The following is a 72,089-nucleotide window of genomic DNA, read 5'->3' as shown; positions in this document are numbered from 1 at the left end:
TTGGGCTATGTTTTACTCCGTGTGCTGCTGTCGTAGTTGACGTTGGCCAATGGAGAAGATAAAGACCATCACGTGACGAAGAACCAAGGCTTCTCGACCAACGGGTCTGTACAGAACAAAATATTTTGCGGACCTATGGGCAGACATTTTAAATTGCAATATATTATCAGGTTCGTGAATATTTTGTTAAATATCAAATATTTGGATTTTGTCGTTGTAAGAATCAAACTGTCTTTGCCATTGAATCGTTTCATAAATAAACATTGTATTTTCGACACCATCAAAAGTGTTTGTCATAATCCAACCCCTACCCGGTTATAATGTTACGCTCGTACTTCCAGTAAGGCTGTGTGAGGTAACATAAACACATCTATATCATGTGTGTTAAAGGCTTGTATGCCCATCTTGTTAGGCTCGGTCGAGTTTTCATCGAGATGCTCCACTTACTCCACATATTCAAATTCTGTTGTTGAGTTATATGCAGTTATTTCCTGGGTCAGGTCAAGGCAAGTTTAGATTTGTAATTGTTAGATAAAATCGCGAATTGGTTTGTAGTTTGAGGTAGTAAAAGCAACCCATTAGAACGACGCAATATCTGGACGTGGTCTAGTTTTAATTTTCAAATAATTTCTTCGCCTGGCGGAGATAGCAGTTTTATTGTTGTTTTTATCTCAGCCTTTGCTGTTTCTGATGTTGGTGATATTTCAGAAATTACTTGTTTTGTATCGTTATAAGTGCACTTGGCAAAGTGCCAGGCATTCTGTCCTTAATGTTATCAACATTATTTTGCCCTATACCAATAACCACTGCAGATAAAGCTCCAGTGGATAAAGATTTTGATGCTTCTAACACGATAGCTGTTACTTTATTTGCAATTCCAGATACATTTTCAATTATTTTAGAGAATATATTTCTGAAGAAACCTCTACAATTTGTCCGCGATAAATATTTCATTGTTTCATATTGTGGTACAAAACTGTCTGATAAAATTTATCCAGCTGACTTCAAGTGCATATAATATATTACAATTTCGTTACTGAGATTGAGCTGTCTCCCTGACTGACCAGTCAGTGTCATCGGGATAGAAGATATTTGATTTTCGACACTTACATGATAATATAGTATTTACCGTGGAGTTACTTGCATCAGAGATCCTGGTGGAACATCAGCAGAAAAGTTGTCCTTGACTGCCACGTGCTCTATACAATCCGCTGACAATCGAACAGTTTATTCAAATCGTATATACTTATGTCATGTCCACTGGCGAATCTCCTTCATACGAAATTAATGCAGCTGCTGGATAGCAAAACCTAGAAACGATCCGATGTTGTTAGCCGTACTAAAATCAACAACAAAAACATTTTCAGCGTGATTCTGGCACGTAGCGTGTTCCAGTTTGGAGCAAGTTCAAACTTTGATGTTGTAATCAACGACACTATTGTTTTGCTTAGATTTGTAACGTAGTAAGCGCCTTGTGATATATTGTGGCATTATGTGGTATCTTAACAGAAATCCATGGCTGGCTCGATTGAAATGTGAACTCGTCAGTCACGTTAGCTTTTATATTAGCCATCGCGTGCCAAGCAGTAGATGAAACTATACTTATTTCATATTGCATCCCTGGGCCATGTTCAATTGTTGGATAATAAATAACAGAGATGTTTGCACTGTCCGACGTAGTCTCAGATGAGTCAATTAGTAACGTAGTTGACAACATTCTTATTTTATCCAAATGATAACACTCTGCGTGTTTTTGCGGTTAACAAATTAGTTCACCGCGAATAAATTCGCCGTGATAAAATCACTGTGTAAAATACAATATTCGATAGATGTAAGATAACCATTTGATCGCAAAGTACATTAAGTTTCTACAATTTTGTAGTCGATTTATGTGCTCACATTTCCGTCTTATTTCGATAAGATTAATAGCATCAGTCGATCAACTATTTCAGCTTGTGAGTTATAGATCTTGATGTCGTAGCCTCTCTTTTCCTCTGCTCGCATCTTATGCCTCTAAACACTTGCAAACATTATAAACACTGACACTCATTCTAAAAGCATTAAATACCAACTCATATATTGCTTGACAATTGATAATATGTATTAGCCTATGAGGTATTGTTTGTTACTTTGTATCAGCTCAATTTTTTATTCATAAAGTTGACTGTATTCGAACTCTTTTGTTAAATACTAACGTATTTCTCTGTATCTGTCAATACCATACAGTGTCTGCTTCCTTATTCTACAACTCGATCCCGATCATATAATTTGAAACAATATTTGATTGCTTTAAATATTAAATCCTTAGCAATTGCCTCACTACCAATGAGTCTGCTACTGCCATTTTATTACGGAATAGTAACCAACCAGTTACCATTATTAATTTTGCATCCTTTATGAGTATAACCTTCTTTTAATTTTACTCCAATTAAAAATGTACTCTCTTCTCTATAATATGGCAGTACCTCTTCTGCACTGTAGCGATTAATTTAGATTTTCATTTATAACATAACCTTTTGAGGATCTTGTTCGCATTCTATATCATTGTAATGACAGATAGATAACTTCATATTAGCTTAAGATGAAAACAAAGAAACTTCCAAGATGACTTGCACGCTTACTTTGTGTAGAAATCGTCAATATGAAATTATTTTAATGAAACAAAAACGATATATATATATATATATATATATATATATATATATATATATATATATATATATATATATATATATATATATATATATATATATATGGGCTCTGAGTGGCCGAGTGGTCTAAAGCGCTCTCTGTTACGGATCACTGCCATCTTAACTCTGTCTGCGTGGGTTCAAGTCTCGGATTCGGCCAATGTGGGTATGTGAGAAAGCTTGCCAGTAGCTTCTCGTGGGTCGATGGTTCTTTCTAGGGTTCTCCCGGGTTCTTCCTCCACCATTAATACTGCCCACGATGTATAGCCTATCGTGTGCTGAAAAATGGCGTTAACCAAACAACACCAACACCATATATACATACAAACGAAACTTCTTGATACAACAGCAAATGAAGAGAAAATGGAGAGATGAAAACAGATGCGTTGCAACGAATAAATGAGCAAAAATATATAAGCGAAAACTTATCAACTCTTATACAAAGCTAAAACAAAGTGAGCATCCATCAAGTAACTGAATGGTGAGACTCCTCACAATATGAAGTGTGAAAGTAGATGAAGTAATTACACATTATATTCGTACAGATACTACATTTAATTTATTGGATCCTAATAAATAGAAAAAAAATTTCTCATGTAAATCATGAAATATATGGTAGGCGGTAAAACAGACCAGAAAAAATAAAGACATTTAGACAACAATCAACTCCTCTTTAGAATTACATATAGAATAGCACACATGTGAATCACTTAAATTGATACAGTGATTACTGTGAGATGTTTGAACAGCATTGTATGATCTATCTTTCCAGATGTAAGATCTCCTTCTGTAAAAGTATTTATTTTATCAGTTGTTTTGAAGGAAACAGATATAACATAAACCAGCCAGCACATATTTAAATACAACAAATGTAAGTTTTCTCAGATTCATAATGCTTTCTTACGTGTGAAACTGATATATTGATTTTTGTTGTTGAGTTTAATTATACGGCGTGCGCACAATTGTGCATGTGCCACTTTTTTCTGACTGCACCGCAGCCTGCTAGTTGTTCCTGTGGAAGGGGATGGTGCCACCTCCCCCAGGCTTTTATGGATTCAAGGAACCCTGATAGTTTGGCCTCAATCTGTGGTCCATAAAGGTCCATACAGTTGAATGGTTGGCTGTCATTAGTGGGAAGTAGAGCTCGGGAACGGTCCAGCTTGCTTTATATCGCTGGTTTCTTGTTGCATTTGCCTGGTGTTTCTTCCGATATTTTTTTGATTTTTTTTTTTTTTCGATTTTTTAAATATTGTTTTTCTTCATCAAAATGTTCTAAAAGGAGGGGGGATGTTCTATGCTGTTTATAAAGGTTCTTAGTAGATATCATGTATTTTATTGTTATCAAATTAACAGTCAGGGAAGGTAGCGGAAATCTCAATGTAAATAACAAAACTCCACTAACGTACTAATTTTGTTTGAAATCGTGTAGAAGAGCAGAATTAAGTCACAGTGTGCATTATAAATGCCAATACAAATACTATAAATTTAGCATATCCGTTATTCACAAAGATTTTAGATATGATTTGTATTTATTTCCTAAGTATTTTTTCAATTTTCTTGGTTAACGTTTTATCAGTTCTTTCTCTAAATTTCCGATCTGCCATAGCTATGACTATTTTATGCTTGTCCTGTTTATTTTCGGTGGAATTTGAGTCAATACTATATTGGTCTTCAATAAGTCACAAAGATGTGCCCATCTTTTTCTAACGTTTCTAAATTTGATTCTGATATGCCGTTTGACCGTTGTAAAATCCAGCTTCATGTGTCAAGGTGACCATCATTTTATTCATACAGAATTCCGTTATGTTCTCTTTAGTTTATTTTCTGTCGTTACGTTTTGAATTGAGCAAATTTGAATAATGTTCGTTTTATGTTTTGCTGGTAAATTTAGCTTGATATTAAACAGTTTAATTGATTTCTGAAAATTGTTATTGTATCTGAGCCTGTTGTTATCAGCTAACGTAATCGTGCTACTGTGAAACAATAGCTAATGTTTAACAGTGCCCAATATTTCAGAAACAAACTGCATCATCCATGACAATGTTTATATATGAAATTCTTAATGGCTTTTATTTAAAATAAATGTGTAGTACAAACTGGGCTTTGTCCCACATTGCTGCCTTTCCACCCGTCCTAGCTTATATACACTATGACCAATATCCCCTACGTGAGTGCTGTTTTATTATTTTTCATTGGGACAACTTGAGTTGTCCAGGCAGTCCGTTGTCGACGTCTATTATCATGCACGTGCTGGTAACTCTGGTGGTGGTTATCGATGCTATAATATGATACTTTCCGACAAGACACTAGAGGATGCTGCTGTTTATATCAGGGTGATCGGCATAACTGTGGATGTTACCTATTTGAATAACAAAGTCCGAACACGAAGTGTTGGTCGACCTCACACAAAGTTAGGTCGGAAAAATCAAGTACGCAATCCAAAATATATGATTGGATTATGCCCAAATTTCTCCAGCACAATTAATTGGAAATGTCCGTATGTGGTTGACCCTAACCCAGATCACTTACCTTAGTGGGGCACAACAGAAGAAAACACTTCAGTAACTTTCATAATTATTATTATTATTATTATTATTATTATTATTATTATTATTATTATCATTGTTGTTGTTGTTGGTGGTGGTGGTGGTGGTAGTGGTGGTGATGGTGTTGTTGTTTTTGTTGTTGTTGTTGTTGTAGGGTTTAAAGCCATTTTTCAGCACACGATAGGCTATACATGGCGGCCAGTATTAATGGTGGAGGAAGAACCCGGGAAAATCCCGGAAAGAAACACCGACCTTCGAGAACATACTAGTAAGCTTTCTCACATACCTGAATTGGCCGAATCCGATTTCACTGTGTGTGTATAAGCGAATAAATAAAAAAAGCAATTTGACTATTTATAAATGTGTTCATTTAGTTGAAAAGATTTTTAGTGGTAGAGACCGCTAAACATTGAACAACTATAAGATCGATCGAAGGCAGGTTCTACCTCATAATGAATAATTAGAGGAATATATTATTAATGGAATTAATTAATATTAATGGAATGTACATGATTTGTGTACAATGACTCTGAATGACAAGATCCAGATGATACAAGATGTTTCCTTTCAACAGCTGTTTAGCAAGTTATTTTTTGAGATACAACAATCAGAAAGACGTACAAAAGTATCTTCACTGCGAATTGATGTGTTTCATGGTCTTGCATAGCTAGGAAAAGATATGAAACATCCTAGGAATGATTCATATGATTCAATACAGACTACGATTACGGTTTATAAGGTTTAACTAAAACAATACATTAATGCTATGGTTATATGTAGCAGGTTTGATGGAACTAACACTCAAATAGGCACGCTTGACCAACTGAATTAGATGTTAGTATGGATGCAGTAAACAAGAAAGTCGATAAAGACAAAACGTATCAGTAAAATGAATCTAAACGAATAAATTACAGTATCATACTTTCGAATTTAAGCCTGGATTGTGCTATGGGTAGTTAATGTTTAAGTAATAAACATAATGTAATAAGATCGTATAGTTCATTTGATCTGCCGAATTGTCTCTTTCCAGTTATAAAAGGTACTTCGGTAATGGTGTTCGGCCTCTAACCGTATTTCAGGCACTAGCTACCAATCATGGCTTTAACTATTCACAGACAAATTATATTGAAAACAGACTGCCATTTAGTGTATGGTATACACTTCCTTTGAACAAAATCAATGGTAACGAATTATACTCGTAAATAGATAGGAGACTTTAAACGGCAAAGACAAAATATGTTTCGCTCTATGCTACTAATTTGTAAACCATTTTCGTCAAACCACCTTTCGGTATAAATTCCCTCGTTTATTTTTGTATTCTTTGTACTACCGTTGCTGTCATTTAAATAATATCGTCATCGACTATTGCTGAAGAAATAGTTTACAAAAAGTATGTTACTTTTGATAGTCGACTGCATGTGGAAAAGCTACATACAAAGAGAAATTCTAACAGATGTACATATAAAGTACATTAAATCTCATGCAACAAGTTACATGGACAGAATATTACCTGGAGATTGAATTTAGTACATGTTCATCAGATTGCCTTGAAAGACGTTTCGAAACGAAATTCGAATTTGTCATACATTGTAACTGAATTGCATGTGAATAAACCTGGTTCGTAAATTATAATAAGATTATCTTCTATAAACAATAGAGTTATGAAGTGCACATAGTGACTGAACGTGACATCCGGTGTATTGTGTTGACGAAAGTGGACCAGAATGCGAATGCCAAATCGAGCGAAGGTACAAAGACACAATGCATTTTGTTCAGCTGAACTGTTATTACTGGAAAAAGCTCAATTGTTTAAAATTATCTGCTTGCAACATAAGACGCATGCTGTACATGAGATTGCTAATTAATATTAAACGCTGGCACACACACACAAATATATATATATATATATAAATATAAATATAGATATATATATATACACACACATTTGTGTATGTGTGCATGTGTTTTGAAAGTACAGTTTCTGTAACACTCTTTAAATAATCATAACTACAGTTTATGAATTTTTAATAATTTTAAGGCATTGGGCAAGTATAATTTCGTTGGATGTACACGATGAATATGTTTAGATTAACTGTTGTGCAGCAGCTATTAAAATTATTTTTCCACTCAGTATGAGATTTTAATATGCTGCTGGGCACTAGCATCGGGTTCTCATCAACACGTGTTCTGGCTTGTTTATGTCTCAAAGACTGTATCCCAAGCAAGGAGTCATGGACAAAAGGTACATTTAGCACGTCTATACAACAATAGCTTAAATGTACGTGGATGCTGCTGATGTTCTGTTTAGAAATGTAAGCTTAAAGCAAAGTCCATAAATGTATATTCTGTCTTGAAAAAGTTATTATTTTCATGCAATTCGGTATATCAAGGCTACAACCAAACGCGTAAAACGTCCTGTGAGTGATTTCCTATTGAAAGTAAATTGATACATACAAATACATGATAAGCTTTGTCATTGGATCCACGAATCAATTTTTTCTGAAAACTAAGTTCGCTTGGTTTGTTCAGTTAAAATGAACGTTAAACTCGTTCTGTGTCTGACAACGTTTCCAGTATATAAATACATACAACTCTCATACTGATTGAGATGATTTAATATACATCGTTTAGTGCGGAGGCGTTAGAAAGGATCACAATAGGTTAATAGTTTCTGCTCGCAATATTTCATCTTCTGGTGAATGTTAATACAAACTATTACAAACCGTCAAAATTATACACAATATGATCCGTATCTTGGTTCGTGCATGTGTTTGTGCCAAACAAAGGACTTTTTTCTCCGGATGTTCAAACATTGTCGGCACAAAAACAAAAATTCGTTATTGTCTGACAACCAACAACGTGTTAACAATGTGCATACATATAGTCTTTATTTATCAAATGATATATATTCTGAAATAATTTTGAGCAATTTGTATGTCATTGGTCTGTATATATTATGAATTGGCTGAAAATATTAAACAAGATTTTGAAAATAGGTTCGATGGCATGTATTCGAAACAATATGGCCATGACATAGGTACTAAATTAATCGTTAATGGTCACATTTATATATGTCGTTATCATCGTTCAAATGTCCTCATATTCGTTACCATATTGAATGTCCGTTACAATTCTATGAACAATACACGATGATAGCATGTCAGCTGCATATGCTATTACAAAACACCGTGAAACGAAGAGCAACAATGTTAAGTGAGCAGAATATAACAAGAATGTGTTGAAAAAAAAGGAACCAAATATGATGAAGCAATACCGATGAAAGAATCAGATATAACCAAAGGAGAACGAATATGTTGCATTTACTATCTGATAAAATGTTTTAGTATTCCTATTTATATGGGCGAAATATCATGCAGAGGTTTTGTAAAAGGAAGACAACATTACTTAGCAATGATATATATTCTAAACTTAAATAGATACGAAGAATAATATGATCTTGTTCCCGTGTTTAAATGGAGCTAACACAGCTAAAATGTCAAAACAAATAGTTACCGTATGCTACGGTCATCACAATTTGGTACTTCGTAATTAAATATTGGATTAGCTACTCCCAGTTGGTGCTTAACGAATAAATACCACTTAATATGTGTCATTCAGTCGTAATGATTGATCTGTCCAATAAAAAAGATTCTTGTTTGATTGTCCTAACCCTTAAATTTAGTCACAACACTAGATACCAGTGACCGGTTTAATGCACACCGATCTATTCACCATAACACAATTTTGATGCAATATATAATTTCAGCAGCACGACTATTGAATAAATACAACAGGCTTTAATAACTTTTTATGTCGGTAGCTATTGAATGTGTTGCTAATATTCTTCAAAACAGTAATAAGCAAACACCATCCTGACATTAAATAGATTGATAGAGGTTGTTTTCAAAGTATAGGAAACAAAGGGGAATATTATATAGAAGAAGGAATACACTATTTAACTGTTAAAATGAAAATGAATATAATATGTAGAACCATACATGCCAAGAGTTTTAAAAGTGATTGCCATGAAATAAATTGAAAATAAACTGTAGGTTCCGTAAGCAGTTGATAAAGAATTATAATGCTCTGCTTAAATCATACAGGCAACATAGATAGTTTGCTATGTTAATAGAAAAAGATCAATAGCAACATTTAAAAACAAAGCTCAACAGTTAAAAGTTAATTTTGTACTTCACAGCTGAAAGCACGGCAAACACCAGACCATCTTTCAAATCAGAATATAAATGTTTGTGGTCAAAGCAAACTGCAGCATATATACCGTGTGAATTTTGCATATATATTAGGAAACACGCAAGTACTACGAGCTCATTGTATAGAGACTGTCATGGTTAAACCAAAATACTCAACAAGCGTTAGCAAACGATATAATAGACTATCTGTAAAACGTGTATGCCAATTGCTGTTGCAAGCTCAAACGTGTTCAGACACACGTTTCAGCTTATAGTGTGTCGCTTTGCTTTTGTACCTTTGTTGAGTTTCTGCTCCTTAGTAGTATGTAGCTATTGCAATGAAACCTAATAACTTGATATCATGATATGACAGTGTGGATATTTGTTTCAGGTATCCGAAAATCGTGCATCTCAGAAGTATGAATATAATTAAGTTGTGGAAGATATAGCTGCGATAAACACTGATTCATACATAATTTTTTTCGGACGAGAGATCTGAAATTCTCTTGAAACTATTTTAGGGTGTCAACAAAAAGATATTTTAGGGACACTATTAACATAAACTATCGAACAATTCAGGAACATACTGACTAGCAAGGGTACAGAATTATGTTAAAATGACTGGGTAAAAACATCAATACAAAATTCTAGTCCTCGTGAAATGTTAGCACTGTTATTTTTATTATTATTATCATTATTGATATTAGTAGTAGTAGTAGTAGTAGTAGTAGTAGTAGTAGTATTACATCAATTATTGCAAAATGTGTAGTTGTTTTTGAAACTTAATGACATGAGCTGTTTGTGGATACATTCTGCATATCAGATACGTGGAATGCACATCTTCCTAGCATGTGAAAGATCCTTATTTAGGAAGCAAAGCAGTCGAGAATGTTCAGGGGGGATGATAAAATCTGCTTTAGTATACATGTGAATCAGAATGACTCTAAACTAGAGACACGGGTACAAAACCTTTTGAATATATACCAGCGCACATGGCATAATTGAACCAGGGCTGCATAACAACTTCAGCTAATCACAAATATTTCAATGCAGTTTCAATGAATATCCAATATGCTATCTGGATTCCATCTAATGCAAAATCTGATCAGTAATATAAATTGATAACTGAAACACAATGTTAAACATGTGCACAACTTTTTCCGAATTGTCGTTAAATTAGACTTCAAATCGAACTACAGTGATTGTATACACTCATTTAGACAAATGAAGATGTACACACATAAAGATGGTTTATGAACGATACATATCATTGACAAGAGAAAGTTATGTGAAATTTCATCTTTTTCAATTTGTATATGTATTTGATTTAATTTAATTCTTTATTAATAGTTTTACAAATTATTTGATTCCGTTACATGATATTGTAATTGAACTTTACTTACTGGATTTGACATTTTCCAGAAATTAGTTTGAACTGATAATAGAAACCTTGTATGTAATGCTGATCTAGTTCGTGAACTTGAGTCAGAAATCAGTGAGTTGAAGTAAACAATTTTTTTTTTTTTTTTTTTTTGTATTCTTTCTCAGAGTAAAATAATTGGTTTTAGTCTGGGCCATACAGGGAATACGTGATGCCAGGCACGTGAAAAGCTTATATGATGTTCTAGAAACATGATCATGTGACCCTCTTACGGGAATCTGTGATGCGTCTTAAATTAGTGTATAACTCTTTTCTATAGAGAATTTAGTCAGTCAGGCTTGAAACCATTGACACTTAAAATGTATTTTGTTGTTACCAGTTTGAGTTGAATTTTTAATTTTCTACAAATTATTTGGATTCTAAGAGATTATTTTCCCCTGGAAGTATTTGTACCCTAAATTAATTCTTGGACAAAGACAGTTATAGAAAATGTATGCAGAATTAAATTAGAATATTACTTTCTGTGATTCAACAAAGACCTTTCGACACATCAGTACGACAATGACCACATCACAGGTCATCGCCTTCCATCTTCGATTTCATCGGGATACGAGCTCAGCTTCATATGACTTTATATTACAGGGACTTCTATTTTTTTAATTCTTAGACTATTCTTGAATTATTTATTTATTTGATTCGTGAAAACGTAAGTTGTATTTTTCACTTTTTCCTTGTTTTTCCAGCGAAATGCATTATTTGTTAAATTGTACAAAGCCTGTTTTCTGCACTCTTTCCCTGTTGAGTTTTGTAAAAGCCTTAACGTAAAATGAAACTTGGGGAGCTCGTCCTGGGGATATATGAATTAATGCTCAAATGAGACTTCGACTCAGCCGTCTTCTGGCAGAAAGTATTTCAGCCTAATACAAGTTCTTCTAAATCTCAATCTGGCACAACTTTTAAAAATCAAACTTCTTATAAGCTGGATCGAAATTCCTTTTCTCTTCCTACGTGTACCTAATGCAAGAAGAAAGGACACGCTTTTTCTGATTGCTACAGATTGCGAAATAAGCATCAGAATCAAGATAGATCTATTCCAAATGCTCTTATTTCTAAGAGGTTATGGTCATGGTCATGCATTAAAAGCAATACATTTGTTGGGTCTAATAAACCCCAGTCTGATTTTATTATAGAGATATATGAACCATTCATGTTAAAGGGTTTTATATCACTCTTTGGCGATTCGGCTAATCCAATCCCTATTAATGTTTTAACGGACACATGAGTTTCTCAGAGTCTTTTATCGTCAGGTACTTTGCCTTTTTCAGGGAAGTCTTCTTATTATGAGAGTTTTCTTATTCAAGGAGTAGAGTGTGGCTTTTGTTAATGTTCCTCTCCATTGTGTAAATGTGTCATCAGGCTTAGTTTCATGACCCGTGTCAATCGTAAGAGTGTATTATTTACCCGTTGAGGGCATTCGTTTATTACTAGGCAACAACCTACTGGAGATAATGTTTTGGTTAATCGACTTGAAAATGATCAGCCTTGCTTGGATCAGAAAGTTGATCCTATTGAAAAAGAATTCCCTGATTTGTACAAAGCGTTTGCCGTTACCAGAGCTATGGCAAAGAAAGCTCTTGAGAATGATGTTGATCAGGAAAGTATTCCTTTAACTGATACATGTATGAGGTCACTTTCATTCCTTGTTTTGATAAATCAAATGGTATTGAATACTGTAGTCATACCGTATCCTCTTGTAACTACACATTCTCTTTATTCGAATCATGGTGACAAACGACAATTACTTGTCCTCGAACAGGAAAAAGATCCTGAGATCTCCTATTTGTTTCAATGGGCCATTACTGACACTGAAGCAGCCGATCTACCTGCCTGTTATTTCATTAAAATGAAGACCTCCCTAGGTACCTGCTGGTGACGAGTTGTCAGTGAACTATGACATTGTAGTTCTAAAATTGCACAGACAGGAAATACTTAGTCTTGTCCATGGACCCCCTTTTGGATGGTCATACAGGGATTAATAAGACTTATCAAAAGGTATTGATTCACATCTATTGGCCTAAATTCGAAATTGAAGTTTGTAAATAATGTAGGTCTTGTCCTACTTGCCAAAATGGTAGGAAAAGCCAATCAGAAGATACCTAAGCCTCATCTGCTGCCTATTCCTTCATTTGACGAACCATTTGGCAGAATTATGGTAGACCGTGATGGTTCCTTACCCACGTCCAAGTCAGGTAACCAATACTTGTTAGCCATAATGTGTGCGACAACAAGGTCTCTAGAGGCAATTCCTTTGAGGAATATTAAATCTTAAACAATAGTAAAAACTTTGATAAAGTATTTACTCAACTTGGCCTTCCCAAACCTTTCTATTCTGATAGAGGATCAAATTTTATGTCTGCAATTTTCCAGCAAGTTATGTACGAATTCGGCAACCAACAATTCAACTATTCTGCCCATCACCCTGAGACCCAATTTTATTTAGAAAGATTTCATCAGGCTTTGAAAAATATGATTCCATCGTATTGTTTCGATACGGGTAAAGATTGGGGTGAAAGCATTAATTTACTATTGTTTGCTGTTAAAGAATCATTTCAAGAATGTTTAGGATTTTAACAGGATTTTGGACACATTGTGCATGAACCATTGAAGATGCTGAAAGAGAAACTTCTTTCTAATGAAATTACTGAAATTAATCTTCTCGATTATGTTTCCAATTTCAAGTACGAGCTGTTAAAGGCTTGTAAGGGTACAAGAGCAAATATGCACTGTACTGAATCAAAAATGAAATTAAGGACAGATACACAGTCAATGGAAAGGAGTCTTCCGCCTTGTGATAGAGTTCTGTCTCTCTTTCCCATACCACAAAATCCTCATCAGACCAAGTAGTATGGTCCCTACACAATTGAAAAGAAAGTAAATTATTTAAAGTACATCATATATACTTCTGAGAGGCGAAAGCAAAAACAAATTTGCCACATAAACATGTTAAACAAGTATATTGAGAGAGATAGCTAGGTTAAACATGTAATTATTTTTGTTGTATATGTCCCACTCATTGAAGATATAAGTGAAGGAATACCATTGGACTCTACTGACCTTGGAGTGACAAATATTTGTAATTCAAAAATTATGAAGGATCTAGACCAGCAACAGTTGCAACAGGAAGATAGAAGTGAACTTAGATAGTTATTATTTGAATATAAGCACTTATTTCCACATGTTCCTACAAAAACAAGCAAAATGTTAAATGACGTTGAACTTGTAAATTCCAAACCTGTGAAACAACACCCGTACAGAATGAACCCTCTCAAACAGGAATACTTGGGGAAACAAATTCAGTATTTGCCGGAACATGATTTCATTGAACCCAGCAAAAGTGATTGAAGCTCACCATGCTTTCTTGTTCCGAAATCAGATACAACTTTCCGTATGTGCATTGATTATAGGAAGGTGAACAGTCTGACAAAAACAGATTCATTTCCATCTCCAAGAATCGATGACTGCATTGATGACGTCGAAAATGCCAAGTATGTCACCTAATTTGACCTTCTGAAACGCTTTTGGCACATTCTCCTGACGGAAAGAACAAAGTTATCCTTTATCAATATAAAGTGATGTTGTTTTGGATGAAGTGTTTGCCAAGTACTTTTCAACATCTAATAAATATGATTAGCTCTGGTGTAGATCATTGTGATGCTTACATCGATGATGTCATAATCTATTATAACACCTGAAAAGAACATACAGCGACAACTCGGAAATTCTTTGACATAATCACTGATGCAAGTTAAGCAATTAATTTATCCAAAATTAAAATCTGCCCTGCTAGTGTTACATTTCTAGGACATATCGTGGGACATGGACAAGTTAAACCTAAAGATGCCAAGGTCAAGGCTATGTCTGAAATCCTGAGCCTGTTAGTAAAAAATAAAATGATGCGATTTTTTGGTATGGCTGGATAATACCGGCAATTTTGTTCTGATTTTTGTCATAATTGCTGAACTTCTGACACATTTATTGAGCAAAGAAAACAATTTTCATTGGACGGAATATTATCAGGAGCTTAAAATTTCAGGAAATCATTTAAACTATCTGTTGATGCAAGTGATGTTGTGGTTAGAGCAGTATTGACTGACGAAGACGTAAATGGCGTTGATTATCCAGTGTTCTATTTTTCTAAGAAATTAAATAAGCACCAAATAAATTACTCAACAATCGAGAAGGAATATTTTTCTTTGATATTAACATTACTACATTTTGAATTTTACATTAGTTCAGCTCCTTCATCGATTCTTGTGTTTAGTGATCACAATCCCTTTACTTTCATCGGCAAGATGAAAAATAAAAATCAAAGACTACGAAGGTGGAGTTTGTTGATACAGGAATATTGTATTGAAATCACTCACATGAAGGAAAAATAAAATTTAATAGCAGATGCACATTTTTGTAGAGAAATTTATTATTTCTTTTATACTTTGAATAATTCATAATATTTCATTTTATTTTATTTTTATAAAGATAAAACATATATTTTTAATATATTGTAAAAAGGAAGCTTCATTATATATATCTTTCTATTTCTGTATGGGGGAGGTGCTATGTTTATTTGATTTAATTGAATTGTTTGTTTGACAGTTCTAAAAAAATGTATCGCATTACAAGATATTGTAATGTAACACTATTTACTGGATTTGACATTTTCCAGAAATTAGTTTGTCCTGACTTACGTAAACAATAATAATATAAACTTTGTATCAAATGCTTACTAAGTTCCTGACCTTGATTCAGAAATCAGTGATTTGAAGTAAACAACTTTTCAATTTTGTAAAATTCATTTCCAGAGTAAAGTCATTGGTTTTAAACAAGTCCATACCATATTGACTTGCATTTTTAATATTTATTCAACTTATTTGGATTCTTTGAGATTATTTTTACCTGGAAATATGCCTGCTCTATATTTATTCTTGGACAAAGAGAGTTATAGAAATTCATACAGAATTCAAATTGGAATAATATTTTCTGTGATTCAACAAAGAGCTGTTGACACATCAATACGACACTGACCACATCATACGTCATCGCCTTCCATTTTGGATCTCATCGAAATTCGAATTCAGTTTCATTAGGACCTTTCATTACTATGACTTCTACTTTTTAACTCTTGGGTTATCCTTGGATTGTTTTTATTTGATTCGTATAACCGTAAGTACTTTTCATTTTTACCTTTTTTTCTAGGGAAATAAAGTATTTGTTAAATTGGATAAAGCTTGTTGCCTTCACCCTTTTCTTGTTGAGTTTTAAAAGAGCCTAAACGTAACACATTCATTGGCCGTGTATCTGTACTGGTACCGCTTTAGTGTTTCTTATTTAATGAGAGCGAGAGTTGACGAAGATGTTATAGAGGATCAAGTGTTTCTAATTAATTTGTGAAAGAGACTAAACCTGTTTGGAAAAGGATTTAGATAGACGGAAGCATTTGAAGCTTATATGAACAAATATCAACGAGTACGTGATTGTATACACAATAAGCTCTAGAACATTGGTAAAGATGACAATGTTTATGATGATAACACTATAACTGAGTGCTATTGACAAGACTTAATGGCTGCATAGGAGAGGAGATGACATGTTAGAAAAAAAAAGAGTTGATCTTACGCATTATTCTTATTACCTGCGGTAAATACCAACTAGAGAAGAAAGTGATCTCATCGTATTTAACTTTAATTGTTATCCTGCGATAGAGTTAGGGCCGAGAAGATAAAAGAAGATGAAAATTAGAATGATGTCACTTTTTCACTCTGCAATTTGAGGTATGTTTATTCAGTAAAAACTGGAGTTTATGCGACCTAGTTAATGTGGTCCATTCATGGTTCAACTGCTCTTGCTTCATTGGAACGATTATTCTGGATAGAGCTGAATTTTTATGACAAGCTCTTTATCATGTAAGTGTTACTGTTTCTGAACTGTGCGTATGATTTTGTGTACGTTATTGTTCTCAGCGGGAAAGCTTGTCATTTTCTCTCAATCTGTTTTCAGCTTATTTGATTTTTACGTACCCTGGTTTAATTTCTTCTTTGTAAGGTTTATTATTCGTCTCACTTTAAGTTCTTTGCACCACGAGCTTTAAACTATACTGCTGCCAACAATGTAGTTTTACTGTGTGCTTTATAATCGTTTTAAGTGTCTCTAACATTTGCATGTGTAGCTTTACGAGCAGAAAATGTTTGAAAGGAGAAGAAAGTATATATTTGTAAAGAGAAATATATGTATTACCTTGTCATTTTTTACAACAGTAAATTTAGGTTGCAACTTGCCTCCCAGTTCCATTTACCATACGAACGTTCAGCTGAATTCTCAAGGGAACTTACATATATTGGAAGACTTCTCTGTGTGCTTGTATTGGTAATGCCTGTATATGGCAGGTAACATAAGAATTAATATTTATGTTACTTTGTCATGGTACAGTACTGCAAATGTAGAGACTAACTTAAAACCTGGCCAGAACGGACTTAGTTGACCATATAAGCCTTTGGTTGAAATCTCAGCGGAACTTGTAATTAGAGTACCATTATCAAAAGATGATAGGTAACAAAATAAAGTCATATGTTATTTTATTAGATAAGCATTTAAGTGTATTTTAGGTTATGAACAATGACTGCAATAAGACAAATATAAAACTTGATTACGAGGCTTCCTTGCCTGGTTCCAATGAAATAGACCAGTTATTGGTTGGCTTTTTAGTGGGGATTGCATATGGTTTAGCAAAGATCCGCATGGGTGTAGGCATGATATCTGTAGATATAAAGTAAGAAACCAAGGTAATATGTCGTAAACCTATATTAAACAATGATTTATATATATATATATATATATATATATATATATATATATATATATATATATATATATATATATATATATATATATATATATATATATATATCATTCGTAGCTAAAACCGAACAGTATTTCGAAAGTTTGATTATATACGGCGAATGGATGCCAATTTCCATGATCTCTGCATTTTCTTAATGTCATAGATATTTGCCAACATATGGCAGAAAACAATTTATAGTACATGACAGGCAGTGATGGATGCTAGCTTTGCAACACCTGCAGATAATCACGTACTTCAAGATAATGTATCCTATATATGTGCAAATGGTTCGAGCCTGACACAAATGTAATAGAAGAAGAAACAACCACACACACACACACACACACACACACACACACACACACTATATAAATATTAGGAAGTGTTCTCTTATTTATATTTATTTTGTCGGTGTTAAAGTCGCTCTCTATCTAGCTAGCTCTATTAGGCAATGACACTTCTCAATCAAGATTGGGACATCAAAATAGTTCATGTTTACTGATCTGATTTCAATGAATTTATCATATAATCATTGTTTCAGGTATAAAAAGTTGAAATCTGTATATCTACTTACAGAATAAACTTCCATAACAGTTATATACAAATGACTCAGGATTAAACATTACGAACTAAAAAGCTCTATGTTCATCTTGCAAATATAAATCGTAATTTATATACAAGTATCAATATAACAGAAATACATTAGCCTGCCTAAGATCAATATTTTTACCGTTTTGCCATGGGTGTTCATTTCAAATTAAAAGTATAAAGCGTTTGCAATGTGTTTAACTGATCCAAAGGAACTATTAAATATAGTTATATAAAAACATAATTAGAAATTTAAGATTGGATTGATGTTGTTTGTTTTAGAAAGGTATAATTCGCATTAATTCTGCGCATTTACATTTCCAACAGTTGATTGTTCTGAGATAACTGCTTTCGGCACGTGATGAATTGTGTCTGCTGTACTTAGTCTGAAAGGATCGTATCTTGAGTAATAATTAAAGTAAAGGTGTTCTCATTTGACAGTCAGGATGAATATATTCGGAACAGAAAATTCATAGTACCAAGTCGTTCTTTGTACCACGATGAATACCAGTGGTTCATATAAAGTAGCATGGATAACACATACTCTATTCCAAAACTCCATGTAACATATGTACCTATACACATAAAACATTTGGGCATCGCTATTGTCCCTGCGTAGGTTGCAGTTCTCACACACAAGTACTAGCAATAACGACAAATCTGCACGCGTCGTAAATACATGGACCTGTCAGTTTATTTGTAACCTATGGGAAACATAATCAAAATAGATGAGATATTGTTGAATATATTGTAAAACAATTTGTAACGGAAGTAATAAAACTGTACAATAACGTACATATGTGAATTATCTCCTTCAATGTACCGATAATATATGTTCGACTCTAATACTTTATCATTGATTACGTGCGCCAAATGCTCTCCACTCCATAGTTGGAATATTTGTTTGAGACAACGTTCATCCTTCTAAACAATTCGATTGTATCTTTTTGTCTCTGTAAACCTATACCACACGAGACTTAGCAGATACGGCCAATGTGGGTATTTGAGAAACCTTGCCTGTAACTATTCTTGAGTCAGTGGTTCTTTCCGGGGTTTTCCCGGTATCTTCCTCCACCATTAATACCGGCCGCCATGTATAGCCTATCGTGTGCTGAAAAATGGAGTTAATCCCCACAAAAACAACATCAACAACTTAGCAGATAATTTCATGCTGACTAAAAACGTTTAGCTGGAAATTCCATATGTCTTATTGTCTTTTGAATGGATCGTTTGAAGTTTCGTGTATACGTTCATCTATTTGATATAGACCTTCGTCATTTCTGTTGGAATGGCATAACACTAAGGAGACGTTCTTTGAAGTATCATTGTATTTCAACATCATTCGATCTTTCTTGTATCAGATCACGATGTCATAACTTACATTGAAGGATGCAGTCATACAAGGTGTGGTGTCCTTTGAAATTCTAATGTCCAAAAGAATTTCACTGTATGACCATTTTCTGATGACGAATATTTCTCCGGCTACGTTGTCTATGATGTCTGTCTCATCTGTATCAGTTGTTCGTCCCGTAATAAATATGGCTTTTAAATAACAATAACAATAATATTACCAATACTAATACAACTACTAGAACTAATTGTAATGTTTCGACATACGTTATGACCTATAGCATATAATTTATTTTTACCAATATATTTCAAATAAGAAAATTGTATTCGAGAAAAAACAAAAAAGGAATACTGCTATATATATCACATTTGATCTAAGATTAGGTATTCAGACTCTGGATTTTAAAGTGTGCACACTCCTTGCTAGAAAAGTTTTATAAGAACAGTTGTGTTTTATAATTTACTAACTTATATAACAAGTGGTTATGTGTTGCAGTTTAAATAATCAATATAGGAATAAAACACAATCTTAATAAAGAAACGCATATTAAACCAATCGAATCAAATTCATCAATGTAAGCCAAATTTAGTACACTCTTCATTTTAACTGATGTCAATGTCAAATTCTAGCATTCTAACAAGATCGAAACCAAAATGTTTTGATTAATAAGAAAGATTTTAAGTTAAGATTGATTCTTTTGTAGGAAATTAATACGTATATCATAGTGAGAAAATACATTGACAGGAATTATCTCGAGTCAACAGGAACTTATACATTGCCCGGATACAAATTCTTACATTTATGTATTGCACATGTTGTTTCAGCCGCTGTGTGAAAGCAAGCAAAACGTATCTTCAATTTCCCCAATAATTTACAGAAGACACGAAATTCTTTAATATCTTCTCCTTCAGCTCTCTTCTTTGTTCATTAAGGATGCCCTCCGTATGATTAATATAGTTAACCAGACTATTCTGTATAAATAATAGTGCACTGTACCGGTAATTTTTTTGATTGACATATCAATGTGATCATAGACCAATAGTGACTTATAAACCATGGCAAATGATGCAGTGTGATATCTGATCAAATTTAGGGTCAATAGGTAATGAAATAGTTTGCGCAATACCACACAACAGATTAGAAAAATCATACAAAGGGAGAAAATAACAAGATATTGTTTTATTAAAATTTACCCCTTATACCTTGACTCATGAAGGGGTCATTATTTATATTTATAGGCCAACACGCCTTATATTCATAGCTCGAGGTTTACTTTCCATTGCTTGCAAATAGTGTACGATCCTTGTCTTTCGCCAATTTCAACATATTTTGATAAGCGTTTCCTCTTACCTTTTGTTCCAGTTTTACGTCAACAAGATTAAAAAAAACTTTTTGTTACGATACAGAATTTGTGACTTTACGCTTTGTTGTTTCTCGAGAATTTACCTTAGTCTTACTATTAATCACATATTATCTTATTAATATTAGTGCATCACCGCCATTAATTTGTTTACTCATGTTATATGAGCCAGGCTTTGAGGTAATATTTCTTTCCGATTTTGTTTCCTGATAATGTTATTACTATAAAAGAAATGTATAAATAGTTATATCCTTATGATCATTCCGTCACTCAATTATGCTAAATACAAGAACAAAATTAAATGCGTAACGATATAAAATTAATATACATATGTTGTTTGAATGGTGATAAGGAAGATACGATATGTTTTCTACCACAATTCTTACATTCCTATTTTCCAGCTGCAAAATATAAATTGCCCTATTGCGCAACAATAGGTTGACAGGGAACGAAATCTAAACGTAGCTGCATTATAGTTTTCAACGAAATATATGAAGTTTTGGAGTAGACACGTTCGACAATACAAAAATGGAAATACTAAACAATTTCTTAGGAAATTACTATGCAGACAAATTGGGTGTGTCACATGAATCGACCAGTGCATTCATTACTAGAAAAACGCTCTAAATAGTACATGATACATAGTTTAACTTCTCAACCAGTTCTTAACCGCAAACGAAAATGTACACTAGCATGTTATAGTCCTAATACAACAGTGGCCGAATATTTTTAATGTTTGGCTCGAGCCTCACTTCCTGTTTGCATACTGGTACACTAATACACACAAGATACACTCCTAATGTGAACACGCTTAAAAATTCATGTCATGGAGTAAGAATTACGTTTTGTACACGATGTAATACAACATGCTAATAATATGAACGTTTACCCTCAAAACGAACGAACTATATCCTTGTACACTCACCATCTATTTAATAACATTATTACCTTGTCAAACAAGTAAAACTGTGATCCAGATAGGAACCTTTCCCAAACACAGTTAAATGCATTTAGTACGGAACAATACTTTAGTACACTGTGGCTTTGCTTTCTACATCGCTATATCATTTACAGACAATATAGAAAATAGGAATCATTCAGACAGACAGTTCAATTTTATGACATACATGTTTGATTTCCCTTGCATCTTATTATATATTATCATGTGTTTGTTTGACTTCTCGGTGGAGATGGCTTGACTTGGAGACATTAGTATAGGCTAATAATAATATTGCGCATGTGTTTACAATGATATTTTGTACAAGTTTGCTTACTTGCGCTTTCTGGACAAATTTATGTCTTGGATTTGGTAATAAAATGTGATTCATACACTAGAAAAATTCACGTTTCGGAAATAATGACAAACATCAAGACATATGTGTTCAAAGATTTTAAGTTCAGCGGTACGACTTGTAAATAAGTATACTGGAAGCTTAAAAATCGCGAAGCAAGTACTGAATTATAGTACAGGTAAAAGAGGTTAATGCATCAGTCAATGTCATTGTAGTGTTCAACAATTTTATAATGTGATACAAATTATACGAATTATTCCCTTTTACGGTCATACTATGAATTACTACTTGACTCTATGCGGCTTAGTGGTTGATGAATTGGCCCGACGAATCATTGCCGCGTGTCGTAAGAGGTAACTAAATAGAGGCAAACTGTTTGAAGCGGCTTGCGGCCGGTGTAAGGGGAGGAAAGGATACTGATGCGGGGACCCTTCTCATCGCTTACACGAAAGGAGTACTACGCCAATCTCATGGATTGAGAAACCTGGTAAAGTAGAAGAAAATACAAAGGGTGATGTACAAATCCAACATCCCCTTTACAAAGGACAAAAGTAGTGTTAAAGCTAGGACATCACAACCTGGTCCGGCCTTTTCGGCTGTACTGAAGACCGATTTAAAAACAACTATGGACGCACAAACACAAATAAACCCACCTGACACACAATCAAACTCAAGCACTCCACATTATAAAGCTAAAAAGAAAAATATATCAACTCAAAGAACGTTAAACAACACGCAATCACCACCGCAATCAACAAACGCTAGAAAGAAATCACAAGCAAATCGGCAGCAAAAGGGGTCTGATGACTCCATTAAGCTGCACAACAGGTTTGGCGACATCAAGGTCATGGATGCAGAAGAAACTGCTTCATGTGGTGAAAGGTGACTCTAGGCATACAAGCAAAAGTATCTAATCCCGTACTTCCTCTCGTATAAATAAACATACCGATTTCGCCCACAGAAGGTCTAATTTACATACAAAATCATCTCTACTTTTAATTCATAATAAAAAAACACCATCATACAATAGAATTGTCAAGGATTTAAAACCAACTGCAATGGTATTAATTTCTTTTTAAGTGAACACGATCTATCAATATTATATATGCAGGAAATCTTTCTAAAAGATAGAGACGACATCCCACTTAAACATTACTCCTTTTTAACACATACTGTGAATATGTAGACAGAGCCTTTGCAAGAGTTTTTGTAGCTGTGAAAAACAGGGACCCCATAATGTAATTTCTGTCAACACGAATATGCAAGACATTGTTATAATCCTCATTCTCATCGAGTGATTACTATTTATTATAATAATGTACTACCAAACAACAATCCATTACCAACCAATATATATATATATATATATATATATATATATATATATATATATATATATATATATATATATATATATATATATATATATATATATATATATATATAACATATAACATACTCGTACAATAAATATACGTTTAAACAATTAACACATCGAACACATCACACTATGTAGATGTACATGTATGCACTGTTAATACATGTATTATGTTGATTTCCTGAAGAAATATGCAACCAGTTATTTGCCTCGAGTCTTTGGCGGATCGATCTGCAATGACTATTGATAGTGTCCATAGATTTTCAGGGGCTTCACTTTTGTGTTCTATGTCGTGATGAGCATCTGTTAAAGCTGCTAATGAGCTATTTATTGACGTCCACATTTTATTCTGAAATGTGGCCCTATACTGTCCACAACTTAAATCAATCAACTGTATTTGTACATCCATCAATAAACTGTGATTGTTACATACATGTGGTAAATAAAAAAGAGGCTTAATATCACGCTTAATTCATTAGCCGTATTTGATCCCAGTGTGTTTATCTATTTATGAACATGCCCGATGGCGACTACCTAAATCAGACATTGTTTATACATCGCTGGTTACAATATGGTCACACTACTTAGCATTTCTATAAACACGATCACGTGATCAATTAATAACTTTAATATTCGACTAGAATTTGACCAACCAGAGATTAATACATTGACACAACTCCAAATTTTCGAAGGTGAATCTGCGTTATCTGACTGACTATCTTCATATATGATTTTCCGAATTTTTTTATTTTTTTACATTATTTCCGGATAATCGAGACACATTTTTTACTAATTTTACACGTTGGTCACCGATTTTGATTTCCGGATCCGGAACATTTTATTTATATTGTGATTGAGATTGCAGAAAAATCCATTCCCAAGTCCTCACAATTTGTAATGGAACCAAATCCAAGGTTCAATAAAGAAAGTAAAGAAGCGGTTAGTCGATGCGTAGAAGCAATAGCAAAATTTAAGTAATAGAGTATTTTCCATTGTAAAGTTCCTGGAACAATTCAGCAAAGTAAACGAGCATCATAGAAGTAATCTTTCTACTTCACAATATCGGTACTCTATACAGAAAGTATGATACACGATCTGCAAAATACAAAAAAGAGAAAAGCACAATCAAATCTTTCCAACATCTGATATTGAATAATTATATTCTTAATTCCAAATATTACATATACTTTCTGATAGTTTGTCTAAAACTTCCTCATCGTCTAATAATTCAGAAGCCCTTCGTGGATTGAAAAGTCAAAAAGAAATTACACGGTTGCAATTCGCATCCAATCACTGATAAATTTATAATAACCGTTGTAATTATAGGAGCTTATGGAAGTTTTGAACAAAGTCTTTTATACAGCCTATGGGCCTGAATAAATACGTTGCCAGAGTTTGAAACATCTTCCAGAACTAGAATTACAATTATTTTAGAAATATTCTAAGATTTATGGACTACTTGTAATATATCAAACATTTGAAACGAAGCAACAGTAATATAAATTCCCGAACCAGGTAGAGTCCTATCAACTATCCCCCATTGCTCAGACTACCTGTGGGTGTAAAACAATGGAACGAATTCTCAGCTTGTATGGTGCATGGAGACTAATAATTCAATACCTCCTTTTCAAAGTGGTTTTCGATAAGGCCGTACTTAAATGGTCACTTGGTTGGCCTAGCAACATTTATTCGCGATGCTTTTATCAGAATGAACATTTAGTAGCGGTTTTCTTTAATTTAGTAAAAGCCTATGCTACAAAATGGAAGTAAAGAATACTTAATGACCTGCACGGTCTTGTCTATAAGGCTGTCTGCCCTCATCTATATTTATAGTTCAGCCAGAAATTCATGTCAGTACATGCATGACCCAATTCACAATCAAGGAATATGCTTCTCTCTGAGAGCATTTAGGATATCCACGTGTGAAAGCCTTCTCGCTGAAGCGAACGAGCCGCCTTTAATGCTTTGCAGAGAAATGCTCTCCATGCAGTATGCCTTCACGTTCCGGTAAAAAACCATATGATCCCTGCATTTTATGTTGTATTTCAACCTATATACACAACATTATTCCAAATAAATCAAATTCCATTCCCTCCTGTAGCATTATCATATCATCCTGAATAGACAATACAAAGATTGAACTTTCTAAATTTCAGAACGCGGCAATCTTCGAAACACCTCCCAGACTGTTGAAACAACCAAAAGTAATTTTTATGCTACACGATCGAAACAATCTGAGACATAAAATCGTAGAAGAGAGAACATATTGCCTCTTCAAGTAGCTGTAATATAGGAAAGAACCAATCCGTCGCCTATTTTTTTCCAGGTTTGCAAAAAAACATCGCAATGTTTCTTTCCTTCAGCAGTTTATTTAATTTACGCTTTTGATAACGTGAATGTATCTGAGCCGTGTAATTTGTTTGTATTACGTCTTACAGCGTTAATTGTATGCTTATTCTATAATGTTTCGTTGTTTCGTTCCCTTAAGCTAAATCAAAACTGTGTCGCATGCTATGAACCACATATACTAGACAATGGAAAATAAAACGGCACCTGTCTGTCAACATCAGTGAGACAATGTCCTCTTTTAAATCTTTCATTAAAATCTGTACAAATATTGTTGTCAATAGCTCCTCTAGATAAAGCTCTTGTGGTATTTGTATCAAAGAAAAGCAAATTCTACAACTCTCTTCGATATTTCCATTACTTTCATTACCCAACATTGTAAAACTTAATATTTATTACTACAATAGCTGCAGATATATAACAAAATGTGTATAATGTGAAATATATGTGTCACTTGTAAATCCTGGTAGAAACAATTTTAAATGTAAACTTGCTGACGATTAAAATGTAGCTATAGAAAATATACGTTCTGATATGCACGATAATATTTATATCCACTGCTTCAAAGTATAAAACATAGGGTAAACTTATATCATCTTGCGACTATTTCCTTGCCAATTGTTACAACATTGGGTTTTGATTTAAGATTGTCTAATCTCATTAAAAGGAATATTAACATAGCCTTCCATTTACTGTATTCGCGTAAGAGTACATGCGATCCATATTACGTCTTTATTCATTTAAATTTAACAATTTACAAGGTATAAAATTTACACCAACAAGAAACATAATTTTCTTGATCATCTATGTTTAATATATTCTCAATATTTTCATGCATTCTTTAAAAGATATTAGGGTGGAAACTAAATAAACGAATTAATTACATATAGTCAACTAGTTAGCAGTGATAAAAACATAATATAGGGCAAACTGATATTCTTTGTTAATAAATGAGTACACCTGTAATCACCAGCCTATTTATTCGTTCTCACTGATAGTAGTCTGCATTAACTGGTCTCAATCGAGCGATTATGAAATTAAATTACACCCAAGGACAATGGTTGACACTATTTTATTTACATCACAAGAGGTTGCGAAAGAGGTTACGCTCTCCCAAAAGGTTGAAATACTTCACCAAATAATTTTCACGATTCTTTTGTCTTTGTTATGAAGAGCTTTCATACCATAATATTGTTCGTTGCTGGTTAACCACATTCATTGTTTACAGATGTTGAACAGTGAATTAGGCTGGACAGACAATGTAGTGGAAATCCAGATGGATGCAGTCTCTAGTACAGGCTGTGCAATACGGTCTTTCCACGGGTATTAATTCCTCGAAAGTGTTGATTAATCTGAAAGTGTCTAAAATACAATTGGCTTTTCTGTTCAATGGTATGCAGATTGACACTCGTTATAAGAGCATTGAATCCGAGCCAATGTTTCGCTTGAAAATTGCTAAAGGTAATTCGCTTATGTTGATTTGTTATGTGATTTCATTCTGCCTTAATATTTAATTCAAATAATTGAGTGTGTTCCGTCTGTTTTATTGATTACTGATGCTTTAACTGTATTTGTCCACAGTATACTGTCTCTACTTCCATATTATACAACTTGATTGTAATGGTATCATTTGAATATGTAGTTGATTGCTGTAAATGCAGAGTCCTTATAAATTGCTTCCCTAATGATGAGCCCTGCTAATCACATTTTATTAAGTTACAATATTTTTAATTTGCATCCTTGCTGAGCATGGCTTTTTCGATTTTAACCCCAATTAAAACAGTGTTATCTTGACATTTATAATGAAACATTTAGAACACAAGAAGAAAACATAAGAAAAAAAGAGATGAAAACAGGAGAACTACAATGAATATATGTTTGAAATATACTGCAATAGAGTAGTCATCAGGCTAACTTACACAACACAAGTGTATAATTTATCTAGTACAAACGTAAATCTGAAAATAATTGCTTTTCTAATAAGTGAATAAATGGTTATTCTTCGCAATGTGAAGTGTTTGTGAAGATGTTGATGCCAGATATTTCATTTCTGATGCTACATTTTGATCTATCAGATGCAATTCAATAGAGAAAACAGTTATATTTGGGTCAATTGCCAAACATATGGAAGGCGGATAAAAAACACCACAGAAATAAACTCCCACACTATCGCATTCAGAAGGTCACAGTCAGATGAATTCATTACAATCGATATGACTGGGGGACGTTTGAGCAGTATTGCATAACCTATTTTCCAATTTTCCATTTGAAATATATATGCATGATAAACAGAAGCTCTTGCAAAAATTAATGTTGAAAAAGGGCACACATTTATAACATCAATCAAAAGGTACACATTCAAGTAAAAAGAATTTAAACATACTTAGATTCATAATGTGTTATTATAGTATCAAACTGAATTTTGAAAGTTTTCAAGTTAGCATTTAGGGCATTAATAAATTTACCAGCAAGAATGTTTTGAATGTAGAAACCGCAGATGTAGTTACAGTAAGATAATATAAAAAGGTTAATTCATACATTTGCCCCGTTGCCTTCATTTATTGCTTCATATGTAGGCGCGACTATTGATCTTTGAATGCCGATTTTGTAATCTCATCTGGTTTCAGGCAAACGTTAACATTATGAGTGAAATATATTCACATCATTAACTGTATGATTCTGTCCAGCATTGCAGCCATATTTCTGTTTTAAATTTGAAATTTATTCACTGTTTTTCTCTCGCATAAAGGCCTAACTGTGTTCCTTGAAAAGCTCCTTTCTCATGGCAAACTATATTTTTCAGGCCTTCTGTCTTTGAGTATTTCCCTGGTGAATAGTGACTGTCATCCCCTTCTTTCTTTCATTTTATATTTTTCAGCACATATCTGTAAAAATGACCTCTTTCAAAACTAATTGTATCAATGGTCGTTTTCATATTTGCATGTCAAAAACATCTTGTCTACCACTTTCATGCAAGTAAACAAAATAAGCTCTTTTCGTAAGATAGTTTTGCCGTTTCATGTAATTTGTTGGAAATATATTCATACTTTTAATTAGGAGCACTTATTTTCACGATATACGGATAGTTATGCATGGAAATGTCCTTTTTTGACCGTAGTGAAGATCCCCTAAACTCTGGCATGTATCTGTAATGTCCGATGTAAAGGTGACTATTTACAACATTACAACTATGATTCTGCATATCAATTGCAAAACTGCATCAATGTATACTAAAGGCTTGTAACATTAAAATAAAATATATGTGCGGTACAGAAACTGTTTCTTCTGGGAATTATAGGGGTTGACATTTAATTTAAGCGCTTAGAACGTAAGTTTGAACAAATTTATGCGCGAGACACCATCAGTGTTTTCTCATAGCACATGCATGATGGTTCTTTAATAATATGAATGCACCAGAAAAGTCCTTTGCATAGGAAAACTGGATTTAAAGCCGCAGTAAATATGTTCTCTGTATTTTCAACCAGGACACTACTTGCAACATATACTCCTCTTCGATATATAGCTTTGCAATAAATTCCATTTTCACTATATTTATATAATGTTTGCTTTATCAACCTCATGTATTAGAGTACTTTCTTTACTTTACACGTAAATAACGCCATTATCTGTTATTGAGGTGATACTTGACCTCTCTTAGGATGAATTTATAGAAAACATTACACGGGGAAAAAGGTCAAGAAGAAGGAAAGTGTTACATGTCTACAAGATCCACTGGTCAAATGACATTAGAAATTGCTGTCAGTTACGGTTGAACGAGTCACGATAGAATAACATTTCGTTGCAAGCAATTTAATTTCATCTTCATCCATAAATAATTGTCATATTTCTCTGTTCAGAGCATGGGTATGACATCTGCTCATTGTCACATATGTTGTTTTTTTGTTGTTGTTGTTCATTGGGCAAAGTATAATCTTGAAGCATCGGTTGCTTCGTCATATGGTGTTAAGAAATGATAATTTATATCCTATCGTCAATTGTATGCGCACAGATAATCGACAAGTTCTTTAGTTCATAGCATGTTTTCAACAATATGTAACTTTGAAGTGCTGATTATTGTTAATCAGTAAAAAGGAAAATATTAAATATTGTTATTTCTCTCGAACTGATTAGGAATATTCTGAAATTATAACTGCGTGTTAACTAATACTCGTTGCATCAGAATAAAACCTGACTGTCGCCGAAAAGTATATAATGCACTTCTATTATAAACATTTATTAAGATTTCACACGAAATGTTAATAATAATGTGCAACAAACGATCTAGACCTCAACTCCACACAAATATGGGGCAATGATCTTCACTAACATGGATCAAGCAGCAAAGCATGCTGCTTCAATACTTACACGACCTATGTTTAACAGGTGTAGTAGTGATACGTGGACATATTATCCGTATAATGCCCAAATGCCCCATGCCTTACAAAAAACACGTGATTTTGCAGTGTCAAAAAAACAAATAAGATATAATAAAACAAGCATTAAAAATGGACAACGTTATTTTAAAAAATGTATTATATTTGGACAAAATAGCATACAATGACATAACTATTATGGTGATAACTCTTTTATAAGGCATATGTTCAACTGTGGCACAGCCAACACAAACACACACACACACACACACACACACACACACACACACACACACACACACATATATATATATATATATATATATATATATATATATATATATATATATATATATATATATATATATATATATATATATATATATATATGTGTGTGTGTGTGTGTGTGTGTATGTGTGTGTAAATGTCTCAACATATATATATATATATATATATATATATATATATATATATATATATATATATATATAAGCTTTGTGCATTGAAGTATTGTATATATGTACATATGCGTGAGTATGTATACATTATGTACATGTCTGTGTGTATGTACATACGGGAATAGGAATGGTATAAAAGCAGAGCAGGTTATAAGAATATAAAAATGCAAATCAAAACAGTGTAACCTGGGATTTTTTTTTTTTTGTTTTGCCGAATAACTACTTCAAGATTCCAAAAATTATACATTATTACTTTGTATTTCTAATGAATACATAATTTGAATAAATGAATGATATCCCAATGAAATATCAGTCGCAGCAACAAAGCGTATTTCTGGTTCAGAAAAGAACATTTTACGCTCCTTGACAGGACATACCCACATGAAATACACACATACACGCACACACACACACACACACACACACACACACATATATATAGTTTACTGATCGCGCTCGTAACTGTCGTGATTGTAGCGGTTAATGTGCAATGTTTTCAATCTTGATAACGAAATACAAGTTAAATGTTTATCCCCACTTTAGACACTAATTCAGATTTTGATGTTAATTCGAATATTAGTTTAGTACTACTCCTTTTTAAGAAAAGGAAGAAGATACATGTTTCAAAATTGTGTGAAGCTTACTGCAAATTGGAAGTGACCATGGGAGGAATGAACTCTTTTATTACAAGGTACACTTTTTGGCAAATGTCGTGACAAGAACGCTTCCCTCTCAGTACAGGAAGGTGCTGATTACAATCGTGTCGATTTTGCGAAATATAAAGAGCAATTATATGATAATTTTTGCTTAGCCCATAAAGATGGTCCAGATTAAAAAATCACAGACAAATGATATTATTTGAAGAGTTTATTAATTGGGTCCATAGTGACGTTAAGACTTAACTTGATAAGGACAGGGTGGAAACTTCAAAAAATGTTGCTCATACTAATGACGAGGATTCCATAGCTTATCAGGATTATATGATGAATAAGTCTTCCACACAGCAGACATCTGGTTAAACCGAAAAAACTTTCAATCTAAAAACGAGCATTTACAAATTTAAATCTGGCTCAACAATAAGAAATCATTTTTTGATAAGGTAGATCAGAAATCTTTATCACTTACCACGTAATCAAATTGCACTGAGAAATAGCACATTTTTTCTGATTGTTCCAAATTGGAAAACAAACAACACAATCGAGACAGACTTATTCCTCGTGCACTTATTTTAAAAAGGTCTAGGTTCAGGGTCATGTATTGGAAGCACTATATTTATTACGCCAAACGAACTCAAGTCTGATTTTATTATGGAGAATTATGAGCCTTTCATATCGAACGGTTCGATATCATTTACGGGTGATTGTACCAAAGGAATCAAAATTCAAAATGTATGGGGTCACTGGACCTTCTCAGGGTCTTTTATTATCAGAGACTTTACATTTATTATAATAAAGGTTTTCGTATTCATCGAGCAATGGATCTCTCTTTTGTGTACATTTATAAATTGTCTCAGGGCCCTTCACGGTCGCAACAGTGATGTCTTTGCCAAACGCGGATGAGCTATTTGGGATATCTTCAAAATAAGAAAACGTCACTAATACTCACTGACATGCTACGCAGAAATTGTAGCACATGAAGATTGAATGTATAAAGTTTAACTGGGTAAATATACTACTGTACGATTATGAAAATGTCCAAAATTAAGGTTTATGTCTTGATTCATATCATCATTACTTTCACGCGTATTCGTCCATTTTTGGTATGATTTTATATATGAGTGCATTATAGCGTCTTTGCGACCTAGGCGATTTATTATTTTCCCACGGTAAGCTAATGTTTTACTGAAATGTTTACTAACTCTCAAAAGTGTTTGATAATATATTCCATCATTTTCTCTTTATATATATATATATATATATATATATATATATATATATATATATATATATATATATATATGTGTGTGTGTGTGTGTGTGTATGTGTGTGTGTGTATAAACGATATGTCAAGTAGGCATATGTTCATTATCCACTAGTACTGAGAGAAAAAACATATATTTGCATGCAAACACAGCTGTGTTGCTTTATTCTAGTAAAAGTTGCTTGCAGTATGCAATTAACAAATTTTTTAACTATACACTTGGTTATGAATATGACATGTTCACTCTAATTATATAAAGGTTAGGTCGACAACATATCCGACTATTTATCTGAAGTTCTTTTATTGTTTAATTAGCATGAACGTATACAGTAGGTTTTAGAATATAACTATAGTTTAGCGAAAGTTCCCGTAAATATCACCATTAACTTTCGATTATTGTTCCATCTCCATCATAAGCTGTTGTATCTTTTTCCATTCAGATAAAAATGTTTATTTTGGTCCCTTCACCAATTCACAAAGAAATGACATTGAGCATTATTTGGTGTCATGGCATCAGTTACGGACTTGTCCTGGCTATTTTTTAATATTTTCTAAGAGTATCACAAATAGCTAGATTATATTTGCATAGGTATTCAGAATTATTTAAACACGTACACGATACTATAACGTTTATATGAAAAGAGAAACAATAATAATACCTGATTAATGATATATGTGTCCAATCTGCTAATATGTTGCAAACATGAAGGGTTAATTTAATTTAATTGAAAAAGTGGATGAGAAAAATTATTTATGTCAGTGTTGACCTAAGACAATTAAACCCAATCATGGGGCTATACATTGTGGGGTAGGTCATATAAACCTCTTTTCGCTGGAAATGTATTCGCTTGAAGGACACTCGACCTATCGTTTCACCTCAATTATTTATATCATTTTCAACACTATACTATTGACCAAGTACGTGCAAACTTAAACAAAATTTATCTTCGACCTATCAGTCCTTGTTTTATTAATAGCCGAAGTTTTACTAATGGAAGCTATATAAATACATTCGAAATATATATATGATCCGTACGGATGACCGCGCATATATGCCTGGAAACTGTGTAGCGCATGATAAGCTTGGCAGTCTAAATCTGAACAACTCTATTCAGAGTCGAACTTCTGAATCAAATGGAAATTCTGATGTAAAATATATGGGGCTATTTTTATATTTGGAGAAGAATCTAGGAATGCTTATGTTGGCGTGAATCTGTTTTATTTAGGTATTTAGTATGTGTCAAATGTTATGAGCACCCATCACAGTAACATTAACAGGAAATTCGAAGATGAATCTGTGTTCTCACTGTGAAAGTACAGTTTCAGATAGCCCAATTTTAATTCAATTTCTAAGATGAAATTAAAACAGCCTATGTCGACTGTCAAATATTCTTCCAATGTCTCGGTGTGCAAGGTACATTTAAAAACGTCAGTCTATTTATGTTTGTAAATTTGGAAACTATTTTTGTCAGAAAAGACACTGATTACAAAATACGAAATTTAACCTATATTTGAACCATGTTTACCAAGTCAATATTTTGATTTAATAACAATTATTAGACTGATCAGATCACTAGATGTAGTGTAGTACTTATAGGTTACTGCATTTGTATGGGAAAATAGGAACGAGTTTTCGGAATGAATACTGCACGAACTTATATGCTCATTTTTTTTATTCAACCTAAGGTTTAATTATATAAACAAAATACACTACAAGACACAACGTAAATGAATGAATGCTGTATTCCAAACTAAATAGACAAGCGCAGATTTGACATTACAAAATGACATCATTATTAATGCGCACATAGCTCCGCCCAGAAAATTTGAACTTAGTCGCGCGGTCGACATAACTTTCGAAAAGAAAATGGCGTGTCTAGTTAAAATTGAAATTTGCAGTCATATTGTGAATGACTGGGCATTGCAACGACTTTTCCATTTGATCTGGAGTGAATATATTTTGGTGTTTTGTTTCGATTCGACGAAAGTTTGTGATTTTGGACTGGATTCATCTGTGCAAATTATACATGAAATACATCGGATTGAAGTGGCGCGGGAGAAGCGTGTTTACGTCTGCAAATGTGTTTCTGTTTCTGTCACTGAATATTTGAAATCATAACGTGGGGAAAATATGAAGTCTTTCAATTGCAATTTTCAAAAAGACGCTATGGAATTTAATCTGTATTTCATTTTGAGTGCAGTAAGGAGGATGCAATTGTACTTATCATCGAAATTACAGCACACTTTCGAAATGTGTAATCCAGATTGAAAACCTATGACATGGCTCATGTAATTCAGATTTGCAGAATTAAGAAAAAACATTTTAAGGAAATTCAGGATGTAAAACTTTAAGTATATTTTATTTTGCCATTCTTATCACCAGCTAAAGAAAAAAGTGTATGCATTGTTATTTGTAAGAACCTAATCCGTCATTTATACAAGGTAGTTAGCCTAAATCGGTAACATTGCATCAACGCAAAATGTCAAGACAGCTGGGGTTTTTTGCAGTCCACGAAATATGTTTAAGTTCATTCAGAAACAAATAAACAACCACAACTTAAAGAGCCTCTTTTGCGAGTGTACATGGTTTGTTTACAAATCAAAAGTGCTGGCGTCTGAGTCCATTGTTTATTTACAAAAGAAAGTAGTTCTTTTATTCACGTGAATGCTATATGTATAATATCGCGCTTTCAATATCGGGGAATACTGAACGATTCTGTCAATGTAAAGTTAACGGGGAAAAAAATGAGCATTTAATAAATACCAGTTATATACTGTACAACCTGGAGAATACGAATTAGCTTACATGTAAAACACTCGGTACTGCTGATTGATTGATATAGGTATGAAACCTGTTGTACCGTACGCAATACAAACCTCAGTGATTATGGCTCTGGTTTATTTTAACTTTTGGTTCATTTTTCATAGTGGAAAAGTAACACCATTGTCACACCGATTTATATTGGTTGTAAAACGCTACCTGCCGAAAACTCTTAATGACTGCATTACGTTGTATTCCGACTGAATTTTCTGCGATTTTCTCACTACACTGGCTTGCGTACAGAATGTGAAAATTTTAACTAATGGTTAGGAGGAATAGGTAGAATTTTATTTTGCCTGCATAAGCGCAACACAGCGGTAATGATATTATTAGGTACAACAAGGCAGATCCAAACTTTATAAATTAATACATAACACATCCAGTGATTGAGAAATTCAAAGATGTATTTAATAAAGCTTTATTTTCCGTGTGAGTCAAATATATCTATTATGATTTGATAATTAAAACTGTATTATGAATGAAACAAAATATACATAAAGCAATAAAGTACTTTTATACACATGAAACTCCATCTCCAATCTATCATTTTACTCAAAATAGGACAACCACACCGCAATGGGCGATGATCTCATGTAATGTTTGATTAGGAAAAATGGATATCAGTAATTATAAATTAATGTCAGCGTAATCGTTGTAACCGATGACAGCTCACACCTGTTGTTTCGTGGATTTCGCATCATTCATTGCCATGGTATCTCCATCCTCATTCACCTAGAAAAAATAATATTAAATAACTTTTGTTACTTGCAATGTAAACGAAGTTAGGACGCGGCAGTAAATTAAAGTTAATTAGTTCTTTAACGCAACGTGACTTTTCACTCGATCGAGAGGAATTTTTTGAGCTCATATTTTCCAATTCATCAACTATATTTCTAATACAAATAAGTAACAAGGGATAAACGTTTTACAAATCATAAGTAATGGTCACAATAACGAACTGAACGGAAGGAAATAACGTTTGAGACATTTGAGTATACCACTTCTCAGTGCATATATTTGATGTTACTGATCATGCGAAAATCAGATCTTTAAAATAGTCGAGTCGCAGTTCTGAAATCTGAGTTTCATAAAAGTAATTATTACATGCACATATCATTAACAGCCCAACCAATGACCAGATGTTCCTTGCCAGTTAATTGTTAGCCACTTATTGTCGGCGAATATTTAAATAACCACTATGTTCTTGTGGCATACGAAATTATCGGATTTTTAATTCAGTTCTGGAAATGCGGTTTAATTTTGAAATTCAACTGATCGACAAGGTAAATAACTTGAAAAAATAAACATGATTAATGCAAAATAAATTAAAAAGAATAGTTTTCCAATTAATACAGTAAAGAACAAAAAGAAAACTGAATCCCAAATTACCAAGCGTAAACACTACAGTAGTCAAATTCTGATACTTTGATATTGCGACATCGGCCTCACCTTTCATGCTTACGCGTAAATGATACGCTCACTTTTGCTTAGTAATGAAATGATAATAAATTATAATGTACAATAACAAAGAAATTTTAAGCACATTATTCACAGTATGAAGGGCTACATTATGTTTACAGTAAATGATGATTGTTATATTAATAATATTGCTTTTCGTGTTCGGTCGGTGTAAACGTAGGCTCAATCGAATATTAACTACCACGGAAATTAAACATTATTTCGCTAGAACTGTCTCTAACAAAGCTTGAGAACATTTTAGTTCAATTTACTGCATTTTTAGCTCTTGAAAGTCTTGTTTATTTTGAAGTTAATAATCAACATGTGCTAACAATATACAATTAATAAATTTGATATAAAAGAATGAACCATTCCGATATCTACCAAATTCCGCACACATATTTGCGGTTTCTTATGCTCGCTCCTTTAAACTTGTAAATATTACAAAATCCACTTACCTGGACAGATTCATAAGATCTCCAGTTAATAACAGTTTCATATGTTTCATATTCATTGTCTTCTATAGTTCTATGGACAATCTCATTCCTTTTGCTAAGTGTTCCTAGTAAAAAAAAAAATTAAAACATGTATTTGACTAACAGTCATTGCCCAAAATATACAAATGAACAAGAACGAACGGAGAAGTACTTTTAGGTCCTACCCATCTGTTTATACTTTTGGTTCTATATGTAATTACTTTAGCGGTAAATATATCACTGGTTCAGAAGACACAAATTGAGTGTGGAATCAAATTACATCATGTTCACACTCACACCTGTATTATAGTTCATCCTAATTGTTTAAATTTATCTTTCATTGCAATAGACTGTAAAACCCGTTTTCTGCTATTATTGGCAATTGTGTTAATATTCGTACATACCGTGACTTGAATGGATCCGAGTTATGGTCGATCCAGAAGCTATTACATCAACTTTGAAAGTCTTGACAAGGTCGTCCAACTCGTATTCGTTCTCGCACACACTGGCTATTGTATTGACAAAGCAAGGAGTGATGTAAATATGTGAGGGAGTGAACGTTTTCATGTGTGAGTGAGTTAATACATTTAGGCCAGATATATTTAACTGCTGATGTCATTATGTCGACGACAACAATGACTAGGTTGATACGAAGCGATTAAAATTGTGGATAAATTATTAATAAAGTCGGTGTTTATAACATCGTTAGGGGAAACGAAAACACAAACAAATGTTTAAAGTTGGTCTTAGCAAAATACCAAAACGTTAGAACGAAATATAAAGTTGATTGTATTACCTTATCTCATAGAAACAACATTTGCAAGAAGTAATTACATTGGCGTGAATTATGTAAAGTTTAGTCGTGTAGAAGACAAAAGTATTGACAAAGGCTAAGGTAATGCACGATGTACTCTTTAAAATGAACTAGTATCATCGGCTAAATGAAATGTACATACTAGTATTTTTTGATGACGGATTTGGCTTCTTCTTGACTTTCGCATATAAGGCTTCAATATTTTGAGAAACTGATCTTTGTCCGCATCCATCCGCGATACAACTGTAATTTTGTTCCGTACAACATTCCGCTGACATCAAGGGCCAAGCCAATGATCTCGAGTTCAACATATTCTCGTCCGTGTCAATGTCTCCAAAGCATCTGACCAATATCTTCTCATTAGACCTTCCATGTGAATCATTGCAGTTTGAGATATTATTTAGTCTAGGTGTGTCACCTTCCAGTTGTTGCAGCGAATACGTGCTGTAAAATGCAGTATCGAAAGAGGCCGAGGTCGATGGGAAGAATGCGTAGGGAAGATCACGTATCGAATTGGGAGATGTGTTTAATTGAGGAAGTGAACGACCTGTCCTTTCGTCCTCTGCTAAGTGTATCTGATGCGGTTTCCTTAGTGTGGACGGCGTTGCGAAGGAAGTGGTTTCAGGTTTCTCAAGGATACGACGATGAACTATAAGAGAAAAAACAAAAATTTAAAGTCATGAAAACATAACAGTGGGAAAATATTGAATGTTGCTTTATGTGTACTGTAGGCAGATCGGCGTAAGCATCACTTTACAATTTAACAAATCAGCTTCTGCTACTTTATGTTGTTGTTCATACGAAAATAAGTCATATTAGTATCTGCTTTAAACGGAAAATTTGATCATCTGTGGAGAATATTGCTTGCGTTTCTATATACGAAGGAAAATATATTTATTCAGGAAGGAAAATAAAGTTTATTTTTAATGCTCATCAAACGTTCTCTAGAATCAACATTTAGAAGATTAGAAACACTCTTGCGACCAAAACAACATCCGCAGTTTCATGAATTCACTTTACATTCATTGTCTGGTCATACGAATATTAGTGATTTAAGAGACCGGCAGGAATGAGATCATCTAATCTGTCGCAGTAAGTCACATTTTGGACATTTTGTAGACTGATTATAATTTGACTGCAAATATATTTAAATTTGTTAATACATCACCGCGGGTTTTTCATTTTTCACAAGAAAGTAAACGACAATAAACTCATAAAGACGCTTACGTCGTCGAGTCAGTTGTAGTTGGCAAAATAATAATTTCTACGTCAGAATGTAATGCAGTTCCATGTAAATTATTCCAGATCACAAAGTCCTCGTTTAGGTTGCTGCAGAAATTGCATACGTGACTATGCATAATCAAGCGTCTATGGGCATTTGTGAACACATGAAGTTATAAGTATGTATTTTTCACATTTGAAACTATAGGAATGAAAAAAATGTTAAAATCATTTCGCTAGTACGTTTCTATATTTCACATTCCAGTGCATAACAAGTAGGAAAATTAAAGTCTCAACATGAATGCTTGCTTTGGTCGAATTTATTTAGATTTCAAGTACACTAACTAACTATTATTTAGTTAAAATGGAACTATTTTAGGACTTGCTATATTATATTTACTTATTTATCATTAGGTGCTTCATTATTACTGCCTAAAATAAATTTAATAGATGTGGTGCATTTAGATACATTATCGATGAAACAGATTTCATCTAAAATGTACAGAATGAAGGAAATATACAATGTACTTACAAAGTCAATGTACTTACTATAGTAATAATTTGCACGACACATAAAGTCAATTACTTACTACGCAAGAGGGTACATATTTCAACCATTCAAATACCACTTTAAACGGAGCACTATTGAAACTACTAAACTCGTACTATTTCAAAAATATGTTTGGCATGTTTTGATATGTTTCTATCGAATGTTTAAATGCCACGAACAAGAACATTAAAAAAATGTAAAACAAGCTTGATACTGGGCAATATTGAGAACATCTAGGTGTTGCCAATGTACAACGAATGGCAAATGGATATAGGTAGGGTGATGAAAAGTAGTCGCTATACCTGCTACCAGATGACGGTGATTTTTGCGTTGAATCCATATCAGACATCCGATCATCATTATAATCAAAGCACCCAATCCGGTGACGACAGGTATGAAGTAGATAGAAGTAGGAGCTATAATATATATAATTTGATCTTAGCGCTTATATCATTGTTGACAAATTTGTCTGATATGGTATATCAAGCTATACTAGATCACATATTTTTTGTGCTATTTAAACAAATTAACCTTCAGTCTGTATAAGTACTTTATACAATCATGGTAGGCTCTAAACGACTGCGGTCTAAATTGATTTACCTGGTAGAAAATAATAAACTTTTAAAACACGTAAGCCGCGATGATGATTAAAATAACATAATGTAAGAATATTTCAGACAAGTGATCAAAAAGAGCTAAAAGGGTTGCAACATGCGCATATATATATACATACATACATATATATATATATATATATATATATATATATATATAAAGAGAGAGAGAGAGAGAAAAAGATAGAGTGAATTATAAATATAATCCAGACAAAACGGAAAGTGCTGTCCCTGCATTCTATAGAAGAATGCTTGATAAAAGAAAGCAGAAATGCTATGTTAATGCAAATAATAATACAATACAGGTTATTTTTAATTCGTATATATATATATATATATATATATATATATATATATATATATATATATATATATATATACCTCTTCATTATTGTGAAATGTGCTTGTTGTACTCTTGCAGCACTTTGCGTACGTCTATGTGATTATATGTATGTTTTGTATTGTCCCTTAATGAAACTCGCCTCCTTTTCAACCGAGATGTTTTTCATCACTTTTTATCCTTATATAGCCTTGTCTGTTTTTATTCTTCTCCCTTTTGTTTCTCGTCTCACTTTACTCTCTCTGCACATCGTATTTTGAGACACAGATTTCAAAGAATATGCTGCCATGGTTTATCTTCAATTTTTGTAATCGTTTTAAGTTTAGCTAAACCTCATAAATGTAAATATATGTACAAGAAATGACTGCAATTTGACGATATTTCAAATTGGTAAAGAAAAATATTTGTATTACATGTTCATTAAACACTACTGTAAACGTACCATTTGGTTCCAATGACCGAGAAACCCTTGCGGTTGAACTCCCAGTTGACCTTGCATATAGTGTAACGATAGTCGGCGTGCTTGTTATGTTAATACCTGTAGATGATAGGTAAAAAAAACAGTCATATAGTATTTTCTCAGTTAAGACTTTAAGTGAAATGTAGGGAATGACAAAGACCTGAAAGGAAACAATAATACATTTTGTGTAAAATTTGTGTGAAAACATTCTTACCTGGCTCCAATGAACTAAACCAATTATTGGTTGACTGCTCGGTTGAGATTGGATATTGTGTTTCACAGCTCTGTATGGTTGTAGGCATATAATCTGTAGTTAAAAATTAGAAAAAGAACGCAATATGTTATAATTATAATAAATATAGATTATCAGACATGTATTCTTAGCTAAAGGTCAACCTATGATTTCCCACTTTTGATAATTATAGGGCAAATATTGGTTGCCAATTTCCTTGGTCTCTGCGTTCTCACCATTTCGTAGTTATTTACCAGAACAGAAAACAATGTATTGTACATGGCAGTTACCGAAATATCTTAGCATTCTAGCAATGTTTAAAGAAGGTCTGCTCACCTTTGTAGATACTATAAATACACATCGGTCTAATAATAATCTTGTGTGTGTTTCAAACGTTATGATACTAGTTGACGAGTTGTGGAGCCTAAATGGATAAAGTAGTGAAACAGTTAAATGAATTGCTTACATTTGTTTTAAAATGCTATCAAGCATAAGGCTATTTATATTGCTTGACTAGAGCATTGACTTCATTAGATACAATATCAATTACGCAGTTATAGACTCTAAAATATATTTATATCTAGATAATACACGTGTGCCTTTAAACATATTAGAAAATAGGGCGTAATGATGTATTATTACGCACGAAAATGATGTAACAAATAATCAAAGAATTCTTGGAAGGATTAAAGACTTTCTGGGAATAAGGATACAATTCAGTTAGAATTCTTACGAAATTAGAGTTCTATTCATGCATATATGTTTGCAGTAACATGCGACAATTACGAGTAAAATAAAAAGGGCATACAAAGGAGAAACCCTTCAAACTGATCCGTATCAGTGTGAAATAGAAGAAATTCGAAGAACTGTTGATGCATGAAGCACGGAAGGTACACTATATATAGCATGTTTTTTGTTTTTTCATCTGAAGAATCAATATTAATGCAGATGTATATCATAAAGGTTGACAGTAACATCTCATTAACATGTGTACTAGAAGAGTAACACAAATCTTCCTGAAACAGGGCGCTGTCACAAGATGAGACAGATGGGGAATCATATAAACGCATGTTTCATAAATGATTTGCAACACCTGCAAATAATCGTTTGCTTCAAGATAATTGTCCCTATATGTCCACACAATTATTGGTCCCGACACATATATACCTCTTTGTGCTTTTAAGCCTTGATGTTTCCTCAAATCAAAATGTATTTGCACTTTTATTTCTGTAACTATTCCGTGGACAAACACGTTTTAAAACAAAAATATGACAAACAAAGCAGATCTACTCTTGGATAAGCACATATCAAATGGATATGTCGTTCCAATTTCATCATATATATAAACAAAACATAACCCTAGATTTTCTAGCACAGAAGCGATCAGTTCGTTCATATAGAAACTAAAATAAACACATATGTTTATTAAATTACTTGCAACACTTCCAAATAATCAGTAGCTTCAAGAAAACTGTCCATATGTGTCCACAAAATTATTGGTCCTGACACAGATTTAGCGGAAAGAAACAGACATGCACACAATTCTGATATTTTTTCCAATTTATCTATTTGTCGCTATCAATGACGTTCTCCCTCCAACTATATTGAACAGAGAAGCCTCTCAGGACCGAAACTTATTGGGAACAAACAAACTTTTACCATCGACATGATTTCTGTTTCATTGTCTATCTGAATGAACTTATCTCAGATATAGTAATTTACATAAGAATTAGTGTTTCGGGAATAAAAGGTTAAAAATATATTTATCTACTCACTTCGTCTTACTCGCATGTAATCCATGTCTGTTCAAATTCCTAAGACTCAAACAATACATAATACAATAGCTCTCTATTCATCGAGTAGATAACACTTGCAAATAGAAACCGTAGTTTGCATATTCATAACAATACGATACGACTACAGCAGTCTAAGGACAAATGTTTTAGCTCTTTGCCTTGGAAATAAAAACTTAAGCCATTAGTGTTCATTTGAAATTCGATATACGAAGCAACTGAAATCTGTATAACGAGTCCAATCAAACTATTAATTGCAGTTATTTAGGATCATAATATGAAACTGAGGGCAGGAGTAATCTTGTATTGATCGAAAGGAACAATTATCATACTCCTTTAATTCACTGGCATTCAATTCCAACTGAAACGTTGACTTACATGTATACCGTGAATTCAAAATGACGATGACTATATGTAAAGAATGTTAAAATGGCTTGGAGGTAAATTTAAAATGCTCATTGTTGGGCTAGTTGCATGCGATGAAACTGCATCACTATCAGTAGGCGTTTATTCTTATGTAAGAGAGCATTAATAAATACTATTTGATTGCAATTTTCACAAATCTACGTTAAATATAAAAAGTCATCAAATTCTGAGACACAAGATTGTATATTAAGCATTTAATAAATAGTTCAATTCTATGTTTACGAAAACTAGATGAAATTCATTCAAACTGTGAATAACCTTCGACTCGACTGGAGACAACGGCAGAGCATAGATACCTCTTTGTGCTTTACAAGCATCGACGTTCCCCGAAATCAGAATATATTGATACTTTTAATTCTGTAACTATTCCGTGGACAAACATTTTTAAATCAAACAGATGAAAAACAAAACGAATGTTCAAGATTTTCATATATTCTACGGACCTCTTCGTTGATATTCACGTAACAGTTTCATACCAAATCGATATGTTGTTCCAATTTCATCATATCTATATGTAGATGCATATATATATATATATATATATATATATATATATATATATATATATATATATATATATATATATATATATATATATAAATAGACAAAACATAACGCTCGATCTTCGAGCACAGAAGCTATCAATCCCTTCATATAGAAATTAAAATACGTCATATTTTTGCGACATTTTGTTCATGATTTAAAAACGCATAAAATGTGACATTAATTTTGGTTGTGTTATCTTTCTTTATTGCACTACTATTTTTTAGGTGTTCTACCAAAAAATGATATGTTTTAGTTCTCGTTCACGGTAAGTCATACAACAATCAAATATCTATAGTGTGAAAAAATTGACGAAGAGAGAAACGTGAATGGAACTAACGTATTTTCGTGTAACATCGAACGGCTACAAACAATGAAAATTAGTTATGTATGGTATTATCATGTATAATAGGTGTGCAATTTAACCGTTTGTCAATATTGATTTTTCCTTTAGCTTTGATCGATATCCTTTGTGAAATAAAGGAATATCAAGTATGTTTTCATTATAAGACATCAGGTTTACCTTTTACTATCAATTTCCGTCCACCAGGTAGGCTATTTCCATGTAGTGTTTCGATTGTGTGGATGCCTGTGTCTGACTTCCTTAAATTCATTAGAGATAAAGACATGTAGCTTCTCGATACATCCCCGCTGTATAAAACACGATTCTGAAAATAACTATTGATTGTTGACTTATTGGATGGTTGCAACGTCATCATTAATCCCTCATTAGGGTGAATAATCCGTAGCGTACGGTTCATACCTTGTTGGTTGTAGTACCAGCTGAGTGACGCATTATCTCCGATCATAGCATATCTTGGCGTGTCTAAATAAAATAAAAACAAATCTGTATGCAAACTAAATAAATGACCTATATTTTTATGTACAGCTGATATGTAAAGTAGCACTCATCAAGTTTAAAGTTGTCCATTAAGTTGTTATGGCACTTAAACGACCACGAGAACAATCTCTCCAATATCTGCATACTGAATGATTTTCTTTCAAATAAAATTGAACGTTTAAGATGAATTTTGCCGACACCTTACTTGACTACAAAAATAATTTTACCTGTCTCAGTTTGACGAAGATAGTCTGACAGATTGTCTAATCATATATTAAACAATATGCTCTATAGTAGAGATCATGGTTCGCATTTACATGACGAAGCGTTGTGGGTAGGTTTGCTAAGATGATCGAACAAATACCTGTGATGTTTAGAAAGCATCGCGCAATGATGCTGTCCTCGTTCATCATCTTGTATAGTCCGGTATCTCTCTGCGTAACGTTCTCTATTTCAATGCTGTATATACTGTTGTTCGTGTTTTCTGTACACTTTAGTCGGCCAAAGAGGTGTCTTGTGTTTGTTGCGTGACATTCAAAGGGAAATAACTCTGCAACGACCTGATCATAGTAGTATAAATGATTTGAAATTATGGATGACGTTTTCAATTGTATGAGGGTAGTTTTCTCTCCATCATTACCTGGCTTCACTTCATCTGGATCTGGACAAAATAAAATCTGGAAATGAGTCTTTCATACCACCATCTCTCTTTAACATATACACACATACACATACATATGCGCACGGAATTATCGTGATGCAACATACTTTGAAACATTTAGTATATATAATCTGTACGCAGCAAAATAGATAAATATAGGCTAACAAACACAAAATTAAGTTTCTTTCAATTAGCACTGTAACAATAACAATTCAGGCTGACATACCGTTACATGTGTATTGTCACTTTACCATGAGCTTTTAAACTGTATCAGCTAGATGTCAAAAGTGCAAATATATTATATACATGGTTGGGACTTTCCGACAATGTTATATTTCCTCTAAAAAATGTAGGCTATTTGGCGGTACAGTTACTTTTTGGTAAATCCATTTAAACATGTTTTCAGAAAGCAATGAATTTCCGAAACAATTGTTCTGATATAATTGGTTTCGACACAAGATGAATTATGTTGTGCTGTATTTAGTCTGAAAGGATGGTATTTTGAGTAATAACTAGAGGAAAGGTGATCATCTTTGACAAATCAAGATAACTACATGCCGAACAACAGAATCGGGGTGCGAAGTCGTTCTTTTTGCCACGAAGACCAGGGATAGTTTATATAAAGCAGATATTGATAATACATACTCTATTATTTCAAGTCTCCAAGTAACATGTGTACATATACACATAAAACAATTGTGCATCGATTTTGTCCATGCGTAGATCGTTATTATCAAATACAAGTATTAGTATTAACCACATATCTGCACTTGTCGTACACACATGGACGTGTCAATATATTTATAACCTAGGCTAAATAGGCTGAAAACAGATTAGATCTCGTTGAATACATTCTAAAATTAATTATAACGGAAGTACTCAATCCGTGCAATGACTTCTAAATGATATCCTTCTCTGTTCTATAATATATGTTCGACTCTTAAACGTAGTTACTGAGTACGTGCTCTAAAATGTTCTCCACTCCATACTTGGAATATTTTGGTTGAGAATGTCCATCTTTAAAAGAACGAGATTGTGTCTTCTGATCTGTGTAGAGCTGTACCACAAGTGACTTAACATACAATTTTCTGCTTACCATATATGTTTAACTGGAGATTCCATTTGCCGTCTTGTCTCTTGAATGCATCGTTGAAAGTTTCGTAATTACCTTCATCCATTCGATATAGACCTTCGTCAGTTCTGTTGGAATAGCATAACACTAAGGAGACTTTCTTTGAAGTATCATCGTATTTCAACATCATTCGATTTGTTTTGTTGTACATTATGCTGTCAGGACTTCCATTAAAATATGCCGTCATAACGGTTTTGTTGTCCTTTGAAATTGTAACGTACAAAGGGATTCCACTGTATGTCCATGTTTTAATGATGAATGTTTCTCCAGCTACGGTGTCTATGAAATCTTTATCATTTGTAGCCATTGACCTCACTGTAAGTAATACAGGCTTAGTAAATAACAACAATTATATCACTAATAAAAATACAACCATAAATACTAATTATAAAGTTTCCACATATGTCCTGTTCTATATACATATAATTCATATATACCAATATATCTCAACAAAGAAAGTATTTTTCAAGATGAAACGAAAAAGAAAGACTGATATGATATATCACATACGATCTGCGATTATGTATTCAAATTCCGGATTTAAAGTGTACTCAATCCTTACGAGAAATGTCTTATAACAGTAGTGTTGTATTTTCACTTATTACATCAATAATGAAGTAATTAATTGTTGGAGTTCCAATAATCAATATAGGAATAATATATATATTTGATAAAGAAAAGGATATCATACCAAATGAATCAAATCCAACAATGTACGCAAAATTAGGTACACCCTTCATTTAAATTAAAGTCAATGAAGATTTCTAGCATTGAAACAAAATCAAAATCGGAATGTTTTGAATACTGAGAAGGAATTGAAGTTAATGTTGATTCTATTATATGAAATAAATACTTTTATCTCTATGAGAATAAAGTAAAGGTTTTCAATCTTTGACATAAATCGAAAGGAATTCTCTAGAGTCACCTTGAAATTATAAATTATCCGGATAAAAGTTCTTAAAGTTATGTATCTTACCTGTTGTCACTGCCGCTGTGAGAAAGCAAGCAAAATACATCCACAATGTCCCCATTATTGTTACAAAAGACTCAAAATACTAAAATACTTTAATGTTTTCTCCTTCAGCGTTCTGCTTTTCTTTTTAAATAAAGCCGTTGTATGAATAATAATATCAGCCAGTTTAATCCGTGAAAACAATAGTAAATTGAATGACTAATATTGTTGATTCAAACAGCATTGTAATCTTAGAACAATAGTGACTTATGAACCATGGAAATAGTTGCTAAACTAATGTGCGCAATAGCTCACTAAAGATTATGAAAAATCATAACAGGACGAAAGTGACCAGATAGTCTTAATCAAATTTACCTCTTATACTTAGTCTCATGGTGAAGTCTCAGTTTGTAGTTGGAGACCGTACCCCCTTATATTAATAGCTATAGCTTTAATTTCCATTGCTCACTAATATTGTAGCATCTATACCTTTGGTCAATTTCAACAAAATGAATTTCTAAGCCTTTCTATTCGTTTTTGTGCTCAAGTTTTACATTACCAACATATTCTTTTTAACATTTTGTAACGATACAGAGTTTGCGATCTCGCGCTATGTTCATTCTCGAGAATATATCGTAGAATTAGTAGTAATAACATAGTATCTTAATAATATTAGTGCGTCACCTATATTAATTTGCTTAAAGCATGTTATATATTTTTTCAATAAAACTGAGTACACAATCGTAGCTAGGTTTTACAGGTACTAGTTCTTTCTATTTCACATCAGAAAGGTAATAATATAGCAGAAATATATATATATATATATATATATATATATATATATATATATATATATATATATATATATATATATATATATATATATATATATATATATATATATATATATATATATATATCTTTGTATGTATAAAGGCAGAGAGACAGAGAGAGACAGAGAGACTTTGTTGGTTAGTTAGTTATATAGTTATATCTGTATGGTCTTTGAATTATTGAAATTGTACAGATACCAACATTTCTAACGAAATGCATAACGATACAAAATTGATACACATACGTTGTTGGAATGGTTATAATATATTAAATAGGTTTTCTACACAAGATTAGCGTGATCATCATTTGATTTTTCTTACGCAGTAAGGTAGCAAGATTAATTATAAATCAATTTCATAATTGTAAGCAATTCTCTGAAATATATGTTCTATTTTAAGTCTCTCTACTTCAACCATTAAGGCCTCTCCCTTCTCAGAAGACTGTAAATATTTCCAATAACAACATCATCGGACATTACGCTGGGGACAGGAATACAGGTAGGGAAGAACATTAAACGTGGCTAAATTATAGTTTTCTATGAAAAATATTACCTCTTTTGGTGCTACGTATATCTGATTTAAGTTTTCTTAATTGTATTGTTTGTTTGTCAGCCTTAAAGATTGTTTATTCTATTACAAGATATTATAATATAATCTTGTTTACCTGATTTGGACATGGTTTGCTAAAATTAGTTTCACCATGACAGTTTACTTTATAACCACTTAAAGCTGACCTAGTTCCCGTCCTAAATTCAAAATTAGTAACAGCCACTTGAACACATTCTCTTTTTATTTTATTGTATTGTGGGAGTAATTAGAGTGAGATTGATGCTGCATTGAGTATGTTACCCTAGGCTTGTAAATAGTTTTAGTGAAGTAAACAACTTTTTTCATGGAGTAAAATGATTGGTTTTTATCAAGGTCATACTGGGGTTATGTGATTTTTTATATAAACATGATCACGTGATCCTCTTTTTCGCCATTCAGGCATATCCGAAATTTTGCATACATTTGTCTTAATAGGTGATGCTTGGAGAAAATTTTGTCAGTATGGGCTTAAAAACGCTTAATGTCAAGTTGTTTCCTTCTGATGTAGACTGTTTTCGAGTTACATATTACGTGTTTTCTTCAGATAATTTGGAATCTAAAGTAGTATTCGTTTCTCTGGAAATATTTTTGTGCTCATACAGAATTCTTGAACAAACATACATCTTAAAAATTGTATAAAGATTTCAAACACCGGATTACCTTTTGTGCTTCTACGCGATACAGCATACGTTCAGCGCCTTCCGTCTTGGATTCTTCTTCGGGACTTGAAGTCGTTAGAACATTTCATTATTAGGATTTCTAAAAGTTTACTCATGGATTATTGTTGAATTTGATTATTAAAACCGTAATTTTTTTAATTATTTGTACTGTACTTTTCCAGGGAAACAAATTATTTGTTGAAGTTTGCAAATCTTTTTGTTTTCACTCTTTCTTGGGTTGCTGTTCATTCGAGCCTAAACACGTGACATAAGATATGGGAGACACGTTCTACAATCCATAATGGATAATACCAAACAATTTACTTAGCGACTTAATATGCAGACCTACTAGGCGTCTAACAAGAATCGATCATTAGATCATTTAGTAAAACAACGCTCTAAATACTACATCATATATATATATATATATATATATATATATATATATATATATATATATATATATATATATATATATATATATATATATATATATATATATATATATATATATATATATATATATATATATATATATATATATATATATATATATATATATATATATATATATATATGAGCGTCTACAGCCAGTCTTTCACAGCAATAGAAAATGTACAATAGCATTATATAGTTTTAGTACAGTGGCCAAATATTATGAATGGTTGGTACGAGCCTCACTACATGTGTTCATACTTATACAAGATGCAGTAAGATACACCACAAAAGTGGTCACGCTCCACTATTTATGGTATGGAGTTGGAAATAGGTTCTGGAACGAATATCATTCAAATTGCTCATAATATGAACGTTTACTGTCAAATAAACGAACTCTGTCTTTGGGATGAAATTTGTACGATTTGTTCATTGTTACAATCATACAATTAAATACTCCTTGACTGTACGTGGGCTCGTGGTTGCAGAATTGTCCAGACGACTGCTCGCTGCATGTCGTAAGAGGCAACCAAATAGACGAAAAGTGTCAGGGGAGGAAGTGATCCTGGCAGTTTAGCAGAGCTTTACAATGCAACACATTACTTTGGACTCTACTTCTTCTTGATTGGTAGTCAGGATTTGCCCGGCCTCGACAAAACAGCTGGTCATGTTGAACTATTTTCTCCTTTTGTCTCACTTGATACCATCATTCCCTCGATAATCAACCCCTTTTGTTTTGCTTTTCCAAATGGTACCTACTGCGTATGTCTTTCAAAATCTGTCGGGAGGTGATTAAGCCTACTGACTATGCCACTTGTGTATCCCTGACATTTCAACATTGTCCTCTTGTTGGGCTCAGTGGTGGACGGTGAGGCCGAGTGTACAATTGTAAACACATCGGCATAAAGAATTTTCAAAAAAATCAACCTAAAGACCGAATTTGTTATCTTATTCGCAAGACGAAACAGGTGGCGTGGAGTCTTTCCCCCGCTACATGGTGATACAATTTAAAGATGCTTCACGACCGCTTGCGACACTGTCACAATCAACTCCTCTTTAAACTTGCATATAGAATAGCACACATGTGAATCACTTAAATGGATATAGTCACAGTGTGCATTATAAACGCCAATACAAATACTTTAATTTTAGAATCTCCGTTATTCACAAAGATTTTAGATGTCATTTGTATTTATTTCCTAAGTATTTTTCAATTTTTTAGTTAAGGTTTGATCAGTTCTTTCTCTAAATTTCCTATCTGCCATAGCTATAACTATTTTATGCTTGTCCTGTTTATTTTCGATGGAATTTTAGTCAATACTATATTGGTCTTCAATAAGTCACAAAGATGTGCCCATCTTTTTCTAACGTTTCTAAATTTGAGTCTTATATGCCGTTTGACCGTTTTAAAATCCAGCTTCATGTGTCGAGGTGACCATCATTTTATTCATACAGAATTCAGTTATGTTCTCTTTAGTTCATTTTCTACAGTTACGTTTTCAATTGAGCAAATTTGAATAATGTTCTTTTTATGTTTTTCTGGTAAATTTAGCTTGATATTAAACAATTTAGTTGATTTCTGAAAACTGTTATTCTATCTGAGCCTGTTGTTTTCAGCTAACGTAATCGCGCTACTCTAAAATAATACCTTATGTTTAACAGTGCCTAATATTTCTGAAACAAACTGAATCATCCATGACAATGTTTATGTTTAGATATATGAAATTCTTAATGGCTTCTATTTAAAATAAATGTGTAGTACAAACTGGGCTTTGTCACACATTGCTGCCTTTCCACCCGCACTAGCTTATATACACTATGGACAATATCCCCCACATGAGAGTTGTTTTATTACTTTTCATTGGAACAACTTGAGCTGTCCAGGCAGTCCGTTGTCGACGTCTGTTATCATGCACGTGTTGATAACTCTGGTGGTGGTTATCGATGCTATGATATGATACTTGCTGACAAGACACTGTTCCTAGAGGGTGCTGCTGTTTATATCAGGTTGATAGACATAACTGTGGATGTTACATATTTGAATAACAAAGTCCGAACACGAAGTGTTGGTCAACCTCACACAAAGTTAGGTCGGAAAAATCAAACACGCAATCAAAAATAAATGACGGGGTTATACTCAAATTTATCCAGCACAATTAATTGGAAATGTCCTTATGTGGTTGACCCTAACCCAGATCACTTAGCTTAGTGGGGCCACACAGAGAAAAAAAACACTTCAGTAACATTCATTATTATTATTATTATCATAATTATTATTATTATTATTATTAGTAGTAGTAGTAGTAGTAGTAGTAGTAGTAGTAGTATTATTATTGGTGGTGGTGGTGGTGTTGGTGTTGGTGGTGTTGTTGTCTTGTTGTTGTTTTAGAAGCGCTTAACGCCATTTATCAGCACACGATAGGCTATACATGGCGGCCAGTATTAATGGTGGAGGAAGAACCCGGGAAAACACCGAAAAGATAAACCGACCCTCGAGAAGCTACTGGCAAGCTTTCTCACATACCGACATTGGCCGAATCCGATTTTGTTGCTGTATGCTGTGTATATATATATATATATATATATATATATATATATATATATATATATATATATATATATATATATATATATATATATATATATATATATATATATATATATATATACATATATATATACATATATATATATGTATATACATATACATATACATATATTCTTATATCATGTAATCTTCCATGGAAGAAAATAAAGATGATGATGATGATGATGATGATGATGATGATGATATATATATATATATATATATATATATATATATATATATATATATATATATATATATATATATATATATATATATATATATATATATATAAGCGAATACATAAAACAGCAATTTAACTATTCAAACAGGTTTTCATTTAGTTGAAAAGATTTATAATGGTAGAGATCGGTAAACATTGAACAACTATAAGATCAATCGAAGGCAGGTTCTAACTCATAATGAATAATTAGAGCCATGGAATTTACATGATTTGTGTTCAATGGCTCTGAATGACAAGATCCAGATGATACAACATGGTTCCTTTCAACAGCTGTTTAGCAAGTTATTTCTTGAGATATAACAATCGGAAAGATGTACAAAAGTATTTTCACTGTGAATTGATATGTTGCATGGTCTTGCATAGGTAGAAAAAGCTATGAAACATCCTAAGAATGATTTATATGATTCAAAACAGACTACGATTACGATTAATAAGATTTAACTAAAAGAAATACATTAATGCTATGGTTATATGTGGCAATATTGATGGAACTAACACTCAAATAGGCACTCTTGATGAACTGAATTAGATGTTAGCATGGATGCAGTAAACGAGAAAGTCGATAAAGACAAAACATATCGGTACAATGCATCTAAAAGAATAAATTACAGTACCATACTTTTGAATTTAAGCCTGGATTGTGCTATGGGAAGTTAATTTTTAAGTAATAAATATAATGTAATAAGATCGTATAGATCTTTTGATCTGCCGGATTGTCTCTTTCCAATTATATAAGGTACTTCGATAATGGTGTTTGGCCTATAACCGTATATCAGGCACTAGCTACCATATATGGTTTTAACTATGCACAGACAAATTATGCTGAAAACAGACTGCATTTAGTGTATGGTATACACTTGCTTTGAACAAAATAAATGGTAACGAATTATACTCGTAAACAGATAGGAGACTTTAAACGGCAAAAACAAAATGTTTCGCTCTATGCTATTAATTTTTTAAACCATTTACATCAAACCACCCTTCGATATAAATTCCCTCGTTTATTTTTGTATTCTTTGTACTACCGTTGCTGTCATTTAAATAATACCGTCATCGACTATTGCTGAAGATATAGTTTACAAAAAGTATGTTACGCTTGATAGTCGACTGCATGTAGAAAATCTACATACAAAGGGAAATTCTAACAGATGTACATATCAAGTACATTAAATCTCATGCAACAAGTTACATGGACAGAATATTCCCTGGAGATTGAATTGCGTGCGTGTTTATCAGATTGCCTTGAAAGACGTTTCGAAACGAAATTCGACTTTGTCATCCATTGTAACTGAATTGCATTTGAATAAACCTGGTTCGTAAATTATAATAAGATTATCTTCTATAAACAATGGAGTTATGAAGTGCACATAGTGACTGAAAATGACATCCGGTGTATTGTGTAGACGAAAATCGAGCGAAGGTACAAAGACACAATGAATTATCTTCAGTTCAACTGTTTATTACTGGAAAAAGCTCAATTGTTGAAAAATATATGTTTGCAACATAAGACGCATGCTCTGCATGAGATTGTTAATTAATATTAAACGCTGGCATATATATATATATATATATATATATATATATATATATATATATATATATATATATATCTGTGTACGCTTTTGTGTATGTGTGCGTGTGTTTTGAAAGTACAGTTTCTTTAGCACACTTTAAATAATCATAACTACAGTTTATGAATCTTTAATAATGTTAAGGCATTGGGCAAGTATAATTTCGTTGGATATACACGATGAATATGTTTGGATTAACTGTAGGTCAATAGCTATTAAAATTATTTTTCCACACAATATAAGATTTAAATAAGATTTTAACATGCTTCTGGGCGCTAGTATCTGGTTGTCATTGACACGTGTTCCGGCTTATTTATGTCTCAAAGACTGTATCCCAAGCAACGAGTCCTGAACAAAAGATACATTTAGCACGTCTATACTACAATAGCTTAAATGTACGTGGATGCTGCTGATGCTCTGTTTAGAAATCTAAGCTTAAAGCAAAGTCCATAAATGTATATTCTGTCTTGAAAAAGTTTGTATTTTCATGTAATTCCGTATATCAAGGCTACAACCAAACGCGTAAAACGTCATGTCAGTGCTTTCCTATTGATAGTAAATGGATACATACAAATACATGATAAGCTTTGTCATTGGATCTACGAATCAATTTTTTCTGAAAACTAAGTTCGCTTGGTTTGTTCAGTTAAAATAAACGTTAAACTCTTTCTGTGTCTGACAACGTTTCCAGTATATAAGCACATAACAACTCACAATGATTGAGATGATTTAATATACATCGTTTAGTGCGGATGCGTTAGAAAGGATCACGATAGGTTAATAGTTTCTGCCCGCAATCTTTCATCTTCTGGTGAATGTTAATACAAACTATTACAAACCATCAAAATTTTACACAATATGATCCGTATCTTGGTTCGTGCATGTGTTTGTGCCTAACAAAGGACTTTTTTCTCCCGATGTTGAAACTTTGACGGTACAAAAACAAAAATTCCTTATTGTCTGACAGCCATCAACGTGTTAGCTGATGAACAATGTGCATACATATAGTCTTTATTTATCAAATGGCATATATTCTGAAATAATTTTGAGCAGTTTGTATGTCACTGGTCTGTACATATTATGAATTGGCTGAAAATATGAAAAGATTTTGAAAATGGGTTCGATGGCCTGTATTCGAAACAATATGGCCATGACATAGGTACTAAATTAATCGTATATGGTCCCATTTATATATGTCCTTATCATCGTTCAAATGTCCTCATATTCGTTACCCTATTGAATGTTCGTTACAATTCTATGAACAATACACGATGATAGCATGCCAGCTGCATATGCTATTACAAAACACCGAGAAACGAAGAGCAACAATGTTAAGTGAGCAGAATATAAAAAGAATGTGTTGAAACAAAGGAACCAAATATGATGATGCAATTCCGATGAAAGAATCAGATATAACCAAAGGAGAACAAATATGTTGCATTTACTATCTGATAAAATGTTTTAGTATTCCTATTTATATGGGCGAAATATCATGCAGAGGTTTTATAAAAGAAAGACAACATTACTTATCAATGATATATATTCTAACCTTAAATAGATACGAAGAACATTATGATCTTGTTCCCGTGTTTAAATGTAGCTAACACAGCTAAAATGTCAAAACAAATAGTTACCGTATGCTACGGTCATCACAATTTGGTGCTTCGTAATTAAATATTGGATTAGCTACTCCCATTTGGTACTTAACGAATAAACACCACTTAATATGTGTCATTCAGTCGTAATGATTGATCTGTCCAATAAAACAGATTGTTGTTTGATTGTTCTAACCCTTAAATTTAGTCACAACACTAAATACCAGTGACCGGTTTAATGCATACCAATCTATTCGCCATAACACAATTTTGATGCAATATATAGTTTGCAGCAGCACGACTATTGAATGAATAGAACAGGCTTAAATACCTTTTTATGTTGGTAGCTATTGAATGTGTCGCTAATATTCTTCAAAACAGTAATAAGCAAACACCATCCTGACATTAAAGAGATTGATAGAGGTTGTTTTCAAAGCATAGGAAACTAAGGGGAATATTATATAGAAGAAGGAATACATTATTTAACTGTTAAAATGAAACTGCTGCCACGTGACATGTGGAATATAATATGTAGAACCATACATGCCAAGAGTTTTTATAAGTGGTTACCATGTAATAAATGGAAAATAAACGGTACGTTCCGTAAGCAGTTGATAAAGAATTATAATGCTCTGCTTAAATCATACAGGCACCATAGATATATTGCTATGTTAATAGAAAAAGATCAATTGCAAAATTTTAAAACAAAGCTCAACAGTTAAAAGTTAATTTTGTACTTCACAGCTGAAAGCACCAGACACTCTTTCAAATCAGAATATAAATGTTTGTGGTCAAAGCAAACGGCAACAAATATACCGTGTGAATTTTGCATGTATATTAGGAAAGCACGCAAGTACTACGATCGCATTGTATAGAGACTGTCATGGTTAAACCAAAATATTCAACAAGCGTTAGCAAACAATATCATAGACTGTTTGTAAAACGTGTATGCCAATTGCTGCTGCAAGCTCAAACGTGTTCAGACACGTTTCAGCTTATAGTGTGTCGCTTTGCTTTTGTACATTTCTTGAGTTTCTGCTCTTTAGTAGTATGTAGCTATTGCCATGAATCATAATCCATAGCAAGTAGTTTTACATTAATTTCGATAGCTTCATATCATGATACGACAGTGTGGATATTTGTTTCAGGTATCCGAAAATCGTGCATCTCAGAAGTATGAATATAAGTTGTGGAAGATACAGCTGCGATAAACACTGATTCACACATAATTTTTTCGGACGAGAGATCTGAAATTCTTTTGAAACTATTTTAGGGTGTGAACAAAAAGATATTTTAGGCACACTATTAACATAAACTATCGAACAATTCAGCCACATACAGACTAGCAAGGGTACACAATTATGTTAAAATGACTGGGTAAAAACATCAATACAAAATTCTAGTCCTCGTGAAATGTTAGCACTGATATTTTTTTTATTATTATCATTATTAATATTATTATTAGTAGTAGTAGTGGTAGTAGTATTACATCAATTATTGCAAACTGTGTAGTTGTTTTTGAAACTTAATGACATAATCTATTTGTGGATACACACATTCTGCGTATCAGATACGTCGAATGCACATTTTCCTAGCATGTGAAAGATCCTTATTTAGGAAGCAAAGCAGTCAAGAATATTCAGGGGGGATGATAAAATCTGCTTTAGTATACATGTGAATCAGAATGACTCTAAACTAGAGACACGGGTACAAAACCTTTTGAATATATACCAACGCACATGGCATAATTGAACCAGGGCTGCATAACAACTTCAGCTAATCACAAATATTTCAATGCAGTTTCAATGAATATCCAATCTGCTATCTGGATTCCATCTAATGCAAAATCTGATCAGTAATATAAATTAATAACTGAAACACAATGTTAAACATGTGCACAACTTTTTCCGAATTGTCGTTAAATTAGACTTCAAATCGAACTACAGTGATTGTATACACTCGTTTAGACAAATGAAGATGTACACACATAAAGATGGTTTATGAACGATACATATCATTGACAAGAGCAAGTTATGTGAAATTTCATCTTTTTCAATTTGTAAATGTATTTGATTTAATTTAATTCTTTATTGCTAGTTTTACAAATTATTTGATTCCATTACATGATATTGTAATTGAACTTTATTTACTGGATTTGACATTTTCCAGAAATTAGTTTGAACTGATAATAGAAACCTTGTATGTAATGCTGATCTAGTTCGTGAACTTGAGTCAGAAATCAGTGAGTTGAAGTAAACAAATTTTTTATTATTTTTTTTTTTGTATTCTTTCTCAGAGTAAAATAATTGGTTTTAGTCTGGGCCATACAGGGAATACGTGATGCCAAGCACGTGAAAAGCTTATATGATGTTCTAGAAACATGATCATGTGACCCTCTTACGGGAATCTGTGATGCGTCTTAAATTAGTGTATAACTCTTTTCTATAGAGAATTTAGTCAGTCAGGCTTGAAACCATTGACACTTAAAATGTATTTTGTTGTTACCAGTTTGAGTTGAATTTTTAATTTTCTACAAATTATTTGGATTCTAAGAGATTATTTTCCCCTGGAAGTATTTGTACCCTAAATTAATTCTTGGACAAAGACAGTTATAGAAAATGTATGCAGAATTAAATTAGAATATTATTTTCTGTGATTCAACAAAGACCTTTCGACACATCAGTACGACAATGACCACATCACAAGTCATCGCCTTCCATCTTCGATTTCATCGGGATACGAACTCAGCTTCATATGACTTTATATTACAAGGACTTCTATTGTTTTAATTCTTAGACTATTCTTGAATTATTTTTTTATTTGATTCGTGAAACCGTAAGTTCTATTTTTCACTTTTTCCTTGTTTTTCCAGCCAAATGCATTATTTGTTAAATTGTACAAAGCCTGTTTTCTGCACTCTTTCCCTGTTGAGTTTTGTAAAAGCCTTAACGTAAAATGAAACTTGGGGAGATTGTCCTGGGGATATATGAATTAATGCCTTAATAAGACTTCGACTCAGCCGTCTTCTGGCAGAAAGTATTTAGAGCCTAATACAAGTTCTTCTAAATCTCAATCTGGCACAACTTTTAAAAATCAAACTTCTTATAAGCTGGATCGAAATTCCTTTTATCTTCCTACGTGTACCTAATGCAAGAAGAAAGGACACGCTTTTTCTGATTGCTACAGATTGCGAAATAAGCATCAGAATCAAGATAGATCTATTCCAAATGCTCTTATTTCTAAGAAGTCATGGTCACGGTCATGCATTAAAAGCAATACATTTGTTGGGTCTAATAAACCCCAGTCTGATTTTATTATAGAGAATTATGAACCATTCATGTTAAAGGGTTTTATTTCACTCGTTGGCGATTCGGCTAATCCAATCCCTATTAATGTTTTAACGGACACATGAGTTTCTCAGAGTCTTTTATTGTCAAGTACTTCGCCTTTTTCAGGGAAGTCTTCTCATAATGAGAGTTTTCTTATTCAAGGAGTAGAGTGTGGCTTTTGTTAATGTTCCTCTCCATTGTGTAAATGTGTCATCAGGCTTAGTTTCATGACCCGTGCCAGTCGTAAGGGTGTACTATTTACCCGTTGAGGGCATTCGTTTATTACTAGGCAACAACCTACTGGAGATAATGTTTTGGTTAATCGACTTGTAAGTGACAAGCCTTGTTTGGATCAGAAAGTTGATCCTATTGAAAAAGAATTCCCTGATTTATACAAAGCGTTTGCCTTTACCAGAGCTATGGCAAAGAAAGCTCTTGAGAATGATGTTGATCAGGAAAGTATTCCTTTAACTGATACATGTATGAAGTCACTTTCACTCCTTGTTTGGATAAATCAAATGGTATTGAATACTGTAGTCATAATGTATCCTCTTGTAACTACACATTCTCTATATTCGAATCAGGGTGACAAACGACAATTACTTGTCCTCGTACAGGAAAAAGATCCTGAGATCTCCTATTTGTTTCAATAGGCCATTACTGAAACTGAAGCAGCTGATCTACCTGCTGTTATTTCATTAAAATGAAGACCTCCCTAGGTACCTGCTGGTGACGAGTTGTCAGTGAACTATGACATTGTAGTTCTAAAATTGGACAGACAGGAAATACTTAGTCTTGTCCATGGACCTCCTTTTGGATGGTTATACAGGGATTAAGAAGACTTATCAAAAGGTATTGATTCACTTCTATTGGCCTAAATTCGAAATTGATGTTTGTAAATAATGTAGGTCTTGTCCTACTTGCCAAAATGGTAGGAAAAGCCAATCAGAAGATACCTAAGCCTCATCTGCTGCCTATTCCTTCATTTGACGAACCATTTGGAAGAGTTATGGTAGACCGTGATGGTTCCTTACCCAAGTCCAAGTCAGGTAACCAATACGTGTTGACCATAATGTGTGCGACAACAAGTTCTCTAGAAGCAATTCCTTTGAGGAATATTGAATCTAAAACAATAGTAAAAACTTTGATAAAGTATTTACTCAACTTGGCCTTCCCAAACCTTTCTATTCTGATAGAGGATCAAATTTTATGTCTGCAATTTTCCAGCAAGTTATGTACGAATTAGGCAACCAACAATTCAAATATTCTGCCCATCACCCTGAGACTCAATGTGATTCAGAAAGATTTTATCAGGTTTTGAAAAATATGATTCCATCGTATTGTTTCGATACGGGTAAAGATTGGGATGAAAGCATTAATTTACTATTGTTTGCTGTTAAGGAATCAGTTCAAGAATGTTTAGGATTTTAGCAGGATTTTGGACACATTGTGCATGAACCATTAAAGATGCTGAAAGAGAAACTTCTTTCTAATGAAATTACTGAAATTAATCTTCTCGATTATGTTTCCAATTTCAAGTACGAGCTGTTAAAGGTTTGTAAGGGTGCAAGAGCAAATATGCACTGTACTGAATCAAAAATGAAATTAAGGACAGATACACAGTCAATGGAAAGGAGTCTTCAGCCTGGTGATAGAGTTCTGGCTCTCTTGCCCATACCACAAAATCCTCATCAGACCAAGTAGTATGGTCCTTAAACAATTGAAAAGAACGTACATTATTTAAAGTACATCATATATACTTCTGAGAGGCGAAAGCAAAACCAAATTTGACACATAAACATGTTAAAGGAATATATTGAGAGAGATAGCTAGGTTAAACATGTAATAATTTTAGTTGTACATGTCCCACTCATTGAAGATATAAGTGAAGGAATACCATGTGACTCTACTGATCTTGGAGTGACAAATATTTGTAATTCAAAAATTATGAAGGATCTAGACCAGTAACAGTTGCAACAGGAAGATAGAAGTGAACTTAAATAGTTAGTATTTGAATATAAGCACTTATTTCCACATGTTCCTACAAAAACAAGCAAAATGTTCCATCACGTTGAAATTGTAAATTCCAAACCTGTGAAACAACACCCGTACAGAATGAACCCTCTCAAACAGGAATACTTGGGGAAACAAAATCAGTATTTGCTGGAACATGATTTCATTGAACCCAGCAAAAGTGATTGAAGTTCACCATGCTTTCTTGTTCCGAAATCAGATACAACTTTCCGTATGTGCATTGATTATAGGAAGGTGAACAATCTGACAAAAACAGATTCATTTCCATCTTCAAGAATTGATGACTGCATTGATGACGTCGCAAATGCCAAGTATGTCACCTAATTTGACCTTTTGAGACGCTTTTGGCACATTCTCCTGACGGAAAGAACAAAGGTATCCTTTATCAATATAAAGTGATGTTGTTTTGGATGAAGTGTTTGCCAAGTATTTTTCAACATCTAATAAATATGATTAGCTCTAGTGTAGATAATTGTGATGCTTACATCGATGATGTCATAATCTATTATAACACCTGGAAAGAACATTTAGCGACAATTCGGAAATTCTTTGACATACTCACTGATACAAGTTAAGCAATTAATTTATCCAAAATTAAAATCTGCCCTGCTAATGTTTTATTTCTAGGACATATCGTGGGACATGGACAAGTTAAACCTAAAGATTCCAAGGTCAAGGCTATGTCTGAAATCCTTGAGCCTGTTAGTAAAAAATAAAATGATGCGATGTTTTGGTATGGCTGGATAATACCGGCAATTTTGTTCCGATTTTGTCATAATTGCTGAACTTCTGACACATTTATTGAGCAAGGAAAACAATTTTCATTAGACGGAATATTATCAGGAGCTTTAAATTTCAGGAAATCATTTAAACTATCTGTTGATGCAAGTGATGTTGTGGTTCGAGCCGCATTGATTAACGAAGACGTAAATGGTGTTGACCATCCAGAGTTCTATTTTTCTAAGAAATTAAATAAGCACCAAATAAATTACTTAACAATCGAGAAGGAAAATTTGTCTTTGATATTAACATTACTACATTTTGATTTTTATATTAGTTCAGCTCCTTCATCGATTCTTGTGTTTAGTGATCACAATCCCTTTACTTTCATCGGCAAGATGAAAAATAAAAATCAAAGATTACGAAGGTGGAGTTTGTTGTTACAGGAATATTGTATTAAAATCAGGCACATCAAGGAAAAATAAAATTAAATGGCAGATGCACATTTTTGTAGAGAAATTTATTATTTCTTGTACACTTTGAATAATTCAGAATATTTCATTTTATATTATTTTTATAAAAATAAAACTCATATATTTTTCATATATTGTAAAAAGAAAGCTTCATTATATAGATCTTTCTTTTTTTAATGGTGAGGTGCTATGTATATTTGATTTAATTGAATTGTATGTTTGACAGTTCTAAAAAAAATCTATCGCATTACATGATATTGTAATGTAACACTATTTACTGGATTTGACATTTTCCAGAAATTAGTTTGTCCTGACTCTTCTTACGTAAACAATAATAATATAAACTTTGTATCAAATGCTCACTAAGTTCCTGACCTTGATTCAGAAATCAGTGATTTGAAGTAAACAACTTTTTCAATTTTGTAAAATTCATTTCCAGAGTAAAGTCATTGGTTTTAAACAAGGCCATATCATACTGAGTTGCATTTTTAATATTTCTTCAACTTATTTTGATTCTTAGAGATTATTTTTACCTGGAAATATATCTGCTCTATATTTATTCTTGGAAAAAGAGAGTTATAGAAATTCATACAGAATTCAAATTGGAATAATATTTTCTGTGATTCAACAAAGAGCTGTTGACACATCAATACGACACTGGCCAAGTCATACGTCATCGCCTTCCATTTTGATCTCATCGGAATTCGAATTCAGTTTCATTAGGACCTTTCATTACTATGACTTCTATTTTTTAACTCTTGGGTTATTCTTGGATTATTTTTTATTTGATTCGTATAACCGTAAGTACTTTTCATTTTTACATTTTTGTCAAGGGAAATAAAATATTTGTTAAACTGAATAAAGCTTGTTGCCTTCACCCTTTTCTTGTTGAGTTTTATAAGAGCCTAAACGTAACACAATCATTGACCGGGTCTCTGTACTGGTACTGCTTTAGTGTTTCTTATTTAATGAGAGCGAGAGTTTACGAAGATGTTATAGAGGATCAAGTGTTTCTAATTAATTTGTGAAAGAGACTAAACCTATTTGGAAAGGGATTTAGATAGACGGAAGCATTTGAAGCATATATGAATAAATATCAACGAGTACGTGATTGTATGCACAATAAGCTCTAGAACATTGGTAAAGATGACGATGTTTATGGTGATAACACTATAACTGAGTGTTATTGACAAGACTAATGGCTGCATCGGAGAGGAGATGACATGTTAGAAAGAAGAAAAAAACAGTTGATCTTACGCATTATTCTTATTACCTGCGGTAAATACCAACTAGAGAAGAAAGTGATCTCATCATATTTAACTTTAATTGTTATCCTGCGATAGAGTTAGGGCCGAGAAGATAAAAGAAGATGAAAATTAGAATGATATCACTTTTTCACTCTGCAATTTGAGGCATTTTTATTCAATAAAAACTGGAGTTTATGCGAGCTAGTTAATGTGGTCCATTAATGGTTCAACTGCTCTTGCTTCATTGAAACGATTATTCTGGATAGAGCTGAATCTCTATGACAAGCTGTGTATCCTGTAAGTGTTACTGTTTCTGAACTGTGCGTATGTGTTTGTGTACGTTATTGTTCTCAGCGGGAAAGCTCATCATTTTATCTCAATCTGTTTTCGGCTTATTTGATTTTTACGTACCCTGGTTTAATTTCTTCTTTGTAAGGTTAATTGTTCGTCTCACTTTAAGTTCTTTGCACCACGAGCTTTAAACTATACTGCTGCCAACAATGTAGTTTTATTTTGTGCTTTATAATCGTTTTAAGTGTCGCTAAAATTTGCATGTGTAGCTCTACGAGCAGAAAAGGAGAAGAAAGTATATATTTGTAAAGAGAAATATATGTATTACATTGTCATTTTTTACAACTGTAAATTTAGGTTGCAACCTGCCTCCCAGTGCCATTTACCATACGAACGTTCAGCTGAATTCTCAAGGGAACTTAAACATATTTGAAGACTTCTCTGTGTGCTTGTATTGGTAATGCCTGTATATGGCAGGTAACATAAGAATTAATATTTATGTTACTCTGTCATGGTAAAGTACTGCAAATTTCTTGACTAACTTAAAACCTGGTCAGAATGGACTTAGTTTACCATATGAGTCTTTGGTTGAAATCACAGTAGAACTTGTAATTAGGGTACCATTAACAAAAGATGATAGGTAACAAAATAAAGTCATATGTTATTTGATCAGATAAGCATTTAAGTATATTTTAGGTCATGAACAGTGCCTGCAATAAGAAAAATATAAAACTTGATTACGAGGCTTCCTTACCTGGTTCCAGTGAACTAGACGAATTATTGGTTGGCCTTTTAGTGGGGATTGCATATGGTTTAGCAAAGATCCGTATGGGTGTAGGCATGATATCTGTAGATATAAAGTAAGAAACCAAGGTAATATGTCGTAAACCTATATTAAACAATGATATATATATTTATAAGTGTTATCCTGCGATAGAGTTAGGGCCGAGAAGATAAAAGAAGATGGAAATTAGAATGATGTCACTTTTTCACTCTGCAATTTGAGGTATTTTTATTCAACAAAAACTGGAGTTTATGCGAGCTAGTTAATATATATATCATTCATAGCGAAAACCGAACAGTATTTCGAAAGTTTGATTATACACGGCGAATGGATGCCAATTTCCATAATCTCTCCATGTTCTTAATGTCATAGATATTTGCCAACATATGGCAGAAAACAATTTATAGTACATGACAGGCACTGATGGATCCTAGGTTTGCAACACCTGCAGATAATCACGTACTTCAAGGTAATTTATCCTATATGTGTGCAAATGGTTCGATCCTGACACAAATTTAATAGAAGAAAATACAACCACACCCACACACACACTATATATATATATATATATATATATATATATATATATATATATATATATATATATATATATATATATATATATATATTAAAACGTGTTCTCTTATTCATATTTATTTTGTCGCTGTCAAAGTCGTTCTCTATCTAGCTAGCTCTATTATTCAATGAAACTTCTCAATCAAGATTGTGACATCAAAATAGTTTATGTTTACTGATCTGATTTCAATGAATTTATCTTAGAGAGATTTCAATTTATCATATAATCATTGTTTCAGGTATAAAAAGTTGAAATCTATATATCTACTTACAGAATAAACTTCCATGATATTTATGTACAAATGACTCAGGATTAAACATTACGAATTAAAAAGCTCTATGTTCATCTTGCAAATATAAATCGTAATTTATATACAAGTATCAATATAATAGAAATACTTTAGCCTGCCTAAGATAAATATTTTTACCATTTTGCCTTGAATAGAAAAACGTATGATATGAGTGTTCATTTCAAATTAAAAGTATAAAGCGTCTGCAGTGTGTCTAACTGATCCAAAGGAACTATTAAATATAGTTATATAAAAACATAATTAGAAATTTAAGATTGGATTGATGTTGTTTGTTTTAGAAAGGCATAGTTCTCATGAATTCTACGCATTTACATTTCCAACAGCTGATTGTTCTGAGATAACTGCTTTCGGCACGTGATGAATTGTGTCTGCTGTACTTAGTCTGAAAGGATTGTATTTTGAGTAATAATTAAAGTAAAGGTGTTCTTATTTGACAGTCAGGATGAATATATTCGGGACATAAAATTCATAGTGCCAAGTCGTTCTTTGTACCACGATGAATACCAATGGTTCATATAAAGTAGTATGGATAACACATACTCTATTCCAAGACTCCATGTAACATATGTACTTATACACATAAAACATTTGGGCATCGCTATTGTCCCTGCGTAGGTTGCAGTTCTCAAACACAAGAACGAGCAATAACGACAGATCTGCACGTGTCGTAAATACATGGACGTGTCAGTATATGTGTAACCTATGGGAAACATAATAAAAAAGATGAGATATCGTTGAATATACTGTAAAACAATTTGTAACGGAAGTAATAAAACTGTACAATAACGTACATATGTGAATTATCTCCTTCAATGTACCGATTATATATGTTCGACTCTAATACTTTGTCATTGATTACGTGCGCCAAATGCTCTTCCCTCCATATTTGGAATATTTGATTGAGACAACATTCATCCTTATAAACAATTCGATTGTATCTTCTTGTTTCTGTAAACCTATACCACAAGAGACTTAGCAGATACGGCCAATGTTGGTATTTGAGAAACCTTGCCTGTATCTATTCTTGAGTCAGTGGTTCTTTCCAGGGTTTTCCCGGGATCTTCCTCCACCATTAATACTGGCCGCCATGTATAACCTATCGTGTGCTGAAAAATAGAGTTAATCCCCACAACAACAACATCAACAGCTTAGCAGATAATTTCATGATGACTAAAAACGTTTAGCTGGAAATTCTATATGTCTTCTTGTCTTTTTAATGGATCGTTTGAAGTTTCGTATATACGTTCATCTATTTGATATAGACCTTCGTCATTTCTGTTGGAATGGCATAACACTAAGGAGACGTTCTTTGACGTATCATTGTATTTCAACATCATTCGATTTTTCTTGTATCACATCACGATGTCATAACTTACATTGAAGGATGCAGTCATACAAGGTGTGTTGTCCTTTGAAATTCTAATATCCAAAAGAATTTCACTGTATGTCCTTTTTCTAATGACGAATGTTTCTCCGGCTACGGTGTCTATGATGTCTGTCTCATTTGTATTAATTGTTCGTCCCGTAATTAATATATCTTGCTAAATAACAATAACAATAATATTACCAATACTACAACTACTTGAACTAATTGTAATGTTTCGACATACGCTATGACCTATAGCATAGAAATTATTTTTACCAATATATTTCAAATAAGAAAATTGTATTCGAGAAAAAACAAAAGAAGGAATACTGCTACATATATCACATTTGATCCAAGGTTAGGTATTCAGACTCTGGACTTTACAGTGTGCACAATCCTTGCTGGAAATATTTTATAAGAATAGTGTTTAATAATTTACTAACTTATATCAGAAGTGGTTATGTGTTGGAGTTTCAATAATCAATATAGGAATAAAACACAATCTTAATAAAGAAACGCATATTAAACCAATCGAATCAAATTCATCAATGTAAGCCAAATTAAGTACACTCTTCATTTTAACTGATGTCAATGTCAAATTCTAGCATTGTAACACGATCGAAACCAAAATATTTTGATTAATAAGAAAGATTTTAAGTTAAGACTGATTCTTTCATGTGAAATTAATACGTATATCATACTGATAAAATAAATTGACAGGAATTATCTCGAGTCAACAGGAACTTATACATTGCCCGGATACAAATTCTTACATTTATGTATTGCACGTGTTGTTTTAGCCGCTGTGAGAAAGCAAGCGAAACGTATCTTCAGTTTCCTCAATACTTTACAGAGGACTCGAAATTCTTTAATATCTTCTCCTTCAGCTCTCTTATTTTGTTTATTAAGGAAGCCCTCAATATGATTAATATAGTTAACCAGTTTAATCTGTATAAATATTAGTGCACTGTAGCGGTAATGTTTTTTGATTGACATATCAATATGATCATAGACCAATAGTGACTTATAAGCCATGGCAAATGATGGAATGTGCTATCTGATCAAATTTAGGGTCAATAATTAATGAAATAGTTTGCGCAATACCACACAACAGATTAGAAAAATCATACAAAGGGAGAAAATAACGATATTTTTTTATTAAAATTTACCCCTTATACCTTGACTCATGAAGGAGTCATTATTTATATTTATAGGTCAACATGCATTATATTCATAGCTCGAGGTTTACTTTCCATTGCTTGCAAATAGCGTACAATCCTTGTCTTTCGCCAATTTCAACATATTTTGATAGCGTTTCCTCTTACTTTCTGTTCCAGTTTTACGTATACAAGATTAAAAGAAACTTTTTGTTACGATACAGAATTTCTGATGTTGCGCTTTGTTGTTTCTCGAGAATTTACCTTAGTCTTACTATTAATCACATATTATCTTATTAATATTAGTGCATCACCTCCATTAATTTGTTTATTCATGTTATATGAGCCCGGCTTTGAGGTAATATTTCTTTCCGATTTCGTTTCCTGATAATGTTATTACTATAAAAAAATGTATAAATAGTTATATCCTTATGATTATTCCGTCACTGAATTCGTAACGATAGAAAATTAATATACATATGTTGTTTGAATGGTGATACGGAACATACGATATTTTTTTCTACCACAATTCTTACATTCCTGTTTTCCAGCTGCAAAATACAAATTGCCCTATTGCGCCACAATAGGTTGACAGGGGACGAAATCTAAACGTACCTGCATTATAATTTTCTACGAAAATTATGACGTTTTGGAGTAGACACGTTCGACAATACAAAAATGGAAATACTAAACAATTCCTTAGGAAATTACCATGCAGACAAACTGGGTGTGTCACATGAATCGATCAGTGCATTCATTACTAGAAAAACGCTCTAAATAGTACATGATACATAGTTTAACTTCTCAACCAGTTTTTAACGGCAAACGAAAATGTACACTAGCATGTTATAGTCCTAATACAACAGTGGCCGAATATTTTTCATGTTTGGCTCGAGCCTCACTTCCTGTTTTCATACTCGTACACTAATACACACAAGATACACTCCTAATGTGAACACGCTTAAAAATTCATGTCATGGAGTAAGAATTACGTTTTGTACACGATGTAATACAACATGCTAATAATATGAACGTTTACCCTCAAAACGAACGAACTATATCCTTGTACACTCACCATCTATTTAATAACATTATTACCTTGTCAAACAAGTAAAACTGTGATCCAGATAGGAACCTTTCCCAAACACAATTAAATGCATTTAGTACGGAACAATACTTTAGTACATTGTGGCTATGCTTTCTACATCGCTATATCATTTACAGACAATATAGAAAATAGGAATCATTCAGACAGAGAGTTCAATTTTATGACATACATTTTTGATTTCCCTTGCATCTTATTATATATTATCGTGTGCTTGTTTGATTTCTCGGTGGAGATGGTTTGGTTTGGAGACATTAGCATAAGCTAATAATAATATTGCGCATGTATTTACAATGATATTTTGTACAAGTTTGCTTACTTGCGCTTTCTGGAACAAATTTATGTCTTGGATTTGGTAATAAAATGTGATTCATACACTAGAAAAATTCACGTTTCGGTAATATTGACAAACATGAAGACATATGTGTTCAAAAATTTAGCGGTACGACTTGTAAATAAGTATACTGGAAGCTTAAAAATCGCGAAGAAAGTACTGAATTATATTACAGGTAAAAGAGGTTAATGCATCAATCAATGTCATTGTAGTGTTCAACAATGTTATAACGTAATACAAATTATACGAATTATTCCTTTTTATGGTCATACTATTAATTACTACTTGACTCTATGTGGCTTAGTGGTTGATGAATTGGCCCGACGAATCATTGCCGCGTGTCGTAAGAGGCAACTAAATAGAGGCAAACTGTTTGAAGCGGCTTGCGGCCGGTGTAAGGGGAGGAAAGGATACTGATGCAGGGACCCTTCTCATCGCTAACACGAAAGGAGTACTACGCTAATCTCATGGATTGAGAAAACTGGTAAAAGTAGTTGAAAATACAAAGGGTGATGTACAAATCCAACATCCCCTTTACAAAGGCCAAAAGTAGTGTTAAAGCTAGGACATCACCACCCGGTCCGGCCTTTTCGGCTGTAGTGAAGACCGATTTAAAAACAACTATGGACGCACAAACACAAATAAACCCACCTGACTCACAATCAAACTCAAGCACTTCACATTACAAGGATAAAAAAATCCAATATATCAACTCAAACACCGTTAAACAACGCGCAATCACCACCGCAATAACCAAACGCTAGAAAGAAATCACAAGCAAATCGGCAGCAAAAGGGGTCTGATGACTCCATAAAGCTGCACAACAGGTTTGGCGACAACAAGGTCATGGATGCAGAAGAAACTGCTTCATGTGGTGAAAGGTGACTCTAGGCCTACAAGCAAAATATTTAACCCCGTACTTCCTTTCGTATACATAAACATACCGATTTCGCCCACAGAAGGTCTAATTTACATACAAAATCATCTCTACTTTTAATTCATAATACAAAACACCATCATACAATAGAATTGTCAAGGATTTAAAACCAACTGCAATGGTATTAATTTGTTATGCAGGAAATCTTTCTAAAAGATAGAGACGACATCCCACTTAAACATTACTCCTTTTTAACACATACGGTGAATATGTAGACAGAGCCTTTGCAAGAGTTTTTGTTGCTGTGAAAAACAGGGACCACATAATGTAATTTCTGTCAACACGAATATGCAAGACATTGTTATAATCTTCACTATCATCGAGTGATTACGATTTATTCCAATAATGTACTATCAAACAACAATCCATTACCAACCAAATTAGACAACCGTGTTCAAGAACTACCCTCACTATTTGTTATATTATGGGATTGTAATGACCATAAGATTATATGGGATCACATTACATAAATGATATTTGCAGAAAGGTAAAAAGGATTCATTTCCAGACACGATTTGTGTATGCAGAGCATCATCATTAATTCGGACTCCCTTCGTTCCCAGCGAATATGTCCATATTAACGAGTTTACCAGAAAATTGAATCACGCACATTTGTATTTTAGGTCACCATACCGTATGATTGTACATATATACGCTAGCTGTAAATGTGCTGTATGTTCAATAATGGTTGAAATAAAGTAATGAATATAATGAATACATCTACTTACTGTGTTTATTTCACATTATTATGACATGAGCCGGTACATACATGTCGAATATATATATATATATATATATATATATATATATA

At 33.0% G+C, this 72,089-nt stretch overlaps 1 protein-coding gene across 3 annotated transcripts; it reads right to left on the bottom strand.

Moving 5' to 3' along the window:
• Positions 1 to 35,991: 35,991 nt before the first annotated feature.
• Positions 35,992 to 48,254, bottom strand: LOC149796517 (uncharacterized). Of its 3 annotated transcripts, none has more exons than XM_089960244.1 (11): positions 48,127 to 48,254; positions 47,115 to 47,465; positions 45,722 to 46,018; positions 45,040 to 45,342; positions 41,737 to 41,829; positions 41,505 to 41,600; positions 40,411 to 40,524; positions 38,480 to 38,986; positions 37,928 to 38,032; positions 37,506 to 37,609; positions 35,992 to 36,321 (listed from the first exon to the last, which is right to left on the bottom strand). In XM_089960244.1, the coding sequence occupies exons 1-11, from the start codon at positions 48,179 to 48,181 to the stop codon at positions 36,259 to 36,261; spliced, it is 2,088 nt and encodes a 695-aa protein (XP_089816370.1). In that variant the 5' UTR covers positions 48,182 to 48,254; the 3' UTR covers positions 35,992 to 36,258. The 3 variants fall into 3 exon arrangements, with proteins under 3 accessions (XP_089816370.1, XP_089816372.1, XP_089816371.1); XM_089960246.1 differs by having other exon boundaries at positions 45,280 to 45,342; XM_089960245.1 differs by lacking the exon at positions 37,928 to 38,032.
• Positions 48,255 to 72,089: the final 23,835 nt, after the last annotated feature.

This window comes from Sinohyriopsis cumingii, chromosome 6 (assembly GCF_028554795.1).
Source record: "Sinohyriopsis cumingii isolate HCF-2022 chromosome 6, ASM2855479v2, whole genome shotgun sequence".
NCBI classification, from domain to species: Eukaryota; Metazoa; Mollusca; class Bivalvia; order Unionida; family Unionidae; genus Sinohyriopsis; species Sinohyriopsis cumingii.
The sequence above is the reverse complement of the archived record's forward strand: the minus strand, read 5'-3'. Positions and strand labels throughout refer to the sequence as shown.

What these genes read in the sequence shown, in the direction of transcription:
- LOC149796517 (XM_089960244.1), bottom strand. Translation starts at nt 48,181, where the DNA reads ATGGGGACATTGTGGATGTATTTTGCTTGCTTTCTCACAGCGGCAGTG. An exon ending in ACGGAAATTGATAGTAAAAG is followed by an intron (nt 41,830 to 45,039) that starts GTAAACCTGATG and finishes TTTTAACTACAG; the next exon opens with ATTATATGCCTACAACCATA. An exon ending in TCCGTCATCAAAAAATACTA is followed by an intron (nt 38,033 to 38,479) that starts GTATGTACATTT and finishes TCAATACAATAG; the next exon opens with CCAGTGTGTGCGAGAACGAA.